At 39.0% G+C, this 72,089-nt stretch overlaps 1 protein-coding gene and 1 pseudogene across 3 annotated transcripts; one reads left to right on the plus strand and one right to left on the minus strand.

The window, feature by feature from the left end:
• Positions 1-4,105: 4,105 nt before the first annotated feature.
• On the minus strand, positions 4,106-56,721 carry VGLL3 (vestigial like family member 3). Of its 3 annotated transcripts, none has more exons than XM_014795047.2 (4): positions 56,073-56,721; positions 44,276-44,393; positions 28,418-28,951; positions 4,106-8,130 (listed from the first exon to the last, which is right to left on the minus strand). In XM_014795047.2, the coding sequence occupies exons 1-4, from the start codon at positions 56,196-56,198 to the stop codon at positions 8,087-8,089; spliced, it is 822 nt and encodes a 273-aa protein (XP_014650533.1). In that variant the 5' UTR covers positions 56,199-56,721; the 3' UTR covers positions 4,106-8,086. The 3 variants fall into 3 exon arrangements, with proteins under 3 accessions (XP_014650533.1, XP_014650532.1, XP_004440133.1); XM_014795046.2 differs by having other exon boundaries at positions 44,276-44,558; XM_004440076.3 differs by having other exon boundaries at positions 44,276-44,561.
• On the plus strand, positions 56,197-57,004 carry LOC147913482 (uncharacterized; annotated as a pseudogene).
• The last annotated feature ends 15,085 nt before the right edge of the window (positions 57,005-72,089 follow it).

Raw genomic sequence — 72,089 nt, forward strand, 5'->3', positions numbered from 1 at the left:
AAATCCTCTGTTGCTATATTTGGCTCCCTGTAAAGTCTCTTGTACAAGTGCAAAGCAAAGCTCCATGCTGGTGTTCTTCATTCAGCCACAGCCAAACTTGGTATGGAAAGTAAAACAGTCGTGCTTGAGTGTTGTTCCTAAGCAAGTCTAGCTCGTTTATTGATCAACAGCATTCCAGAGTATAGGTAAAGTATAAAAGTGGGTACTTTACCCATTAAATGTATCAAAACATGTTTGCTTTCCATAACAGTTTTTCCACTGCTTAACTGAGAGCAGATGTAATGATTCAATCTGGACAGAAATGTAAAAGCTTTACTACGTCAATGTGGCAATGTGGTCATATATAGATATTTAGTTAAATGTGTATAAGTAGGTCAAATGAGATGCTTATAGAGACTTAAGACATCACAGGATGGGCATGTGTTCCCAAAAAGGGAAGCAAAACAACTAAATGGTAGTTGATTGTCCCCAGAGAAAGCACACTGCAGCTAGGAAGAATCTGCTCCAGATGTCCTGCTCTCCACCCTGAGCGCCGGTCTGACATGAATACCACATAACCCTTTGGATTCCAAGGCACTGTAATAACCACGTGCAACATTTGAAATAGCAGTAGGAATTTCCTTCATATGCAATTATTTAAGCGAAGGAAGATGAATCCTACACAAATGACCACTGCAAAAGTGGAAGAAGTCTTGCTAGTTCCAGTGATATAGTAAATCCTCCCAGATAATAAGGCTGATAAAAAAATGATTGAAATCCAACAGTGGGCCGGCTCCGTGGCTTAGCGGTTAAGTGCGCGCGCTCTGATGCTGGCGGCCCGGGTTCGGATCCCGGGAGCGCCCCGAGGCACCACTTCTCTGTCCAACGCGAGGCTGAGTCCCACGTACAGCAACTAGAAGGATGTGAACCTATGACATACAACTATCTACTGGGGCTTTGGGGGGAAAAAACTGAATAAATAAAATCTTTAAAAAAAAAAAAAAAAAAAAAAAAGAAATCCAACAGTAACTGTGGTGGAGAGAATAATAGCCTCCCAAAGATGTCCACGTGTTCATCCCCAGAACCTGTGAATACGTTACCTAACATGGAAAAAAGGACTTTGCAGATGTAATTAAGTTAAGGACCTTGAGATGGGGAGATTAGCCTGGACTATCCAGGTGGAGCCAATGTAATTACAAAGGTCCTTAAACCTGTGAGAGGGAGGCAGAGGGGAGGGTCAGAGTGATGCCATGGGAGAGGGACTTGACCAGTGCTTGCTGGCTTTGAAGATGGAAGAAGGGGGCCTTTAGTCAAGGACTCTAGAAACTGGAAACAGCAAGAAAACAGATTCTCCCTTAAAGCATCTGGAAGGATTGCTGCTGACACTGATTTTAGCCCACCAAGACCAGAGCCGAATGTCTGACCTACAGAGCCATAAGATAAAAAATTTGTGTTGTTTTAAGCCATTAAGTTTGTAATAACTTTTTACGGCAGCCATAGAAAACTCACAATACTAGTCTAATCTAGTCTAAATATTGCAGATAGTTAAGAAGCCTGTGCCAAATCATTTCACCTGTTATGGTGGAGGGTCTGCTGATTTAAATAGTGATTCCAAGCTTTGCACTTTGACATTAAAGATTGAGTTAATAAGAAAATAGAGGTCCATGTAGAGAAACTCTAGCTTCCCTTAAAAATATAATTTCTTTTTCCAGGTGCACTTCTTCAATGTCAACGGATTGTTAGGAAAGTTTTGTTTGTCCATCTCAACAAAGGTAAAAACAAAATGACAAAATACACCTCTCCCAGGGAGTCAATTGATAACTTTAGAAGCATTGTATTAAAACATTCACAAGCCTCTTGTTGTTAGGTAATTAATACAGCCCATTTCACTTGCTCTTCTATTATAAACACTTGTTTTATAACCCATTCCTCACTGTAACATATAAATTCCTTGGCTTTTGAAATTAACCTCAAAGAAAAAAATCTATGACATTTTAATTTCCAAAGATATTTTATAAGTTGCTTACTTGAATAAGAAGAAAACAGAGACCTTTAGTTAATTGTCAAGAAATGCAGACAAAACCAAATGCTACATTAAAATATAAACATTAAGTTCACATTAAATTATTTATTGAATAAATTGAAGATGACATCTGTTTTTATTACAAAGTCCTCATCATCTTATATCATTGACATTGTTAGGAGACCTGCATTTGAGGAACGAAGAGAAATATGAAAATGTCTCCTTCCTGAACCCCAAGAAAACAAGAAAAAAATATGATTTTATAATTAGCTTGTCAAGCCAAAAGTTTTAGAATTATATATTTTTTGTAAATTAAGAATGACAACATAGTTAATATTAGTTAATTTCTCTTTCTGGAAATGTAAAATTAAGATAACATAAAATTGCTCATGGAACTAACAAATTTGGAATTTCATTGTATTTCAATGTTGTAAGATAATATTTCTATTATTAGTTTTCAGTTTACCTAATCAAATGACAAATATAAAGTTCATCATACTTTTTTTTAATAAAAGTATTTCACCTTAGCTAGATTTATATGATGAAAACAAGTTGAACCCATGTTTCCCCTTTCAATATATGCACTTTAAAATGATACAAATAATTCACAAGAAAACCCTTCCCTATATTGTATATCTGGAAAAATGTATGGAATAGGATTTTTAAATCAGATATAATATCCAAGATTGTAAATATCCTAAGAAATTAAATCAAGTGTGTAAATAATCATTAATTTTTGCCCTAGCCACAGCACAGAAAAAAATGTACATCTCTATTAGTATAAAGAGATATCATTAGAAAAGTTCACATCTTATGCATATACCAAAAAAACTAATTAAAGAATCTTCTGTTCTAAAAGAGTTATTCTTAGGTCAAAATTTAGTAGTCCACAAATTGTTTACAAGGAAGCTAATTGATGGTGACCTGCCTTTTCCTAGGAGGGGTCATTGTTTACTTACACAATGGAATTGGTAAATTACACTAATTCATATTTCTTGGAACTTTAAAAGGAGATTCAGATACATTTATTGGATCAAATTAATTTGCAATTTCAAGAGAACACTAGTTTGATCGATTATTTAAAACTACAAAAGTATTTTTCAAACAAACATAAAAGAACAATGGACAATAAAAAAATAAGAAAAGATATTTTAATAATAATGACTATTTCTATACTTTGGAAAAGTGTATAGGGTAAAATTCTCAGAGAGCACTAGAAGAAAACAACCTACTGAAAAAATTCTAAAAGTCTGTTCCATGACCAGTCTCCACAATTAAGTTACCAGGGTGATTAACATTTGAAGCTACTGAGACCAGGTTCCCTACAGGCTGTACCCATGCGCCAATCTCCAGAGTCATCCACTTTTGTGTAGTTTACATATTTGTCTTCTTCATTACTGAACTGAAACTTTAACCTGATTTTTCTAAAACGACTTTAATAATAGTTTTAATGCTTTAATAATAGATTTAAAGGGCTCTTGGGCCATGTTTTTAGAGAATCAATATTAATTTCTCTCTCAAACACGCCTTAAGTTTTCTGAAAGATGTGTCTTCCATCCTACAGGGAAGAAAAAAAACAAGTCCTTAGGGTCCTGTCCATTACAATTGGCAGGCTGACTTCAGTCTGGGTCTCACAGTTTCACTTTTCTGCTGTCCTCCTGTCTGCCATAAAGGTGATCCATCACAGGCGTTCTCACTGCCGTCAATACCCCTTTGTAAGCATGATGGTTCTAGTGAACTCTTTCCATCTTCAATAACTGACACAGTGTCAACATCTGCTTCCAATAAAGTTGTTTCTTTTTTTCTCAAGTAGAGTAAATCTGCTGACTGAGATTGTAAAGGGTTGTTTTTTCCTCCTCTTTCATGTGGAGGATTTTTTTCCACCATATTTGCAATTTTTCCTCCAAGTCAAGTAAAAAAAATCCGATAACTTCAAAAGAGATGTTTTTATTCCAGGTGCTAAGGAAGCCCAAAATATAACTGGAAAAAAAAAACCTTTAGTGATTTAATAAATCTGTTGCCTTAATTTTGGAGACAATAATACATAGGGTCCTGTTGAATAAAATTTTGGAATAAGTAAGAAAACTCAGAGTTAGACCTCCACACCACTAAGAGGTTAATTTATTTTCCTTCATAAATGTCACACTAATATCTCAGAGATAATCAAGAAATTTACATTTTATCTTCAACACCTAGTAGAAGACAAAGATTCTCTTGCAACATTTTCTTATGGAAAAGCACAGTCATATAGCTATTTGATTGCTGCAGAAATGGGTAGAAAAAGTAAAGAGAAGGGACATTCAGGAGCTCAACTTTATGATCTACTTACTCAACTGATAGACATTTGTGGTAGCCGTCATTTATTGAATATAAGCCAGATGATTGATCATATATTTATGTATGATTTCCAACCTTCACAGGCTGCCAGTTAGGTATCATTATCCCACTTGACTCTTGAGATAAATGAATGAAGCCCCAAATCATACACATCCAATCATGGCTAAGCCAGAATTCAGAGAATGACTTCATGTCCAACTCAATGCTCTTTGCCATTCATTCATTCTGCTTCTCTATTCATCCCCCAGTCGGAATTCTAACGTAAATACTTGCCTTTTCCACCACTTAATGCCACTGCCCCATTGACTTAATTCAGCAAATATTATGTAACAAAAGGACACTCAGTAAGAGATAGAATGCAGTTTTTTGAAACACAGTTTTTGATTACCACTTTAAATGACAAGTGAAACATTAAACCAGACCGTAAATGCAAAAGCTAGATAGATTGTGACGCATATCCCGCAGGTGCTGGAACAGGAACGGGAAATTCTATCTGCATCATGAGTAACAAGCTCCTCAAGCTCATCTTTTATTCGAGTGCCTAGAATTTGTTTTTTTTTAATTTGTTATAAAGTTAAAGAAATTAATTCCTCAATTATTTGCAATCCATTAAGTTCTCATTTGCAAAATTTAAAGCTATCCGGGCCAATTTTACTTAAAATAATAATGTAAATAATTTTGAAGGGAAGAGAAAGGAAAAAAATTAGAGGAGAAAGTTAGGAGGGGACGGTTAACCTTCTTAACAAGAAACATTGGTTTTTAAAAAGTTTAGAGACTTTTTTCAAAAAACAATGAGGGACTAAATAATCTGTTAGGATCTAACCTGTCACTATTTTGTTGTTCCTTAGATCATTATAATTTAGTGGTTGAAGCATAGACTAGATGTCCAATAAATGAGATGATTTTCTAGGGCCTAGTTCAGAGATCTTTCAAAAGTTCGAAGAAAGTCTAATTTGTAAAATAGCCAAAGGTGAAATGGTTCCAAATGAAATTGGGGAGGGAGGTAATAACCCTCAATAAAGCAGTCTGGAAGCCTCTAAATTCAACAGCATCATTTTCATGTGAGAAAATCGGGCTCAGAGAATAACAGCATGTTAAGCTTAAAATAAATTCAGAAGATAGTGCTAAATTACAACTCATTCTCTTTTACGACTTCTAGTGGTAACGGTAATATGGTCATAGCAAGGGGGATGCCAGACAATTCTGTAGACGCACTCATTCTCTTTTCACTTAGATTTTGATCCACTGCTTGTATGTGCAAGGATCCAATCCTTGCAATAGGCCAACAATACCCGGGCCTGTTCTCAATGGGGGAACCTCACTTATAAATCTTGCCTGTGTTCGGGAGAATTCAGGTCCCCAAATTTTCTTGGGCCCCCAGAGCCAAGGAATGTTTTAGCAGATAGTTAACACAGAGTGGAGTGTACATTCAGGGAGAAGCTATCTAACTGTCTGCTCTCTCCTTCCAGTGAGAAGCTATCTGTCTGCTCTCTCTAGAATAAGGAAAGGAGCAGAGAGTTACTACCTTTCTTCTCCTCTTAATTGGGAAAATCAAAGTGAATGATCTCAATGAGTTGGAGTACAACAATGTTTCAGAGAAACTGCAAAGGAAGTTAATAGGTTCCAAGTGAAGAGGAGGAAAATAAATAACCCCCCAGTGAGTCATCCCACGGGAACTGCCAACTGCTTGTCTTTGAAAATTCAGGAGGACACGAGATGAAACCAATTTCATAGACTCATTCAACTCTGTGCTCCATAGATTTGGGCAAATTACAATTATATCAAATCAAATTGTAGGTGAAATTGTAGATAATTTAACCAAGCCACTCCCTAGAAATCTAAGTTCATGTCTTTAGTAAGTAGAAGATACCTTAAATGTGGGCCTCACGTTAGGTAAAAATGTACATGTTGTGTTAAGGAGAGTCTGGTTAAGCAGCAGCAACGTACAGAATGATGAGAATGCAAGAGAGTGTATAGATTTATAACTCACAAGATGCACCGGGAAAGGAAACTAATACGTAAAATAGAACTAAGGGAAATATTTGAAAATTATCTGTGAGAACTCTGCCTAGCTAAGTGGAGGTTGCATTGTTCTTGTATCTAAAACGTTCGCACACATGATATACGTAATTTAAGATGGAAAGTAGTATTTCACAAGGGTGAGGACAGGGATGGGGGAAATCTGAGAAACTTTTTTACCAAATTAAAACTTCTATATAACACTAACTTTTTAGCATGACCTGTCTCTGGAAGCAGCTGAAAGAAAGAATTGACTTTGCATTGAAAGTCCTTAAAATATCAATAACTGCTACTTTCATAATCTTAATCTTTTCCTAATTGAGTCTTAATGATAATTCCAACTTCACCTTATTTAGATCTTGAGGGCCATGTCAAGTTGAATCCTGGGTTTTCAATAATAAATTTCAAATAATAAATTGTCAATTTATTAACCTAATTTCAGTAATTGTGACATAAATCCCAGTTTAAATTTCATTTTGCCCTAGTCTTTTTAAAAAGAATTAAATCGTCTAAAACCAGATTTAAACCAAAAAAAAAAAGATTTGCAAAAACCTATGTTTAAAATATTACATATACAATATATTAATTTTCAATTTACAATGATGAGTAACATTACCAGAAATAGCCATTGAATTAAAGGCTTTGTGATTTGTCTAGTACTTTCCCAAATATTATCCTTCAAACTGTCTCCAGGAAAAAATAATCCACTTAAAACACGACTTTAAAAATTGCCATGAATGAATAACTAACAACAAGGAAAATAAGTCACTGATGCTCACAGGTAGCACGGTTAAATGCATTTTTTTTTCCAGTAGTTCCATATAAACTCTGGTTCCATTTATCAAAGTTGGACGGACTAGAAAGAAAACTGTGTACTCCAGGCAAACTTTCCATCTGAGGGAAAGTTTCTGCAAACTTTCTTCTTAGTCAACCTCCGAATCCTCTGTGGGAGATAACCAAGTAATGAAATATCCTTTCTTTAGTGTGGTCATTAAAAAACTTCCTTTTAAGCTATATACGTAATTCTAAGCTAAGTGAGCTGGCATGAAATTAAATCTTCACTGAGATTTAATGTAAAACAATACTATATTGGCTTGGCTATGGTGCTACTTTTGTCAAAAGGAGAAACTATCAAACACTTGAGGTAACCTGGAAAGCACAGAGCATCTCACAGACATCTTAAAGATAAGCATTTTAAACATTTTTGCCAGTGCTTCTCTGAGAGCAAGTTCTTTAAACAGAACTTAACTTTTACAATATTAAAAAAACATACATCCCTCAAAAATAGCCCATCAATGCTAAATCAAACTTTCTGTATTTCTACAAAAATAGATGCACATAGAGCTACAAAATTGTATTCCTGAAAGAATGAGCATTTTCATTTGTGGTTCGTCTTTTCCTGACAAGGTGGTTGGTTCAAAAAGAAAAAAAATCAAAATGAAACAAAAATTAAACTGTGTATTGATAAAAGCAAGACAAAAAAAGAGAGTCGCACAGTTGGCAAAGGCTCAGATGAGGGGAAAAAACAAACAAAAATGCTTTTCTTCAATGCCTAGTACCCACTCTGCTTTCTCAAGAAAAGGCTCAAACCAAAGTCAGCTGGCTGGCACTTCCTCTTCTCCTTTCATGTCTATTGTGTCCCACTGCAGAATGGAAAATCCTCGCAGCCTCTTTTCCCAGTGGACCCGTGGATTCATGCTCCAACCTGACCTGCTAATACTGTGAGTTTCAGTACCATGGTGATTCCTTGCTCTTGTCTTGATGCTGTAGACCTAGAAAAAGTGACAATGAGAAAAACAAAAAGCATTAATACATGTGGCATTCAAAAATGGGCATAATCTATAATGCATTGCATATAGAAACCAAAAAGACAATCTAGGCAACTGTGAGGTATGACCAAATGATGACCTGATCTCTAAGGAAATTCTGTGCTTGAGTTCACAATTTTCAAAAAGCCAACCAGGGGCAAGCCTGGTGGTGTAATGGTTAAGTTTGGATACTCCACTATGGCGGCCTGGGGTTTGCATCCTGGGCATGGACCTACACACCACTCATCAGGCCATGCTGTGGCGGGGTCCCACATACAAAACAGAGGAAGACTGGCACAGATGTTAGCTCAGGGCTAATCTTCCTCAAGCAAAAGAGGAAGATTGGCAACAGATGTGAGCTCAGGGCCAATCTTCCTCACCAAAAAAAAAAAAAAAGAGAGAGCCAACCAACACAGTAGGTGACAAAAACTCTAGACTAGAGCAGTGCTATCTGTACAGTACAAATTCTTACTGTGGTTTTTATTTTCTTGGAGTATGAGTGAATCAATAAAATAAAATAATATAAATGAACCTTTTTATCTTCTAATTTCAAAAGAAGCTGATATTGGGGGAAAAAGATGTAACCAATCTTTGGGTATTTAGGCAATGCTTCAGTTAATACTTTTCAGCAACCATCAAAATGATACTTTTGGACTAAGGTAGTAAATAAATTCTAATGTTGTTTTGAAATGTATTCCATAGTGGGGTTGCTAATAAATTATGGTGAGCAATTAGACATGGTTAAAAACTGAATCCGGTATTGTCAGTAAAATAGATATAGTTGGTTCATAGCTAATAGCACAAACCTATATTCGATTCATAAATTTACTTATTTTTAGTGCATCTTCCTCCAGAAAAGATTTAAGATGGCTTATAAAAATCCACACTTCACAGCAAGAAAATAAAATTTATAGGTAAGTTTAAGAAAATAGCGACAAAAGGAAAATATGTGAACATGTACGAATTCCAATTCAAAGCTAAAATGATGAGGAAGAAGTTTATCAAAGAGGAAACACAGAAAATGTGACTCTGATCTGGTTAAGTCAATTGACTAATTTCTGATATGGGCAATTTGCATAGCACCTTCAGCTTACACCCTCTTGAAGTAGCTTTCTTCAGTTTATTTTGTCCTGAGGCATAACCCTTTGGAAGAGTAAAGACTCAGAATAATAGCTGCTCTTAAACTGTTTAAAACCAAGTATCAAAACATGAGGGCAAGGCAATTAAACAATGAATAGAAATGCAGTGTGGTGGCTGTGTGGGTGCCGGGACTGCAGGCTGTCTTCTGGATCCTTGATCTAGAACTGTTGTTAAGTCTGGGCCGGATGTCCGAAATTGAATAGTTCAATGAGCCAGTGTGGTTTTAAATTGTAATTGTTACTAAAACAGCTGCAGTGATTTCGTTTCTTGTCCCTCAACCTGTCAAAGAATTTTATAAAACAATGAGTGTCATTACAAAACAGCCACAGTCAGTCGTTGATGGGAGACTTTAAAATAATCTACAAACAGATTACGTAAAAGTAGAGAGAACAATAGAAGGAGACAAAGCAGCACCTCATAGAACCACAGGTCGCCATCCACGTTCCCTAGCATTTATGTGTGCTGGGAAGAAGCAACACTTCCCGAATGCTAGAAGATTAGTTCCATCTTCGTTTGTTTTTCCCACGTACTAGTATTATGTTCAGATACAGAGTCAATAGTTTTCCTTTCCCATTTCAAAAGAAGAGGAGGAGGATAAAAAGGAGGAAGAGGGGAAGGAAGGGGAAATAAAAGGATCTGGGGTATACCAATTCACTCTAAGTTTGCTTTACTCATTTTCAAATGATTTTGTGGTTAGAATAATTTGCAACCTGACATAGTCTGTGTTGGGTGACTCATAATCTAAACCACCTTAAGTGACAATATGCTGACTGCATAAATAATTTTTTCATTATTAAAACATCTCATCTTCTACATGACTCAGTATTTCCACACTTGAAGACTTCATCAATCTATAGAATGTCAGCACTGCAAGTCATAAATAGTGTTGGAATGATCAAGTGGTTTGAGTATCTTTTTTTCCTCTTAAATAAAGGCAATCCCTAGTTTGGTTTGCAAAGACATATGACACCTTCAAAATCACGTTAGCCTTTTTCCGTGGACAAGTATTGCATAACTTAACATGGCCCTAAGTTTTCCAACCAGAATAACAGAAGGTGTTCTCTCATTATAACTTCATCTCTTTAATTTTTTTGATTCCAAGTCTTTGCATTACTCCAATGCAAACCTTAAAAAAATCAACTCATCTACGGCCTGAAATGTATTAAATATCTAATTTAGTCCTAGTGGTTTAGCTCCTTCTTGGTGATGGGACATAAATCAAACCTTTAATTAGCAGGTATTCACACCTGTAAATTTCAAAAAGAAAGGCATAAATAAAGCACAAGAAAATGAACAACCACAAAAAAACCCTACTACTACTAAGTTGCAACAGAGAAGCATGGCTATGATTTTTCTTGTTAGACAATTAGAGTTAGAGTAGATCAGGATCTACAGTACATTTAGTTTTCCCAGCAAGGGTTAAAGGGGACAAGGTCATTAACCTATGATCCTTATGTGGTCTACATATATCGTTAACCCATGATCCCTATTGTGATCTACATATATTTGGGATTTCCCCAAATTTTCTTACCAGAACACAAAATCCACTCTGCTATAATTTTCTCCTACTCAGGCATTTTTGCCTTCTTACTTCCCTAACTCAAACCTATGCTATATTAGTTCAAAACATATCCTGAAATCTCCCCACTGGCTGTTTGAAATTACCCATGTTTATCTTCTCCATATTAGTAAGTTAGTTTTAATTCTATTGTTTAGTCTATGAGATTTTCAGAAGAAAGGAAAATAAACATCATAAAAATGATGTCAGTGAACATTTTCTTAGGTCTGAATATGCCAGGCACTGTGCTAGATGCTTTACATGAAATATCTCATTAAATGCTCCCAACCATGCTATAATAATATCCATTTTACAAATAAGAAAATTGAGCTAAGAGAAGCTATGCAACTGTTAAGTGGTAGAGCTAGGACTGAAAACAAGGTGGTCTCATATCAGAGTCAGTGGTCTTCACCACAGCATGTATGACTCCCCCTATACGCACTGTATTGGCTGTAGGCCGTGGCGCTAGCCTATACTCCTGCAACTCCGCCAGTCAAAATCCTTTATTTAAATCAATTCAAGGAAAATTTAACACATTTTTATATTCCTTTTTGCGCTGTTTAAAAACACGCTGATTTAACAGAACCGATATTAACATTAACAAAATAGCTCACTCAGTGATTTTTTTAAACTATACATCTGCAATGTTTTCCCTAAGACACAGTAAATGACTACACAGTAGTTTGTTATACTTTAGATAAAGACTACTCAATTGTGTAACAGGATATGTCATATTAACTGATGTGTTTTTTGCTATGTATCTTTAAAATAACCATCCTCCCCTCCCCGCCCAGACTTCCCCAGTGTAAACACTGAAGACGTAGGATGGCCATTTGGCTCATGAGACGGTTGTCAGAAATGGGACCAGAGAACAAAGACATCACATTGTTGGCTTCCGAGTTTGAGAGTCTGGGATTCAGTTAGGAGAAAAGCTTAAAACGAAATGAAGCCCACAGACCCAGTTTCTTGCTTCAATTCCAACACCACTGCTCACCAAAAGAAAAGGAAAAAAAAATCCAGACCAAGGAAGAGAGCAAAGGAAGTATAAACACAGAAAAGAAATGTAGTATAATCAGGAGCGGGAGAGAAGTCTTGGTCAAAGATCATAATATGATTTCTCTTTAAAGTCTGAAGAATATGACTATATAACAAGACATTGTAGCTCATTTCCTCATTTTTGAGTTGAGATTTTGGGGAGGCAACAGCTTCACAGATTCACTTCTTGCAAAAGTCTCTGGGAATAAGGAAATAGAGATGGCAACAGGGCGTGTCTAAGCATGGAAAGCCTGGAGACTTCCCCTCCTTACTTTCCCTCAGCTCCTAGGTGTCTTGGAAAAACATCCTCAAGTTCCCAAGGGCCCTGCAGGAAGGGTACAGGAGTTAGAGAGAATTCTGGGGGGGGCCTGCTACTATGTTCCCCAGCTGCGAAGTGAGTGCCCCATGGCAGAAGAATTGGCATGGGCCAGCCCAGCTGAGCATCTTGGAGGGATCACCAACACTAGGAAGCTGAACTCGAGTTAAAAGGCGGGGGGGGATGTACAGAGAATGTGCTGAGAAAGAAAGTGGGGAAGGGGATATGTCTGGAAACAAAGGCCAGTGTAGGAATGAAATGACAAGACCAATAAGCAGACAGCAACCTCTTACTTGACAGTTTTCGTGATGTGACTAACTCTAGGAATACAGAGGCAGTCCCTCATAGAGGGAGAGGGAAGAATCTGAGAAGAGGTTTCAACTCTAAATGGGACCTTGTTTTAAGCTGAGAGTAATGGAGAGATCATTAGGTTGGACTAAGAATACTCAGAATTGATGAGGTTAAGTTTTCTGCTTTTGGGTAGAAATAAATAATAAATTAGGTTACTGAAAAAGTTACACTCAGGCACCCTTGAGCTTCAGGGGCTTCTGATGGTCAGAGTCATATCCACCAGAAAAGCTCGTCCTCCTTCCGAGGAAGCATCATCACTTGACAACACCACTGACTATGCTCTTAAGGAAGCTGAATACACTTCCAATTAATGTTATTGCTGGAGATAAAAGAGGTAATGTAGTAACCTCACACTGAGGAACATGCTGTTGATAAAACGAGAAGAAAAAGAAGAACATAAAACGTGGAAGTGTCGCTAGGATATTTTATGACCTAAAAATAAAGTACTTATGTAAATAAATAGAAACTTTTCATTTCATAGATGTTAAGAGTCTAGAAAGCCTTTTGGATGAGAATACTTGCTAGTAGACTGAAAGAAGCTGGCAGCTTATTCCTAAAAATGAATCCCCTGCTTCAGTCCTGCTTTAATAAAGACAAGGCATATTTATCACAAATATAAAGACATATAACGCTGTGTTGGATGCTATTTCCAAACATCCAACCTTCACCAAAAACCTGGCATCTAACGCTGACACTTGACAAATGACCACAAAGTGATGCAAGAGACAGTCATGTTATCTTCTCCTACTTTATACAATTATCACTGGCAATGATCATCCGACTGCATTTGTTTGTCTGAGCCCTGGGGCAATCAGTTTAAATACTAGTTAAGAATTTCTAAATAAGATCTATGTGGGGGTAGCACCTTAACACTAACATAGGGGAAAAAAATGAGAGTGAGAGCTATCTAATTTGGGAACTATGATTTCATTTCAGGGGAATATCGAGACAGATCATGTTTAGCTATCAGAGAGACCGCCCTTCATTCTTTTTTAAAACATCTTTTTTTTTAAATTTCAAAATGTCATAGATTTCTTGTTTAAAAATCAAGTTAAGGAGTATTTAGAAAGTAAACAGTTCTACATAATACCCTGTAATGACACAACTTGCCGCGGACACTTCGAGGGTATACACGTATGCACATCCCTATTTATACTGTGCTGAATGTGCTTATTTCACCAGCAATATTATCTTGGAAAGCCATTCCGTGTCAGTACATGTAGATCAACCCTTTTGGAGGGCTGCACAATATTCATTCTACCCTATATCATAAATTACCTAATTCTCTATAGATGTACAGCAATTGGATACATACACACACGTGTATAAATATACTTGTTCCTTATGTGAATATTTTGGGAGATAAGATAAATTCCTAAAAGTATGTTTGTATAATTGCTGAATGCAAGCATATATCTACATTTACGTTTACATATTTCATTATGGATGCTAAACATTTCAGGAAATTTGTACCAATATTCATAATTTTTTTTACTATTCATTATCATTATTATAGATTAAAAGTATCTAATTGTTCCAATTGCATCTCTTTCAGTATTAGTGAGGCTGAACATTATGTGATTATGGCATTTCTTTCTCTGTGTTTTATCTTTGGCCAATTTTCTATGCTTTTAAGAAAGCAATTTCCTCATTGATTTCTAAGTGCTTTTTCTATATTATGTATATCAGCCTTTTCTCCCCATGTATTACAAATATTTTTGCCAGTTTGATGAGCACTAAGTACCTCCATATTTAGTACTTAAATGTTGGATAATACTTCTTTTTAAAGTCATCACAAATAAGATGTATTCTTGAACCAGACCAAAAATTAAATTTATTATGACACTTGAATTACAATTACCCTCTTTTCATTACAACTCTTGCACACTAAAACAATGATAAAAGATACCTGTGACAGCATAATAATTTATTAGCAGAGGGAGGTTTCACTATGTATAGAGATGTTTTCTTGAGGCACATTTAGAATTGACTTAAAATCTCCATGTAGTAGGACTGTCAGAAACAATGAGATGAAAACTGTCTGAACTTGTCAAAGTATCTTTAAGTTCAGATTCAAAAGAGGAGAAGAAATATAAAACTCAGCAAACCTGATGTTACCAGTAGACCGTAATTTACTACATTATTGTAAGATGCAGAGCACCTGCACACCTCAGGCAAACACTGCAGGTGACGAGCAGTTCACGCCCAGGTGTTTCCCGCTGCTCCTGGCCCAGACAGCAAGCCCCCTTAGTCTGTCTGCCCTCTCAGAACTTTCCTCTCTCCGAAACTACGAACTGTCTTGTGCACAGTCTCCAGCCTTTGTCTTGAGCGACACCCACTTCCCCAGTCTAGTGTGCGTCAAAATGCCCAGCTGAAAGGGAGGTTGGCAAGTACTGTAAGCATCAGGATGTGGAGTTACAAATCTGAACCAGTCATTGTAGAAATGATCTTGTGGACAAATACAAAACATAAATCACAGAGGTAGGTAGTTTTTGATCACAGCAGCAATTTACCATGCTCAAAATTTGAATGTCAATATGATAAACCTCTTGGATGAAAGAAACTGGGACCAAGAGATGCAAAATGGAATTTAGACACTGTCTACCGATTGAGTGGCCTCTATTTCAAAAGCAGATTTAAAAAACTTTGAAGACAGAGGCAAAGAATAAAGGATAAAGGGGTGGGGAAGAGTGAAATGGAATACCCTCTGTAATTTCTTCTACAGACTCTCCCCCAGAACTGGAGAGGAGCAAGACCAAAAAAATGCTTGGATCACTTATTGTAACTGAAACCACAAGTTAGTTATAATAGTCTCAAGAGATTCTAACTATCCAGACATCTGTTGGATAACAAATGCAGCCAAACATGCATCTTTAAAGAGGTTTCTAGGTTATGCAGTGACAGCTTTACGATCCAGAAAATAGATAATCCAACTGGAGAAGAGCTAATCTGGATCCAGAGTTTATGCGTAGAAATATAATTAGGGACCTAACATTGACACGGAGAATGCTGTACCTGGAAGGATGAGTTATTTAAGACTCCAAAATTTTAAAAATTATCTCAGAACTGCAGAAATACAAATGTATTTTTATGCCCATTTGGTTTAAGTAATCAATCTCTCCATTAAATCAAAACATTTTGGAAAATATTCAGTAGGAATGAGACATGTTACACATATATCAATTCTACATTGACATAAGTAATTTTTCATCTCACTTATATGTGACATGAACACAACCTTGCTCTCTGACATTTTCCAGAAAAATGTGTCCAATCCAAGCAAACATAAATAGGCCTTCAATGATTCTGAAGATGCTAAGCATCACCTGATACTGCTCAAACGAAGCAGCCATAAAAATAAACAATGCAACACACGCTTGTGGTTGACAAAAGTTATGAAGTTAAATCTCCAGTACATCAGGCTGGATCCAAACAAAAAGTGGCATACTTTGCCTCTCATTGGTCTCTTGCAAGACTTTTTTTTGGTCATCCTTTGGCCAAGGAATTTAGAACATGTTGGCCACAGACAACTGTTTGTGAAACCTTATATTGTTGATAAATAGAACAATAAGAGAAGAGTTAGGCAGCCTGAAAGAGAATAAAGAGAATCTGTAAATTCCTCAGGCCATATAGAATTTTTGTATAGAATCTTTGTAGCCTATTTAAAAGCTGATGTAAAATTGTCTGGGGACAAGTTCTGCAACAGATTTCTTCGTTTGAGCTGTTTCTTTTAGATGCACCCACATTTGAGACGAGAAATAGCAAAGCGTTCCTGAAAAGATGATTTACTGATACAAAAGACACCAACCCCTGAAACAGGCCTTTTAATGCTTTGAGTAGTTCTCCATTCAGAGTCACGTGAGAATTACCCAGGAGTGTTTTGAACCTCTAGAGCTCACCTCTCAGGCAAGCACGTTAAGTTTCTCCTGGGAAGACATGGTGTAGTTTGGAAAGTCCCCAATCCCAACCACAGCTAGTTGATGACAACTCCTTTAAGAAAACAATCAAAAAATGACAGCAATGCCTAATTTTGCTTGCCTTTTTTATGAAAACATTTCAGAAAGCAAGAGATGCTACCCAATTTATATAGCAATAAACAGAAACTTGTTTACAAAATTAATACTGGAATGGAAAATGAATCAGTTTTTAGTTCACAAAATTTTTAAAGATTAGCATGTATTAATGGTGTTTTGCTGAGTCTAATTATATGCATAGTCTCCAAGTTTCTCGTGCTGCACATAAAAAAATTTCCTTTTGATCTATATGAGTGATAAGAACAAATATCTCAACGATATATAAGCACAAATAGGATCTATTTTTTTTGTACCCTTTCATTCCACATGGCAGAGTGTTCTAGATAGAGAAAACTATGTTTACAAATGTCAGAGATAGGGGCCAGCCCAGTGGTGTAGTGGTTAAGTTAGCGTGCTCCACTTCAGTGCCCTGGGGTTTGCAGGTTCGGGATCCTGGGTGCAGACCTACACACTGCTTGTCAAGCCATGCTGTGGCAGAGTCCCACATACAAAAAGGAAGAAGATGGGCTAACAGATGTTACCTCAGAGCTACTCCTCCTCTGGCAAAAATAGGAGGATTGGCAACAGATGTTAGCTCAGGGCCAATCTTCCTCACATTAAAAAAAAAAAGGCAAAGATATACATCCTGATAACCCTTCAAATTCTTATCTTCTTGATTCTTTATCTTGCCTCTCCTATCGTCTGCCCAACCAATACAAAAGCACTCAGTTTTCATTGTATGGCCAGTATCAGCAAACACCACTACTGGGAAATTTAGCTCCAACAAATATCACAGTTATTCTTCAAAAATAGAAACAAATTAAGTTAGATGAAGTCAGGAAGGGAAGAGGCATTCAGAGCTTGCATCTCAATTACTCACGATGCCTCACATCTCCAGTGTGAATTCCTGTTTCTGTTTGAAATGCACCATATTTATTAAGAATAATGAGAGCATTAGTTTGTTGGAGTCTCTCAGTTGTGTCAGAGTAGGAAGTAGCATCTCCATTTTGCATCTAAGACAGAGAAGGAGTGGAGAGGTTATGAGACTTCCTCGACGTAATACAGCTGAGTGGTAATCTGGGTCCTGGAATCTATTTTTCAGTCCTCTGCTGTTCCCATACACATCTCTGGACACACATTTCTACATCTCTGCAAAGATTAAAGTTCCTTATATTGACCATCATTTTTATGACCCTTAAGTGATTTGTAGGGGGACAGTAAATTATTAATAAAATCAGTCTCTACCCTCTCTTCTTGTCTGTCTCTTTTTCTTATACACACCCGTGTATACACATATATTTTTTTCTTCTAAACTCCTCCTCCCTCTCTCCTCCTTAAATTCATATTAGTGACCACAATACCTTCAGCCCCAAAAGGAAACACAAGGTGACAAACTACTCTTCTCAGCTTTCACTGAATTATATGTGCATGCACACACCACACAGACACATGCGTACAGGAATTCTTCCCATCCTTTTTTCACAAGAAGGGCATATATATGCTCTTCTTCATCTTTTTCTTTCAGTCAGCAATACCACATAGAACATAATTCACTCAGAGATCCCCCTCTTGATGGCAACACTCGGTTCCAGTGTTTTGCTACTATGAACATTGTCACAATAAACGTTTTGCACATATATCCTCATATGCTGCTGCTTGTATTTATGTGGCATAGATTCACAAGATGAAGAATGCTGCACCAGAGGTTATGAGTATTTTCAACTGTAATACATTTTCCAGTTTACTTTTTAAAGAGCCTACAACTCTTTAATTTTCTACCAGCAATGTATGAGAAAAAAAATAAAAGCATTTTCCCTTAACCAAGATGTCTTTTACAAGGATTCACATACACACACACACACACACACAATTATTTGTATTATTTTGCAAATGCATCCTAAAACATTAAGAATGCTCTCAGAAGGCTCCTGCACTTGTTTTATAAGACAGGAAGGAGATCTGTGAGACAAAATCACCATGCTTTGGGTGCTGTGACATTATGGCATCATTCTAAGGATGAAGGCCCAGAAGGGAGCATGGCCAAGACCTCCACGGCAGGGGAATTTCATTAAGGTCCTGCAGAATCCAGCCATGAGTGCTGGACGCTGACGGCAGTGCTCTGGAATGCATTTCTCCCTGGATGCACCATCCAGTTTCTGTTCATGCAGACCTCACTCCCTGGCTGGGATCTCAAAGATGGTTTCCATTACCCTCCTGCTCACAAAATTGTCGTTCTGGACATGTGCCCTATACAAGTAACACCATTCACGAGTATGTAAATATTTTAACATACCTTTGGTGGTTGTTTCTCTCAGTGGAAAACAGGCTTATGACATAGTCCAAAGAAAAAGAAAAAGTTTTGCAGAAAGTGTGAAGCAATCGGTCTTTAATTACTAGAGGCTTTATTGTTATTGAATCATAATAAACTGTAAAGAGAAAGTATTAGTTCATAAACTTTCTGCCTAGTATTTTTTTTCAATCTGCAACTATCACTTTGTAACATTCTAACTATCCAAACTGAGATAATGCCCTCGAGGTAAGTATCCAGAAATCTATAAATCTTTACTGAACAGCACAACTGCCGTTGAAAAATCACATAGTCCTAGGGCTGGCTTCTATATAAAAATGACATTTAATGTGTCTACTTGTTGAAATCAAATGATTAGAAGTGAGCTTCTCTGCCTATTCTGTTACAATACCATTAAAGAAAATTTTCTAATTTCCTCATCGTTTATAAAAATTACTAATAATGTCAGGAAAGACTTCGATGAATCACTTCAGAATTCAGATGACTAATGGATATGCCCCATGAAAAGTGGTGAAGTAGACAGGAGGAAACTGCTTTTAGTTGAGCCCCTATAATATATGTTACTTTTTTTTTTCTTTTTGCTGAGGAAGATTCACCCTGAGCTAACATCTGTTGCCAATCTTCCTCTTTTTTTGCTTGAGGAAGATTATCCCTGAGCTAACATCTGTGCTATCTTCTTCTATTTTGTATGTGGGTTGCCACCACATCATGGCTGATGAGTGATGTAGGTCCGCACCCAGGATCTGAACCTGCACACCTGGGACCTGAACCCACGAACCCAGGCCGCTGAAGCGAAGCGTACAGAACTAAACTACTAAGCCACAGGGCCAGTCTTCAATATATGTTACTTTGATGCTCTCTCTTCCCTAGGGTGAAAAATACCTTAGTGCTTTAATATTTTACATAAGTCATCCTATCCTGTTAATTATTACTGCAGCTCTCCAATGATTTCTCTCAGAATTTACCACATCTCTCTTTCATTGAAAAGCCTGGAACTGGAGCATAATTTTACCAAGTAAATATTCAAATGTCTTGGTTTGGTAACTCTTGGTTTCCTTTAGGCGTTTTGTGTAAATGTATATGTCTAGAGAGAGAAATGGATAGAGGTTATTGGATGAAAAGCTCCATGGTTTTAATACCCTTAATACTCCAAATGAAATTCCAAAATTAAGAACATTTTAACAAGGAATGTTAAAATAGTTTAACAAGGTTATTCTGAGAACTTTCGTGCCCAATTTTTGCCCAGGCTTGTCAGCACCAGACCACCTGCAAGAAAGCATGGCTCTTGAGATATGATCCAGAGAGAGGGCAAACTTACACATTAGACGGAAAAACAAGTGGTAACTTGATGTCCATCTCTCTTTTAGGGAGAGAAACTGCCTCCTCGTTTGCTGCTCTGGTACCTTAGCTAGTTTTCACTCTGCTGTTTCACTTCCTGTATTTGATAAAACACAGGTATCTATGTTTCTATAATGGATTTCAATGTAAAGCATCCCTATAGGATTGAGCAAGACTGAGCAGCACAATCTTAACCAATGAAGTAGTATAATCAGTGCATCTCAAAGAGAGCACTACAGAGCAATTTGGAGCAATAATAACTACAACTTAAACTGCATTAAAATACAATTTTTGTCATTTATGAATGATGTCCCTTTCACAAAATATTCAGATTAAACCAGATTTTTTAAAAAAATATAGTTTACAGGCCTTATACCATAAAACATTCAGAAAATCATTTAAAGTGCTTCTACTTTTATGACAGTATTGGACACAGTGTCTATGAAGAGAAAAGAATAGATAAGACAGATATTTGTGTACTCCTAATTTCTCCGCTAGTGTCCAGTTGCTCCCTATCCATTATCAAAATTTAAGTCCTCAAAATAATGTTTTTCTAGGTTTCTTAACAGAGTTATTCTATTGGCAGGTTAATCAAGCCCACTGGTGTGCAAGTCTCTTCAGAAATAATTCAGTTTATGCCTTGACATCTGAGAGAATACTAGAAACACAGCTTCCTTTACTTATTGAAAACTTCACAATCTGCATTTAGCAAGTAATTTTTACATCTAGTAGCTATTGTAGTTCTGTTTTCAAGCCAGAAACAGTATCCTATTTTGTGATACATAATCTTGATTTCACTCGATATCTGAAGATATGTTTGTTAGTGAGAGATGAACCAGATAATGCTTGATATCTGGCTATACTCATAGTTTGGGGCAGAAACATGCAATGATTTACTCATCGAATCTACTACTTATGCAAATGTATGACTAATGCTTATATGATGAATTTTTTGAGAAGCAGGAAGTACATCAATATATGTTAATTCCTTTTTAGCTCCAGATTTCCTGAACTTGTGATATAGTACAGAATATTGTTTTATTTTTTCATTTTAGACTCCCTAAATGTATCTTAGCAAAAAGAACATGTATATCTCAACTCTAAGCTGTTTATGCAAATTTTATATTGAGTTATTTTGACATGTCTCAAAGTAAAAAAAATAAATTTATAACAAAATTGTAGTGAAAATAACATGAGGGATCCTAAGAAAAATAAATCTGTGAATCTAGAGATGAAAACAATCTCAAGGCATGAGCAGCTTGTGTTTATAGAGAAGAAGTCACACCACAAAGCGTGACTCCTTTCCTTTTGGTAAATTTAAATACAGTGGATGAAGTGGAAGTTATAAATAAAATCAACTTTGTATTTCAGTAAAAAGGCCTCATTAACAAATTTTTACTTTTAATTCAAACTGAATGGGATATGAAACATTGTACATCTTACATTAGGTAAATTATTGGTAATAACAAGGAATGAGAAGGACAGCATTTCAGTGAAATGTATCTTTTGGTTATGGCCACTGAAAGATGAACAGTAGCTCAGAATTTACTTAATGTCATCTCGAAAAGATCTGAGCATGATAAGGAGAGACATATCCTTCATATACACACATCTAATAATATCTTGTATCATAATCACAAATATTTCCACATTTACGTCTCTTCTTCCTGATACAAAGGGGCTCAGTACAGGACTCTGAGCTTACTGATGTTAATCCTCCATATCTGGGGACCCCCCCCTTCTTCAGCTTACCCTTCTGGGTATTATCTTTGGGCCCACCCACCCTTCCTAACCTATACCTCTTCACAGCAGCTTAAAGGTGAAAGTTACGGATACAAGTTGAAAACTATGGCTTTTATTATAGTGGAAAAAACTAAGGGAAATAGCATTTCCCAAAGAGCATTCCATGAGAAGTTAATAAGGATGCTAAAAACAAAATGTGCCCATAAGAAAATCAGAGTGCAAAAATTTTCTACTGAACAAAATTTAACATGTTTCTTTACTGAAGAATGTATAATAGTCTTTTATATGCTAAAGGGGATTGTGATCTCAAAAGAGAAATGTAGCAGGCAATGTTTACAAATTCATTTCACTATTGACCTTTCTTTTTTTCAAGTAAGCCCCTATTATCACATTCTGGAACCACTGTTCCCATGGAACCCACAGAACCCAGTTTTGAGACTGCTAGAGGAAAGGGAGAAGCTGAATGTGGGATAGGTGATAACAGCCTTTTGGTAAAGATGGGTGTTTTCACAAGCAGAGCAGATAGAGATACACTATGATCATACCCACACCCTGATCAGTCCAAGGTATCTGTAGGTAATATCAGTCAACAGAGGGAGCGATAAGTGAGGGCGAACCAGGCATGACAGGAAAGTAGGGTCAGGACAAGGGTGAAGCAAGCAAGGTACCCTGGGTACAAAATTTAAGAAGGTTTGTACTTGCACGACGCTGAGAGTGAGTATCTCTCTAAATTTTGAGCTGAGGCACCTCACTCTCCTCACCCCAGCTTGGGCCTTTGAGAAAAAATGGACCATCTCACTTCATTCTTATGGAAGAATTTTGCCTACCAAACCTCAGAACTCTATTCTATTACTATATTACTATACTCTGTAATAAGTTTTTTAAAATTAATTACAGATACAGTAAATGCTCTTTGAAAAAAAATTCAGGACATAAAGAAGTATATAAAATAGAAAGTGAGGTTCTCTCAACCCCACAATTCTACTCTTAGGTATTTACCTAAGAAGACTGAAAACATGTATTCACACAAAAGCTTGTACATGAGTGTTCTTCCAGCATGATTCTTATTAGCCAAAAAGGAGAAACCAACCAACTAATGAACGAAGAAACAAAATGCGGTGGGTCCATATAATGGAATAGTATCCACCCCTAAAAAGGAATGAAGTTCTGATACATGCTACATGGATGAATCTTGAAAGGACAGGCTAAGTGAAAGAAGGCAGACACAAAAGGCCACATATTGCACAACTCCATTTATATGAAATGTCCAAAGCAGGAAAATCCATAGAGGTAGAAAGTAGATTAGTGGCTGCAAGGGCATATGGGGAGAGGGGAATTGGGAGTGACTCCTCAGAGATATGGGATTTCTTGTTGAGATGATGGAAATGTTCTGGAATTAGATAATGGGGATGGTTGCACAACATTGTGAACATAATTAAAAAACCACTGAATTGTACACTTTAAAATCGTGTAGTGTATGATATATGAAATATAGCTCAACAATAATATTTTAAAAGATAGAAAAGTGAGGGTGTGTCCACCTTCCCTTACATAGCTAGAATTTATAGAGTAACTATCATGTGCAGGACACATTTGTAAATGTTTTACTTCATTAACTCATTTAATCCTCAAAATAACCCAATGAGGCATCTTTTTAAAGATAAAAAAGTTGAGGCACCCAGAGGGTTAAGTAATTGCCCAAAGTTCTGCAGCTCATAAATGACAGAGCTGGGCTTATAAAACCAGGCTGTCTGGCTCGAACGCTCAGGTACCCACTAATTACCAGCAGTAATGATCATTAAGAGTTGGGGGTATATACTTCCAGAGAATTTTCACTGAGGGAGTACAGGTGCACACATGCATGTGTGTGTACGTAGTTAGATAAAAATCACACACATGGGACCATACAAGGGGTCAGAAAATAGCATTGCATAGGCCCAATCAGGCCCACTGTCTGTCTATATATAGCCCATGAGCTAAGAATGGAAGAATGGGTTTTATATTTTTAAATGGTTGAGAAAGAAGAGAATAAAACAAAAAGTAGTATTTCATGACACATGAAAAGCACATAAAATTTAAATTTCAGCATCCATCAAAAAAGTTTTATTAGGAGACAGCCTTTCTCATTTAAGTTTTGTCTGCGGCTGCTTCCACACGACAAGAGCAGAACTGAGTAGCAGCAACAGAGACAGTATGACCCCCAAAGCAGTAAGGATTTCTATCAGGCCCTTTGCAGAAAAATTTTGCTGACTTCTGGTTTATACCAGACACGGTACTCTAAAACTTTCTTTGGTCATTAAGCAGTATATCATGTCCAACCTTCCAGATTTCCTTAATTTCTTTAAACGGCTGCAAAATAAAAATGAACCTAAAATTACTCAAACTTTCCCCTACTGATGAAAATGTCATATCCTTTACCAAATTGCTCTGAAAATGGCTGCATTAATTTATTTATCTCCTAATGGAATGTGAAAATGACCTGCATTTTGGTGGCCTATGTACCTGGACTTTGAGAGGTTTCATGCCTGTCTCGCCTGAATGCAGGCTCTTCCTTTGGCTGCTCCGTGGCCACCCAACATTGATGCTGAGTCCTAAGCCGAGCCACTGTTCTGGGCTGCGCGGTCAGGTCAATGCTGCATTGACTGTCTAGAGGGGTCCATCCCTCATTCTTCTCAACTATCCTATCTTCCTAGCTTGGGCCTATTATACAGAAGCTTCTGTTCTTTTATAAGTAGTTAGAAAGAAGAGTAGCTCCTACAGTTTGTCATCCCCCTGTAGTGGATCCTGTGGTGGGCTCTCAATCCCTCCCGATTCCACACAGAGACATTCATTCCCCTCCTGTTGGCAGCTCATGACTTTCAGTTGTTTCTGTCTTTGGGAATTGCCTTTAGTAGAACAAAGCTTCCTTGCCTAATGTCATGTCCCCTTTCCAGAGGCAAATCCATCCAACAGCCAGTCAGTGCAGGAATAGAAAAGCTCATCCACCTTGACTTAAGGCAGGACAGTTATAAAGGGCCATCCAAGCACCTGAGCTCCCTGAAGAATCGACTAAGGCTCAGTTGAATTTAATCACAGTAAGGCTTCTCCTGCCCAGCTCTTCTCTCATCCCACGAAGAAGCTGCCCTGAGAACACTACCTCATAAATGCTCTACAATCAAACCTGCATCTTAGAGTCTGTTTCTCGGGGAAACTGACCTAAAACACTCCTCTGTAACTCTTCCCAAAGGAAGAGAGATGTGATATTTGATATATGATGCCTGAGTTTCGGGGAGAAAAATGAGCATATGTGGCTCAGCCCCTTCCACTCCTTGTTTTGGGCCAGCCTTATGCAGGGCAGTGCATGCTCCTGCCGCTCCCGCCCTTTGGAGGGCAGGCACACCACGGTCATGCCCCAGAGGATGCTTTTCAGAGGCAAATCTGAGCAACCATCAATCTCTTTTCACAGTAATGGGGCTCTAAATTGTGTGACAAGGAAGATGTCTATGGGAATCTTCTCTGAAGTCTAGATTTTCCCCAGGATTGGATCTCCCAGAATCTAAATTTGGCCAAAGATACTATGAAGTCCAATTGTGGCAGTAAGGTGAACCTAGGATCTCCAATTTGGCCTGATCAATGATTATGCTAATAATTTGATCTTCATCTGCTTGATTTCTTTGTCTTTGTTTCTCAATTGGGTCAACACTATAGGATAGGGATGAATCATGATCCTCATCCTAAACCCACACTCACAAACAGCGGCACCACGTACATCCAGCAGGTTAATCTTCATCCTCATTACTAATCATCAATAGTCTAAATTTATCAGTCTTAATAAATAGTCTAATTTAGCCATATATACAGGGAGACGCTACCCCAGCAACTCCTTAGACTGGGCAGGTCTCAGTTCAGATCCAGCTGGAGCACCTGAGATGTAGGCAAGCAGTTTTCAAATAGAAAAACCGAGCCTGTTTCCTTATTTGTAAATGAACCTAAGAAGACCTACTTTAGATTTAATTTAGGGATGAACAGCAATAATATATATCTAAAGTACCTCTGGCAGTACCTTACAGAGTGGGTCCTCAATAAATGCTAATTCCTAGCTCAGTAAGTATCAAGAACTGGGGGTCCTTGGTTCCTTTCTCGATTTTTCAGAGAGAACAAAAATTTTCTCTCCTACGTTTCCAAAAGATAGGAGGATGACTTTTCATCCCAAAGAGACTATTAAAATCGAAATTCTGAACAATGAGTCAGTAAATCAGGCCCACACCAAAGTTGTTAAGTAGAAAAGTAGATAACAAGTGACAGAAAATTAGAAGCAGTGAGCGACAAGCAATCACGTCCATTTTCCTCTTTATGTTATAGAATGCACAGAGGGGGTGTCCCTCTGTTTGTGTCCCCCAAAAATTCGTATGTTAAACCCTAACCCCAGTGTGAATGGTCTTAGGAGGGGGGCTTTAGTAGGTGATTAGGTCGTGAAAGTAGAACCCTCATGAATGGAATTAGCGTCCTTATAAAAGAGACCCCAGAGAGCTCCCTTGTCCCTTCTGCGATGTGAGGACACAATAAGAAGACAGTGTGTACGAATCAGGAAGCAGGCCCTGGCCACACATTAAATGTGCCAGCACCCTCATCTTGGACCTCTCAGCCTCCCAAACTGTGAGAACTAAATGTTGGTGTTCAAGCCATCCAGTGTATGGTGTTCTGTTACAGCAGCCCCAAGTGACTAAGAAAGGAGTAAACATTCCCTTTGCCTGCTAAGGGCACTGTTAACTCTGGTTACACAGGTACCATAGCAGTGAGACAAGGAAGAGCCTCCAAAAACTGGCTGCCCATGACAGCAGCTACCGAACTGGGACTCTACTCAGATCTGGGCCCAGGCATCAAACAACTCAAGAGCTTCCTTCACTCTGCTAGTATGTGGCAAAGGAGGAAGGAGAGCCTGTGGTGGTTAGCCCCATCACATTCTCTTCTCTGAAAGAGGGAGAACCAAGTCCCCTGAGAGTTTGTTTAGAAAAGCAGCTTGAACCCAGAGACTCCATAGGAAGCTGGGTGAGGCCAGGCAATGACCAACATTGGAAAGCTCAATGGAGAACCAGTGACCAAGATAAGAATGTTCCACTCAGCTCAGGGTGAATGGCACTTGATGCTGGGCATTTATTACTCTGGGAGAACTGGTTCATTTATTACTCTGGGAGTTCTCTGCTGTGAACCAGCATTCAGATTAAAGATCCTGCACGCTATAGAAAAACCAAAGACAGAGTGAGTTTCTTTAAACTTCTGGAAAGAAAGTTCTAATATGTCACAAAGTGGTCCAGCAAAAGAATCTGGGATTGGAGGTGGAGGTGGGTGACTGGAGCATAGACTCTGGGGATGTAATCACTGACTTGATTTGTCTTTTTAGCTTCTGATGCCTGTGATTTCATGAACTCAAAACCAATAATACTATTAATATAACTAGTCTGGTCCAAAAAACAAGCTTCAACATTTAACACCATGACCTCAGAACTAGTGAACTCCAGAGAGGAGCTGAATGCTCTGTGCATAAATATTTCCCTTATCAATTTTTTCTAAATCTGTTGAAAATAAACTTTATGGTAGTCTTTTAAGTCTTGTGTTATTTAAAACAGAGAGAGAGAGAGAGAGAAATAGAGGAAAAGAGGAAGAAGGAAGAGGAAGGAAGGGGAAAAAAAGAGAAGGCAAAGAGAGGAAAGGAAGTGAAAGGAAATACATTCCTTTAAAATACTTTCCTTAATTCTTTTCAAAAGAGTAGACCATGGACTATATCCCAGAAAGCAGTTTGTTTAGTAAATCATAAATAAGACCTAAAAACAGGAGAGAAAGACAAACTACTGACACTATTTCTGAACCCTATTAGGCATTACACACGGTACGGAGCACAGAGACAGGGAGATTTAAAGAATATGCTCAATTCTTTGTAAACATAAGGTACCAAAGATTCCAGTTTAAAGGAACAGATTACCAGCTAAAGAAATGGGAGAAAAGTTCCCAGACCTTTCTCAGGCTGTACTCCATGAGCTAGTCATACCAGTTTCTGCAAGAATGCAGGAATTATTGCAAAATGGCTAGGTTCTATAAACATATTGGCAAAGCTTAACTTTACATGTAAGAGAAAAATATTTCAAAGTATTTACAACATCCCTCACTTTTTTTTTTGAGCAAGATTGGCCCTGAGCTAACATCTGTTGCCAATCTTCCTCCTTTTTTCCTTTTTTCTTCCCAAAGCCCCAGTAGATAGTCATATGTCATAGTTGTACATCCTTCTGGCTGCTCTATGTGGGACGCAGCCTTAGCATGGCTTGATGAGCAGTGCGTAGGTCCGGTACCAGGATCCAAAACCCCGAACCCAGGCGAGAGCACGAACTTAACCACTAGGCCACCAGGCCAGCCCGCAACATCCCCCATTTTTTAATATCTATTTAACCTCTCTTTATGGGAATCCCTCGGCTCACCTGTATCAAACCCCACACTTGGCACGATGTCCACGGCTCCGTGAAAGGCTCCGGCCCACGCTGAGGTAGCAGTGGCGACTGCGGTGGGGTCTGTCTTTGCGCCGTCACACTGGGGCGCGGGGATCCGGGCTGCGCGCGCTGGGGGCATCAGCAGGGGCCCGTAGGCCGGGTCCAGGGCAGGGCCAGCAGAAGGGCGGTGGTGGTGGTGGTGGCGGCGGTGGTGCAGGTGGGCGTGGGGGTGGTGGTGCCGCATGTACACGTCGTGCACGTGGCTGTAGGCCGGGCTCACCTGAGATGCCAAAGGGTAGCGCCAGGACTCAGACACGGGAGGGGGCGGGGGAGGCGCGGGGCCAGTCTGATGCAGGCCGTGTCCTGGCCAGGGGCTGGGCTCGGCTGCGGTGAAGGCGCCAGGGGGTGCCGTGACCTGGAAGTCAGGATGAACTCCCCCCAGACAGGGTGCAGTGGGGGGCTGGTAAGAGCTGGTCCAAAAAGAAGTCGGGAAACTACTCCGCTGGCTTGAGAGAGCTGAGCTGTCTGAGAAGACAGAAAAATAAATTATTTACGTAAGATTCAGCTTTAAGATAGACTTGCCTCTACTTGTCCCGTATTTGACAAGCGGGCTAATCAGTATGCGCTCTGTTTCTCCCCACACAGAGGTGAACTGATACCAGGTAAGCCTCGGAGCTCCCGTGCCAAGTCAACGCGCAGGGTTCAAGGTCTGAATGAGCCCCCTCCCCCCAGGTTTTCTGAGCTTGTGCAGTCAGTCTACGCAGAGGTTTCCAAGTCTCGGATTGAAAAGCTTCATTTCCTCCTGGGCGTCTTGCTGCCGTCAGGTCTGAACAGAGGTCACAGGTGACATACGTCGCAGATAAAGAAAGCTTATGCCATAGATGTGATTCAGGTTGGTTGGAAACGATGTTTACCAACTTCTTTCAAATGCAAATACAATTTCCATTCAAACTACACATTTTAATGCTAAAAGTAACAAATGGAAGTAGGATCGCACTAAATCATGCTCACTAACACTCATTTTTCATCAAGAAGAGTGTATTCCGAGCTTATTTTTTCTGTAGAGGTCGGGGAGTCTCTGGACAGAGAATAATAATAGTTAACATATAATGACAGGGACCAAATGCCCAACACCAGGCAGAGGCTTCCATGGATGATCGTCTGGGATCCTCACTGCAGCCCCTGGAGGTGGTGGTGATTAGTATCCCCACTGCAGACAGGTGGACATTGAGGCAGGGAAGAAGCCCAGGACTCCACAGCCAGCAAGTAGGAGACTTGGCTTTGAAGTTAGGAGGCTGCCTGGGCGGCTGGCACTCTTCATAGCTGTGCCACAAGAGGGCACAATTGTAACTATAACCGGAACATCTAGGATTTGGTGAAGAGTCTGTGGAAATCACCAGTGGAGGATATCAAGTAGGGGAAACGGATTCGAGGAGGTGTTTGGGGGAGGGGGAGTAATATCAAAGAATAGCACAGAGAGAAAGAGGAACAAGAACCCTCCCCACTCTGCTTCACTTCAATTTCTCCACTCAACTGTCAAAATATTTACAGATGACCTACTACGCGCCAAACATAGGAGGTTGCGGATGACCAAACTGAAGTCACTTTCACCACAGTCTGGAGGGGGACAGGCCAATAAATGCACATGTGCAATGTGACATGGTAGGTGCTCTCATGGGAGAAGCACAGAGAGAGGGACGGGAGCAGCCTAAGAAAGTGATAGCTAAACTGAGAGGGTGAGTTGGGTGAGCCTTGTGAAGAGGTAGGGAAGAGTGTTTTAGGCAAAGCAAAAAATATGTGAAAAAAGGCCAACAGTTACACATACACACTCACATTTGAGGGACAAAAAAGAGTTCAGTGTGCGGAAGGTGGCCAAAAATTAGACTACGGTCCAAGAAGGACCCAGATGGGTACAGCCTTGCCAGCCACATACTGAATGTGGTTCCAGGGAGCTTTGAAGGGTTTTGATCTAGGGAGTGTTACAGTCAGATCTGTGTTTAGGAAGATTGATACCTCTAGGGCCTGTTGCCTATGGTGTAGTGTCACTGAGCGAGCACTGGACTGGGAGTCTAGAGAGCTTGGCCAGAGAGCTAGCACCTAGCACTTACCATATCTCATTTTATGACCCCAAATGGATCTGTTGACCTCTCTGTGGCTCAGTTTCTTCCACTACAATACGAGGCATTTGAATTAAAATTCCAAATATCTTCTGGCTCCATACTTCTATCATTCTGTGAAGTGGCCTATGAATTATTTCTATCTATCGATAAAGATAAGGCTGCTTAGCACATCAGTCAGGCATATATAGTAAGACAGTATTTTCATAGTGAATTCCACACAAAAGAATCTGGCTAGATCTTCCCATAGAATGAAGGATATCCTAAGAAGTACTCTGAAACAAAGGTATTCGGAAATCTGACATATCCATGTTCTCACTTCATACATTGCCAGGACAGAGTTTTCTTACCTCAGGGAAAGCTTACGTAAGTTGAATCAACCTCCACATAACATCATTTGACTAACACCATTAGGACATCACTGAGGTGTTCAAACATTTCCTTTCTCTAGCTTCCCTAACAGCTGTGGCACCAGCCCTGCAAACTCTCTGGTTCTTTTGCAGTCAGCCCTCCACCAGAGCCATCACCATTCACCCCATTCGTTCTGTGGACAGACAGCTATTCGGTGTTTCACATTCAAGTCTCCCCCACAGAATCTCCATAGATCTCAACACTCTTGGGGAAATCTAGGAAATGATGTTCTTCAAGAGGCAAAGAACGGAAGTGCACACTGCTCTTCAAGTCTTCAAACAGTCCTGGCAAATTTTTAATTGAATGACTGCTTTGCCACAATTACAATCTATCGGAAAACAGCACTTAAAGTCAAATTTACTGGCATTGAGGCAAATATGTTTTATGAAAGAACTGTCTTCCTTTGACATATGAAAAATGGCTGTTAATGACAAGAAAAAAATTGTGTAAGCTGTGAGAAGAAAATTCAGTTTGCCTTAAATGATGGCCATTTGTAGAATACTTCTGTCACACCCACAGTGAAAGCTGTCAATGTTTAAAGTTTAAAACCCATACAAGGAGTTTCTAGAGGCTCCTTATATTATGTGGTGCAGCATTTCCATCACCAATCTGCCCCTTTGCTCTCACAAATCCAATCTTAGGGACCAAACCCTTCATTCTGCACATAACTTTCATCTCCTGGTGGGGCCAGGATCCCATTCTGAAAACTGCAGAGGGCACCCCACAGGTGTGTGCCAGAGATACAGAGCTCCCCTGATGAAAACCCCCCTTTAAAATGTCAAAGTACAGAGGGGCCGGCCCGGTGGCGCAAGCGGTTCTGTTCGGATCCCGGGCGCGCACCAACGGATTGCGGTGGCGTCCCATATAAAGTGGAGGAAGATGGGCACGGATGTTAGCCCAGGGCGAGTCTTCCTCAGCAAAAAAAAAAAGAGGAGGATTGGCAGATCTTAGCTCAGGGCTGATCTTCCTCACACACACACACACACACAAATGTCAAAGTACAGAGAGTATATGTCATTTCCCTGGATGCTTTCCTTCTATTTCTTTCCATTTATATGTACATGGACCCAATTTTATTTTATAGGTGCTTCAGCCTTTTGGATATGCATGCACAAATGTGAACAAGGAATAAATTCCTTACCAAAAATGTTCTCCTATTTATGAAGTATTGTATTGTGATTAGTGAACATATTATCATTGAAAATGGAAATCTGTTTTTAAAACTGCACTCCATAAAGGCTGAACAAAGCTTTAAAATGCCCTAGGGAAAAATAAAATTAGAAGTAACTTAGTATTTTCCCAGTCGGTATGTCTCCTGAGCTGAATATAAAGTTTGCAGAGATCTATGCGGCCCTTTTCCAAAACAGTGTTGCATTTTACAAGCAAATGAAACAATATTGAATAGAAAATATGTTTATGAACAAGTCTACACTTCAAAACCACTATTTGGTATCTTGATTGTTAAAAGAAATCCTGACACAAAGAAACAGATGATATGCTCTGTTTCATGCCTGGGAATCAGTGTGCTTATTTCATATGTATGTAAATTTTTTCATTACATGAATCTCTGCTTACGAGTACATAATCACAGCCACATTTGTTGGATGAAAAAGCATATGAAAAACGGTGGACGAGCTATTTCCATGCAATATTACTTTTCAGGTTAGTGGAGGCAATTCAGAACTGTATGATATTAGCATTCCATGGTGACTTTGGGCTCAGTGGGACTCAATATTTGGATGATGTTGACACTGACAGCCTAACACGTACGAAAAGTCAAAATATACTTTGGTTCTGTTTGCATTTGGGATTAAAAAATATTACACACATACACACACATCCTTATTTCCAAACAACAATAAAAAATGACAAATTTGATACATTGCCCAATAAAAAACACTCAAAGCACACCCAGTGATTTCACTGTGTGATTTGTACCACAGATATATCTTAGAGACACAGAAGACAGGGGACATCAAGTGGTTCTTTTGATCTCATAGTAGTATCATAGGATACATTTTACATTAACTTTAAATATCTCCGAAAAAAAATCTAAGGGCAAACAATTTAAGCAAGAGAAAATTCAACGTTTAAATTAAGAAAGTAAACATTTTATTACTTTAAAAAAAATAAAAACTATATTAAAAGGAAAATGGGACAATAAAATGTTATAGAAGCTCTATCTTAAGTCATCTTAACAATCTCCAGAAAACATATTAGAATAAATGTTAATTTAAAACATCAATGTTAAAATATAACATTTATCTTTTTATTAACCTCAGTGAAAAAACCATTCTTAACCTAAAGGGTCCTTGCTGTAATTTAATCTTCTTGTTCTGCTTCCCATGAAAATAAACTGTTAGGCCAAAGGTGAAAGGGTATGTGTTACAAAGGTTTCCCTCATTCAAGAATGAGGCATTACCATTATGCCCAAAGACTGCCCTCTGGTTACTGTGTTCTAGAGTTGCTCAAAATGGGCCTCGTGACTCTAAAACGAGAGTTTCAAGGGGCGATATCAGATGCCTATACTACTCGGAGGCAGAACGATGACATAGGTCAGGCCTCACTTTCCTCCCCTGTGTTTGTTCTAGACTCCCAGCAGTGATGCTCTCCAGTGCGTCCCGGAGATGCAGCTCACCTCTCCTGCCCAGTCTCAGCCAGCTCAAGAGACTGGCCCTCATTTCCTTTCTCCTCTTTGCTGTTTTAGGTTAATACTCATTTTGAGACGTCTTTCCTATGAGAGTGAGTTGCTCCAAGCAGACACTATGTAGATCAATCAAGCAACAAATATTTACTTTGCAACTACAACAAGAAAAAGCATCAATAAGTTTACCATTCAGCATGGTTTTTAAGTGTGATATTTTTCTGTGGCGTAACTTAACTACTTCCCTTTCCTACATGTACACACACAGACACACACACACAGACACTTTCTGTAATAATACTTGAGCACTGAGATCAATTCATAGTCATATTTGAAGCCAGTGGGGCTTCAGATTGGACGGGGATGAGGAGGCAATCAGATTCATTAGGTTTCACTGACTGAGAAGCCCTATTTAATCCCTGTTAGGATGTATAGTGGGATAAGTGGTAATTGATGTGGGGTTGTGCCAAATAAAGTATAAATATTTCCTGCAATTGTTTGTCTAACAGCTGCAAAACACCTAGAGGACTTTCCTAACTCCATCAAGATACATACTCAAAGTATGACCTTTATTCCATTAGCTGACACTCTATCCTTGTCTAAAGATTTACTGTGAAATATACTATGCAAACATAATTCACTTTTAAGTTCCTTTGTAGCACTGTAGTACTTGTGTAGCACTGTAAAAACTTCATGCCATAAATTAGACCCTTTAATTTAATACAGCTGGTCAGCAGCTCCTGCATAAAGTATTACTGCTACGGCGATGACAATGTCAATAGCCTTGAATACCTACTATGTCCAAGACACTGTGTTTTTGCCAGGGATACAAACTTCTAGAAAACAACGTTTCTGGATAAAGACCCGAGGTTGGTTTTCTATATGCCAAATGAGTGGAAACCTAAGGCAGAGAGAAAAGGCGTCTGATCAGTTAGCACCTTGCGTCAAGCCCTATGCCAAATTATTCATACATATTATCAAAATATCTTTACAATAACCCTAGGAAATGGGTATCAATAAACACATTTTCTAGTTGAAGTTGAACTCAGAGATATTTTAAGTAATTAATTCAAGATCACGTTGCAACCAGACAGTAATAAGGCCCAAACTTGAACCCAAAACGAACAGAATCCAAAGACTGCATTATCCAAACCTGGGTCGCTCTGGCAATTAATTAATACAAAACTCCCAATAACTCTCTTTACTAGACGTGGGAATCTCAATTTATTATACCTTTCTTTAAGCTATTTTCTAAATCCTAAATTACATTTTGTGGATCTCCTATGAAGCATATCCAAGTTATGTATGTTTCTCTAAAACTGACTCACAATTAGAAACAACTATAGCCAAGTTCTATTCACAAGGTGGGAGGGTCCAAGACGGCAGCGTAGGAAGACCAGAACTCACCTCCTCCCACGGACACATGGAATCTATACCTACATATAGAGCAATTCGTCCTAAAGAAGAACTGAGGGCTGAATGAACAGCTTCTGCGTACAAACGACAGAGGGACCACACAGAGACCAGCAGGAGAGACAGGGACACGGTATCGAGAGGAACCCCCATCCTCAACATGACGACCTATAGCAGGGAGGGGCCTGCACGCAGACTTGCATGCCTTGGAGCAAAGCAAACAAACAGCGGTTTAAAGGAAACTTAGACTATTATGTGGAGGAAATCCATTTACTAACCCTAGAGCATTTGCCAAATGAGTAGGAAACTACTGGAAGTGTCTTCAGGGTCGGAGACATCGGGGAGCACTATTTTTTGTGTTCCCCCTCCACCTTGATACAGCAGGGGAGAGCATGGTCCAGGGGTTCTGGATGGCCTGCCAAAGCCACCCCAGTTCACCCAGAGACCCCCTAACTGGAGCCCACACCAGTTCCAGCCATCCCCCTCAAGGTAGCCCCAGCACAGTGCACCCCAGGACCACTCCGGCCCACACTTGTTCCAGCTCCAGCCATCCCACTGGGGCAGCCCTGGCGCAGCATGCCCTGGGATCACCCCCGCCCCTCCCCTTCGCCCCCCACACCCCCCGCCCCGTGCCCTCTCTAGCTCCAGCCAGCCTGCCAAACTTGAACATAAAACAAACAGAATCCAAAGACTGCATTATCCAAACCCGTGTTGCTTTGGCATTAATACAAAATTCTCAATAACTCTCTTTACTAGAGTGGGAATCTCAATTTATTAAAGCTTTCTTTAAGATATTATTTTCTAGATCTTTAATTACATTTTGTGGACTTCCTATGAATCATATCCAAGTGGTACATGCAATCTACACAGGGGATGCTCCTACATGAGGCCACTCCTTCAAGCCTGGGAGAGGTGGCTGTTTCACCTAATTAATAGAAACAAGCACAGAAAGTCAAACAAAACAAAGAGATGGAGGAATATGTTCCAAATGAAAGGACAAAATAAAACCCCAGGAAAAAACCCTAATGAAACAAAGGTAAATAATTTACCTGATAAAGAATTCAAAGCAGTGGTCATAAGGATGTTCACTGAACTGGGGAGAAGAATGGATGAACACAATGAGAACTTCAATAGAGTTAGAAAATTTAAGAAAGAACCAATCAGAGCTGAAGAATATAACTGAAATGAAAAATATATTAGAGGGAATTAGAGCAGATTGGATGATACAGAAGAACAGATCAGTGATCTGAAAGACAAAATAGCAGAAATCACCCAATCAGAAGAGCAAAAAGAAAAAGAATTTAAAAAAATGAGGGGTTGCCGGCCCTGTGGCATAGTGGTTAAGTTTAGCACACTCCACTTCGGGGGCCTGGGTTTGCAGGTTAGGATCTCCGGCACAGACTTATAACATCAAGTGTACTAATATTTGCATTATAGGTGTCCCAGAAGGAGAAAAGAAAGAGAAAGGGGTAGAAAATTTATTTGAAGAAATAATGAAAACTTCTCTAACATGGGGAAGGAAACAGACATCCAGGTCCAGAAAGCACAGAGAATCTCAAACAAGATGAACCCAAAGAGATCTACACCAAGACAATTATAATTAAAAAGTTTCAAAAGTTGAAGACTCTTAAAGGCAGCAAAAGAAAAATAACGTCACATACAAGGAAACCCCCATAAGACTATCAGCTGATTATTCAGCAGACACTTTGCAGGCCAGAAGGGGGTGGCACGATATATTTAAAGTGCTAAAAGGAAAAAACTTACAACCAAGAATACTCTACCCAGCAAGGTTATCATTCAGAATTGAAGGACAGAGAAACAGTTTCCCAGACAAGCAAAAATTAAGAGCTCATCACCACTAAACTGGCCTTACAAGAAATTTTAAAGAGTCTTCTTGAAGTGGAAAAGAAAAGGCCACAACTAGAAATAAGAAAATATATGAAAGAAAAGATATCACTGATAAAGGCAAATATATAGTAAAGGCAGTGGAGCAGCCACTTAAAAAGCTAGTCTGAAGGTTAAAAGACAAAGCAGTAAAATCGACTGTGACTACAATAAGCAGTTAAGGGATACACAAAGTAAAAAGAAGCAAAATATGATGTCAAAACATAAAATGTGGGAGGAGGAGTAAAAACGTAGTGATTTTAGAATGCTTTCAAACTTAAGCAACTATCAGCTTAAAAGAGATTGCTCTATAAATAGGTAGATATATATGAACCTCATGATAATTACAAACCAAAAACCTACAATAGAACCCAAACATAACATTAAAGAAAACCATCAAACCACAAGGCAAGAGACCAAAAGAAGAAAGGACCAGAGAAGAACTACAAAAGCAACCAGAAAACAAGTAACAAAATGGCAAAAAGTACATACCTATCAATAATTACTTTAAATATAACTAGATTAAATGCTCCAATCAAAAGACATAGAGTGGCTTAATGAACAACAACAACAAAAAAAACAAGACCTATCTATAGGCTGCCTACAAGAGACTCACTTCAGATCTAAAGACACACAGATTGAAAGTGAAGGGACGGAAAAAGATATTCCATGCAAATGGAAATGAAAAGAAAGCTGGGTTAGCAATACTTACATCAGACAAAATAGACTTTAAAACAAAGACTGTAATAAGAGACAAAGAAGGACACTACATAATGATAAAGGAGTCAATCCAAGAAGAAGATATAATATCCGCAAATATTTATGCACCCAACATAGGAGCATCTAAATACATAAAGCAAATATTAACAGACACATTGACAGGAATACAATAATAGTAGGGGATTTTAATACCCCACTACATCAATGGATAGATCATCCAGACAGAAAATCAATAAGGAAACCTTGGCCTTTGAAGACACATTAGGCCACATGAACTTAATAGATATATTCAGAACATTCCATCCAAAAACTGCAGAATATAATTCTTTCCAAATGCACATGGAATATTCTCCAGGATAGATCACGTGTTAGGCCACAAAGCAAATCTCAATAAATTTAAGAAGACTGAAATCATATCAAACATCTTTCCAACAACAACAAAAGGAAACTAGAAATCAATTACAAGAAGACTGGAAAAAACACAAACAAGTGGAGACTAAACAACAAGCTACTAAACCACCAATGAGTCAATGAAAAAATCAAAGAGGAAATCAAAAAATACCTTGAAACAAAAGAAAATGGAAACACAACTTTCCAAAATCTATGGTACATAGCAAAAGCAGTTCTAAAAGGGAAGATCATAGCAATTCAGGACTATCTCAAAAAATAAGAAAAATCTCAAATAAACAATCTAACTTTACACCTAAAGGAACAAGATAAAAAGGACAAACCAAACCCAAAGTTAGTAGAAGGAAGGAAATAAGAAAGATCAGAAGAGAAATAAATGAAACAGAGACTAAAGAATAGTAGGAAACATCAAGAAATAGCTGGTTCTTTGAAAAGTTAAACAAAATTGATAAACCTTTAGCCAGACTCATCAAGAAAAAAAGAGAGAGGGCTCAAATAAATAAAATCAGAAATGAAAGAGGCAAAACTACAACTGACACCACAGAAATACAAAAGATTATAAGAGATCATTTCAAGCAATGGTATGCCAACAAATTGGAAAACCTAGAAGAAATGAATAAATTCCTAGAAACACACAAATTTCTAAGACTGAATCATGAAGAAATAGAAAATCTGAATAGACTTCAAGATTACAAGTAATGAAATTGAATCAATAATTTTAAAACTCCCAAAAAAACAAAATTCTGGGACCACATGGCTTCACAGGTGAATTCTACCAAACATTTAAAAAGAGTTAATACCTATCCTTCTCAAATTATTCCAAAAAATTGAAAAGAAAGGAATGCTTCCAAACTCATTTTATAAGGCCAGTATTACCCTGATACCAAAACCAGACAATGACACCACAAAAAAAGAAAATTACAGGCCAGTATCCCTGATGAGCATAGATGCAAAAATGCTCAACAAAATATTAGCAAACTAAATTCAACATCACATCAAAAGGATCATACACACCATGATCAAGTGGGATCATTCCAGGGATGCAAGGATGGTTCAACATCTACAAATCAATCAACGTCATATACCACATTAACAAAACCAAGGATAGAAATCATACGATCCTCTCAATAGATGCAAAGAAAGCATTTGACAAAATTCAGCATCTATTTACAATAAAAACTCTCAACCAAATGGATATAGAGAAGGTACCTCAACATCATAAAGGCCATATATGACAAGCCTACAGCTAACATCATACTAAATGGTGAAAAGCTGAAAGCCTTTCCTCTAAGATCAGGAAGAAGATAAGGATGCCCACTATCCCAACTTTTATTCAACATAGTATTGGCAGTCCTAGCCAGAGCGATTAGGCAAGAAAAAGAAATAAAAAGCATTCAAATTGGAAAAGAAGAAGTAAACCTGTCACTATTTGCAGATGACATGATACCCTATACAGAAAGCCCTAAAGACTCCACCAAAAAACTATTAGAAGTAATAAATGAATTCAATAAAGTTGCAAGATAAAAAATTAATATGCAAAAATCAGTTGTGTTTCTATATACTAATAATGAGCTATCAGAAAGAGAAATTAAGAAAACAATCCCATGTACAGTTGCATCAAAAAGAATAAAATACCTGGGAATAAATTTAAGGAAGTAAAAGATCTGCACTCTGAAAACTATAAGACATTGATGAAAGAAATTGAAGACAACCCAAATAAATGGAAAAATATACCATACTCATGAATTGGAAGAATTAATATTATTAAAATGTCCATACTACCCAAAGCAATCTACAGATTCAATGCAATCCCCATCAAAATACCAATGACATTTTTCATAGAACTAGAACAAGGAATTCTAAAATTATGGAACCACAAAAGACCCTGAATAGTCAAGGCAATCTTGAGAAAGAAGAACAAAGCTGGAGGTATCATGCTCCCTGATTTCAAACTATACTACAAAGCTGTGGTAATCAAAACGGTGTGGTACTGGCAAGAAAACAGACACATAGATCAATGGAAGCGAATAGAGAGCCCAGAAATAAACTCATGCATATATGGTCAATTGATCTATGAAAAAGGAGGCAAGAATATACAATGGAGAAAAGACAGTCTCTTCGATAAATGGTGTTGGGAAAACTGGATAGCTGCATGCAAAGGAATGAAACTGGACCACGGTCTTACACCATGTACAAAAATAAACTCAAAATGGATTAAAGACTTGAATGTAAGACCTGAAACCATAAAACTCCTAGAAGAAAACATAGACAGTCAGCTCTTTGATGTGGGTCTTGATGATATATTTTTGGACCAGTCTCCTCAGGCAATGGCAACAAAAACAAAAATAAACAAATGGGATTACCTCAAACTAAAAAGCGAGAAAAACCATCAACAAAACAAAAAGGCAACCTACTGAATGGGAGAAGACATTTTCAAATCATTCATCCAATAAGGGGTTAATATCCAAAATATATAAAGAACTTATACAACTTAATATCAAAAAACCAAGAAACTCAATTAAAAAATGGGCAGAGGACTTGAATACACATTTTTCCAAAGAAGATGTACAAATGGCCAACAGGCACATGAAAAGATGCTCAACGTCACTAATCATCAGGGAAATCAAATCAAACCACAATGAGATATCACCTCACATCTGTCAGAATGGCTATTATCAAAAAGACAAAAAATAACAAGTGTTGGAGAGGATGTGGAGAAAAGGGAACCCTCACACACTGTTGGTGAAAATGTACATTGGTGCAGCCACTATGGAAAACACTATGGAGGTTCCTCCATATAAATAAAATAGAAATACCATATGATCCAGCAACTCCACTTCTGGGCATTTACCCAAAGGAAACTAAAACACTAATTTGAAGAGATATATGCACCCTATGTTCATTGCAGCATTATTGGTAATAGCCAAGACATGGAAGCAACCTAAGTGTCCATTGATAGATGAACAGATAAAGAAAGTGACGTATATATACACAATGGAATATTATGCAGCCATAAAGAAGAATGAAATCTTGCTATTTGTGACAACATGGATGGCTCTAGAGGGTATTATGCTGAGTGAAATAAGTCAGATAGAGAAAGACAAATACGATATGATTTTACTTATATGTGGAATCTAAAAAACAAAGCAAATGAACAAACAAAATGAAAGAAAAACAGCCATAGATACAAGAAACAAACTGGTGGTCACCAAAGCAGGGAGGGGTGGGCGGGGGGAGCAAAATAGGTGAAGGGGATTAAGATGTACAAACTTCCAGTTATAAAATAAATAAGTGATGGGGATGTAATGTACAGCATAGGGAATATAGTCAATAATATTGTAATAACTTTGTACAGTGACAGATGCTAATTAGACTTATCATGGTGATCATTTCATAATGTATATAAATCTCAAATCACTTTGATATACACCTGAAACTAGTAGGATATTATATGTTCATTATACTTCAGTAAAAAAAAGAAAAAAAATACAAAGTTCTATTCAGAAATGGAAAGTAAATAATACATTTGAAACCACAAAACTTTACAGAGAAAAGATTTCAACAATCACTTAATTCAACTCTTATTTATAAATAAGAAAACTGTAACCAAAGATTTCATACAACTTACTGCTAATAAATTCTCCATCAAGGACTTTTTTTTTCCTAATCCAGGGTACATGGTATGAACTTGGTTCATCTAATTCAGTCACTTAATCATCCAATTCATATTTATTCCAGATTTTCCATATAGAAATGCGTTATCCTGAGCATTAGGGAAAATGATGTGAGATAACCAGATACGATATACGTACTCTCAGTGGGAGAGGGAGAGTTGGCAATTGAAGAGCGTGCTGTGTGTGCCTGGGCTACTCTGATAAACTAAACCGACATGAAAAGCTCTAAAAATTCTTGTCCACAAATCACTCTTCATTTCACTCCACACGTGCCAGCATTTTTGCTTCTCATTGAATGCTTTAAGCTCGATCCTTCCTCAGGGCCTTTGCATTGGCTGTTCCCTCTGCCTCGAATAATTTCCCCCTAGATATTCATGTGATGAGGAGACTCTCACTTCCTTCAGTGTGTGCTCAAACATAATGGTCTCGGAAACAGCGTCTGTTATTACACGAAGTAAAGCAACACTTTGCATTTCATTATATATTTATTACATGTCTCTTCCACTAAAAAGCCCCATGAGTGTAGAAGCTGAGTCTCTCCTATTCACTGATATAGTTGCACTGCCTAGAACATGGTAGGACCTTAATAAATACTTGCTGCATAAGTCAATAAATGAAACCGGAGATTGATTTGAGGGCCAAAGTTAAGATAATGCCAAGAAAACTGTTTACTAGTTACTAAAACATTACCGTTATCCACCCTTTCTATCCAGGGTGGATTTGACATCTGTCCAAAGGCCTTCTCTCTTCAGTCATGCAGATTAGGGGAAAAACACTAACGTGAGGGTTTTTGCATATTCACAACACTTTACTTAAAACAATTCTGGTTGTGACACTATGACAATCACTCTCCCATCAAGCTATAATTTGGGGCTGTCGTTCCCCCATTCCAGGTGGAATGATCACCAGTCTGCAGGTGCCAGTGTGCTAAAGGAGTAGGCACCGCCTTAAGTACCCTCCTAGGATGGCCTGTCCTCACAGGATTTATGACCAATACCTCAAACTGTTCATTGCAGCCAGCTAATTCACTGAAGTTTTCCTATTTCACCCTCCACAAGTTGTTACAAGTATTCACCATGCGTTATCAAATAGGATATTGGTTGATTCCATAGCATCTTAGGCTTCCAAGGACTCAGTTCTCAGTTCTTGTGGGAAGTCTGTAATATTTACTAATCAAAGAAGCAGTCATGCTTAGAATTCACCTCTATCAATGTCTCCATCACTTGAGTTTGTATTTCACCTCTCCCTTTACAGTCACTGCTTATGTTGGTGGAGTTGATATTTACTAAAAGGAAGAAAGAAAGAAGGTAGGAAGGCAGGCAGACAGGCAGGCAAGAAAGAAAAGCATCGTATCTACAGAACAGGCCCAGCAATTTCATACGGCCGGGACCTCTCCTACAAGGAGCAGAACCATTTCTCTGACGTTGAGAGGGGACTGGCCACTCATCCCTTCTCGCCTGCCCCCAGCAGAGGTGGCCTCCCACAGGTGACCAGCCTTCCCTCGTCATAGGATCACCTGGGGCACTTGCTGAGGTCTGATCCCCAGAAGCTCCCTCTGAAGACTCTGACTCAATAGGTCTGAGTTTGGGGCCTGCAATCTGGTTTTTAACAGCACTAGACCAATGGTTACAAACTCGAGCCTACATCTGAATCCTTGAGAGGGCTGGTTAAAACACAGACTACGCTACCCTAGAGTCTCTGATTCAGTAGGTCTGGGGTGTGGACCAAGAAATTGCATTTCTAACAAGCTCCCATGTGATGCAGATGTTCCTGGTCCTGGAAACCACGCTTCGAAAATCCTTTTACTAGATGCTTCTTATAACCAGGTGAATTCAGCAGAAAGGTCCATAACACATTTCTCTAAAACTATCATTGGGATGATGTATTATTCTTTCTCTAACCTTGTAATTATCCCAATTAAGATGGCACCCAACGATTTTCCTTGAGTCAGATTCAAACACACCTCTATGATGTCTATACAGAGGGAAATAAGGAAGAAGATGCCCATTCTACTGCTTTACTTTCCTGAGGTAAAAACAATAGCTAAACCAAGTCGACTCAGTCAGTAATATCTGGAGTGTACACTACAAAGAGTAAACACCACAACAGAGCAGGACAGAGAAAGCTCTCAAGGGAACACAGAAGGCTTTCAACGTCTGTATTCCTGGGTCAGGCTCCCATCGCTGCTATGTCAGCACGTAGCACCTAGTGGAATGAACAAGAGCTAATTTCTACAAGCTGAGCCAGGCACGCCTATTATTTAGACATCCAAATTGGGCCATCGGGGCTTAAGGAATGGTGCTTCTCAGCTCGATCCTGCCGCTATAAACTTGAGCCGGCTGCATCAAGACTTTCCATGAGGAATTTAAGGGGTGTGACTGCATCCTTTCCAACCCTGCATTCCACATGTGACAAAACAGATCCAGCTGTTTGTCTGAAAGAAATTCCTTGCTGTCCTTAAAAATTAAAAAGCAAGTGGATATCCGTCCTCCAGGGGCAGGTCTCCAGCTGGAACCTGGTACAGGCGGTTGCGAAACAGAGACAGTGCCCTGGAGAGCATCTGCTTTTGAATTCTTACCTCGCCAGAGGGGGGTTAGCCCCATCTTGCTTTTTGAAATGGCAGATTCTGGATGGAGGGTGCTGGCTTGGCCCAAAGCTCTTGAGAAGTGTTCATCCACTACTGACCCAATGTCTCCCTGGAAATAAGTGAAAAGGACACAGCGAGAGTTAAGGTACTCCATCTCGGCAGGCTGGTCTTTCTCCTCCTCCTCCTCCTCCTCCTCCTCATCCTCCTCCTCCTCTTGTTTGCTGGGAAGGGTGACTTCCAGAGAGTCCTGCATCTTGCTGTATACCGCTAACTTCTTCTGGGATGGAATAAACAAAACACAGTATCAAAGATAGTACGTAAAAAAGCATTAACTAGTTAACTTTTCACTTAAAAAAAAAGAATCTAAATATTAGCATATGTTCGCAAACTGATTCTTCTTCATCTGCTTTACTCCATCTTTCCCCTCCCCAAACCAGCCTTCTCCTTCCCACCCTGAAAAAAAAGTCTGTTATTTCAAATTTGATAAAAATTTTAAAAGTCCATTATCAAATGGTATATTTTCAGAGTGTGAAAAACAAGTTTGTTTTTTTCTTAATCTAGATATACCAAAAGGAGAATGACTTAAAAAAAAAAAGTGACAGATTCCTTCCAGTTTTTCTTCCCACTTTCTATTTTAAAGATTTAATGTACAGCAACATTATAGTTTGGGACAGGGAGGAATGGAGGATGGAGGCCTAACGTCTGCGGGATGGCTGGAGAAGAAAAGAGCTTTTCACAAATGGAATAAACTAAAATAAAAACAGGAATGTAGCATCTTATAAAAGGATTTGGCAGATGTGCTGAACTCATTTCTCAAAAATCAAACTAAAATGACAAAATAAGGCTGTGTGAAGATCCATTCTGCGTGGAACATATTTTGCAGATGTTCCACTTCCCACCATTATCATAGAGGGAAAAAGGCATTGTTGCGGCTCACAGAAAACAATACAAGATACCAGCAATGGCTAGTACGGCTTTCAAATAAAAATGAGAAGGGCTGGATAATTTAAAAGCTTTTTAAAACAAACAATCATACCTATAATAATAGTTAATAGATATTATGCCAGACACTCTTATAAAACTTTATATTTATTAATTACCCCCATTTAATCTTTAGAATTCTACAACATGGTTATTGTTACTATCCATATTTTAAAGATGAAGAAACTAAGGCACAGAGAAGTGAAGTAACTTGTCAAAGGTCACAGAGCATGTAAGTGGTGGAGCCAGAAGGCAAAATAAAAACATGCAGGTGTACATATGCGTGTGCGCAGACGTGTCAGAGGAGAGCAGGGGTGGGGCTCTAGGGGGACAAAATCACCAAAATTTTATGTTTTGTATTGTTTTTCTGGGTGGTAAGTTTGTAGCTAATTGTTACTTTCTTATTCCTGCTTTTCGACATTTCCAAACACTTTTCATTGAGCACATATTTCTGTTATAATCAACAACCTCAATGTGAATTATACATAAGACAATGCTAGAGATAATAAAATCCATTATTCTAATGCCGAAATGACCTTTCTATCATCTGTATACCTGTAAAACCTGATCCTTTGTCATACCATTTTTCTTCAGAAAAAAATGCATGCTGGAAAACGAATGTGAGTTGAAAAAAATAAATCATTCTAGAATACTCAGTAAGCGCATAGTTTTGCAAATGTTATCAAAACACATAACCCAGACTCTTAGGTTTCTAACGTAATTACTAGCTTCAAAATCTATAGCCTCGAATTATAAATGCATCATTCAATAAATTGAACCCTCTCCCCCTCGCAATGAATACGTTGTTCTCATGTGACGTGGGTCCTCAAATGTTCAGGCATATTATGAGCTGCTGGTTATTATTTAGGGGCTGTGATTTATAAATATATGTATTGCTTTTTATTTAAAATTTGTTTCAATATGGTTATCGCTTGGTGATGAATAGATAATTCATTCCTTGTGAGTGAATATGCCGTGCTGATAAATAGGTGATTGTAATGACTGAGTGGTTATATTTCTTACAATCTGTTTTACACAGATTGGAACATGTTTATATTTTAACTTCAATAGTAAAAACACCACAGTAACATAGGTTATGTATAAAATGAGACGATTGATCTAAATGACCTCTAAAGTTATTCCTAGCTTTAAATTCCATTATAAAATTAAACAAATATTGCGATTTATTAGTCAAATCACAGTACTGTTTGTGCACATGTGTAGTTACCTGAAGTTATACTGTTTTAAGCATATATACACAATCTGTCCTGAATATTCTGGCATATTAGAAAGAAGCACTGTTTTTTATGGGAAGGAAATTAAAACTGATCTATAGAGTGGCCTTACTGTCCACAAGTGTTCATTATTATTTATGAAACTGATTTTTTTTTCCTGTTAATGTCCAGCTCAGCATCAGTGTGAGAGTAGGGTTTTGCATCTAATTGGTTCATTTGTTTAATTTTAACATTTATTCTTTAAATGAAAAAGCCCTGGCTGTGTTAATTACACAAAGAAAGGCAATGTTGTATTTTACCACAATTAGCAATTAATTCGTAGATGAAATAAAATTAATTAAAGGTTTATATATAAGTAAAAGATCTGTAAACTACAAATCCTGATATAAATGTAGCATAGTATTATGACCAATAATAGCAATAACAAAATATCTTAATTTTTAAATTGATGGCAGTTGAATTTGATAGATTTTCTAAATGCTACATAATTTCGTGTTATTCTTTTTCAACCAATTGCGGAATGGTTGGATACAAATAAATTAATCTAAAAATTACACACTTTTCAATATGAAATGGGGAGAAAATGAGGAAAATCTGACATTACATCAAAATACCTTTTATTAGTCAATTTTATAAAAACCATTCTTCTGTTGGTGGAGGCATTGATTCTCTATATTCTTTATAGTATTTCATATATATGTAATATATGTCTGTACGTATGCATTTATATAAATATATACTGATATATTATTCCTCTTGATATGCAAATCTGTGGTTCTATAAAAATATCTATATTGACTCTTCTAGTTAAGTAAAATTTTTTGGAATGATTATAAAATATACTTCCTTTTTTTAAATCTCCTCCAACTCTTTAAGGAAGGTCTTCTGCTAATTAAATAAATTTGTTTGGAGACTATCAAACAAATAAAATGAAAAGGGAGCCTATGATACACCTACCAACAGAAAGGGCATAAGGCATATCTACCCTTCCCTCTTGTACTTTTTTCAGATAAAGTTGGGTCAATTTTCACAAATTGTAGTGAACCAATTTAAATATTTACATTTACACACACATACACACTCACACATGCATTTATAGCCTCACCATCAACACCACTGGTTAAAAGAAGAATTCTAAAGTATCCAAATGGCCTGATAGCTCCCTAAAATGCTAACACTGAACTTGCATACATTTTTAAAACGCTCAGTGTGAGCATGAAGAAAACAGGAACACAGAATTTAAAAGGCAATTGATTCATATACAGACATTCACACCATCCTACTATTCTTCTCCACAGACTCTGAAGCCTCAACTACTTTCTGTTCTCTGTGCTTTGGTGAGTGTGAATCAATTCTTTGCCTTTTATTTAACTAAGTAGATTACTCACTCATACGTGCTTCTGCCATATTCAGTATTCACTTGGTGTTTGCTCCTTGGAATGAAACTTCCCTGGTATTATCTCCTTCCTTAAGAATAATATAGAAAATTCAAAACATTGAGAATAAATCTCAAATCATCAGAACCTAGATTTCCTGAATCAAGGCAATGTAGTTCATATTTTCCTCAAAATGCAAAATCACTTCCTAAAAATATCCAAATCTCTGAGAAATTTTCATGCGTTTCTTAAGAGACCCTGAAGAATTGTTGACAAAAACAAAGAAGTCATCAAAAGGAACTTCAAAGACTATAAGTTGGTTTATTTAATGCACATTAACTAGTGACAATTTTTCCCCAGGTGAAATGACCCTGGAGTTAGGTGAACCAATGATGGAGTCAGTAGCCACAGTTACAACCAGCTCACAAAAGGGTCAGATCTGCAGTGTGAATGAGTTGGCCTAGGCCTGCAAACCAGGCCCGACCCCCTCCCAGCTTGCCATCAGGCACGACAGAAACAAACTCGCCCAGGAATGTGCAGGGGAAAGGATTTGTCTGACAAGAGAAAGGCTTCCATGTCAGGAGGCAGATACCACTACTCCCCAGGGCGTTAGCCTACCAAATGCCAAACGATTACTGTGCGCATGTGGAAACTTTTTTCTAAGGAAACAAAAGTATTTTCATGAATCGTTGGATATTTGGAAAGAGCTTTTTTTAAAAATTTCTACTGGCCATCTTCTCTAAGTGCAACGATTCCTTTATGTTCAAAAACGTGGTGTAGGCTGTAAGAAAAGGACTACTAGCTGGGAGTAAATGTTTCAAAATTGTAATGTCCATAAAAGCAGCACATTACTCTTTGATCACATTTTTCTGAACTTACTTGTATGGAAGATTTTTAGAAATATCTCAGAGAGACCTGAACTTTTGATCCTTGGCCTATTTGGAAGAGGAGGAATCAGGTTAAGAGAGGGTAGGTCAGGGTAACGAAGATATGCTACAGACCTTTTATACGTGTTATTTCACTTAACTCACACACACACACAAATATTTTGTCTGAATAATTATTCCTAATTTACATATGCAAAAACTAGTAAAATGGCAGAGATGGGATTAGAACCTATTTCTGTCTACAAAGCACGTGCCAAGAAAACAGACTAAAGAACATGAGTCTCTATATGACATTTATTTTAATTGAATAAACAAATAGAAGCCCACAGTCAGCATGGCATCACATGCTAACTAAGGAGAGTCTCAAGTTATTGACAACATTAAAAAAATTAGAGATGTAAACATGTATCAGAAGTATAGCTATTAAGTAATGGAGCATTCTTCAAAGCAGACGTATATCTAGATGAAACTGAATTTCTATATCTAAAAATGTATTGTCCCCTTGGCAAGTCAGATATGTAATATAATGGCCTACCATTTTTCTGGAAATTCTATCTTGGAAATGTCAGCAGAGCCAATTTGTGAGACACAGTCACACCTCGCGATTTTATGTTTTTTGCTTTTTTTTGTTTTTATTTTTCTTAACAATAGGGAAGAGCAAACCAAAAATACTATTCCTTAACATGATCAGCTATTTCTGAGCACACTTGCCTCTCAATGATTCTGGTCATTATCAAATATCAAACTCTTTCCCTCCAAGGATGAAAATTTTCCAGTTCTGAGGATGTTCAAAAAAATGTGCCACAGGCTTCAAGAGAATTTCAAAATTTGCATTCCCAAAATGTTTTAAGCAATGATCACATCATAAGGGTATGTGTTCTCTCTCAAACCAATGACTTTGAATACAACAGTTTCCAAAGTATAAATTTCTGGTATGTTTGTATAATCCTATTACTAGACTTAAGGTATGATTTCACTTTTTTAAATTTATCTGTTATTCATCAAATTGTCAATTAATCCCTACTCTCTGTCAGTAGTTGTGCAAAGACTTGGAGCCACAAAGATGAAAGTGGTAGCTCGTCCCTACATTCAACCTGCTCGTAGTTATTTGGGAGAACCTTGTAAGGGCCTCATGGTCTACCCATGTGGCTAATGGTGTTATTTCTCCAAGTAGCTAATATTTAAAAATTAGGAAAGGAAGAAGGTAACATTAGGTAAATTACTAATTGTTCTCCTGTTTCTAAGGAATCCCAGATGGGAAGGGAACACAGTAGAAAGAGAAATGGAATGAGAGAGCGGATTTGACCAAAACCAGTCCATGAGTTTGGGTAAGTCACCGAACCCTTTGGCACTCAGCTTCCTGTTCTGAAAATGAGGAATTCTGACTGGATTATCTCAGAGGTCTCATCCAACTCTTCATCCTAATAAGCAACATGCTGGCGCTCTATACAAACTCACACTTAATTTGTTTCTTCCGTTGGCTGCCCCTTCTGATTTTGCAGGACAATAGCCAAGCAAACCCTCCCGACCATTGAAGACTACCTCATTTCCAGACACAAGTCATCTAGCCCAATTCCTACCGATTAGTTTTGGTACTTCCCTTATTCATCTTCATAGTAACAAGAAAGGATGCATCCTTCGAGTCCCCCCACTAAAACACAAGGACAAAAGTCTTGGCATACTAAAACAATATAGCTTTAAGAGGAAAAGGACACCTGTTTACTTTAGGTCATTCTTTCTTTTCTTTCTTTTTTTTCCCTCTCTGAAGTACGAGACAAGTGAAAAATAGTTCTGTTACCCCAGTTCAGACCACACTTGTAAATTACTGGCGTAAATCTAGTATCCACTGAAATATTTGTAAATACGGCCCTTATGACTTGTTTCTAGCAGCATGCGTTTGGGTCTGATGGTACAAGGCACTCTTGGGGTCTTCCTAAATGAATAGTTAAAGCAGAAAACCAGCTGCTTAAAGAGGTGCTTTTTGAAAGATTCAGGGCAGACTTTTGCCCAAAATTTTCTTCTTCACTGTCTTTGCCAGAACCTGAATTCAAGTATTAGAGAGCCTTCGTATCTTGAATGAAAAGTTTTTCTGGAGATAATATCTTAAATTATTATGTATTACTGGATGTATTAGTTTTGGGATTTTTTTAAAGCTAGTTGGGAACAGGGCCCATGGGAACGGGATTCAATTTAAGTGCCCAGGTTTTAGAATGACAGTCACTTAACTCACAAGTTTGTTTTAGGATCTGCCCTAGGCATCACAAGCATAATATTTTTTAGTTTCATTGAAAATTCCCTTTGCACAGAAAGATACAAGACAGAAACATACGGACTGCCCAGCACGGTCAGCACAGCATCTCTTGCGGAGTAGCCCAAAGAGTCACTGTGCAGGATGGGTCTACCCTCTGAACATCCTCATTTCCCTTGAGTCACGCCCCTGCCATCCCCAACTTTGGGAGATTCGAGACTTTGCTAAGTGTTAGGTAAAGTTGGACTTCTCTGCATTTAACCAAAACACCCTTCACTTGAATTTCCAAACAGTGTCACCTTGTCCTGGCATTGGGACTCCTGGTGAACATATCCTCACTACGCGTGATTTTATGGATTTCGAGCCCGCCTTTACTATTGTTATTGTAATCTCCATTCTGGTTGATTGCCAGAGACAACAGTTCAGTTTAGTTATTTTAAAGTTTAATTTCTCCTCTAGCTTTGAATTTTCTGGCTGGAAAGTTATTGGAAGCATAAAACTATGGGGCACTTTAAGCTTCTAAGTCTCTGCAGTCAAGTTAATTTGTGTCGTGTGGAATTATAGGGGTTGTTCTTTCTCAAAGAAGTCCTGTACGAATTTTTATAAATCCACTTAAGTCCTTGCTTACAGTTGCAAGAAAATTAGATCCTCCACCTTAAATAAGTTGACTGTATATTGAAACTATTTAAGATATAATTGTATTCTTTCTTCTTAATGAATCTAAACTTAGGTTGGAATGACAATGATATATGAGGTACTTAAAACTAACTGTTAATACCACTTCCTGCATATTATTATAAAATAAATAAATGTTCATTTGTTAAGTGGATATTCTGCCTCATCAACAAAGGATGCAACATGGACAGCAAAGTCATTAGCATAATACGAATGCTTGCAAAAGGACTTTGGAATGCCTAAACTAAAAACGTACACTACCAAGGACTTGGAAAGAATTTCAAGCTCCAAGGCCAAAGAATCTACTGCATATTAATCTTCTTTATCAAAAAGTTGATTTGGAGCACTGAAGACAAAAATAAGCCTATTGTGCAATAGCAAAAAAAACAAAAAGGCTTAGAGGCTGCATGGCATGGTGGAAAGATGCTACATTGGGGAGCAGGGGATCTGAAACTTTTAGCCAGGCATTTCAGCCCTATGAACATCCATTTTCCCATCCGTAAAAGAGGAGTTAAAGTGTGTTTTTCCCTGACAAACAGAATCTCAGAGAGGTTTTCTGACCTAACCAAGGTGGCAGAATCCAGAGAAAGAGTTTGAAAAACTCATCAACTTAAAACTACAGTTCTGCCTCCCGAGAGCACTTGAGTCTTCTAAGTGGCAGCGTGCATGCGGACTCAGCCAGCTGTCACCCTCGGAGAGGACGGACATGCCTCACTTATATGAAGCCCAAAGCGGGATTGGTAAAAACCCCTATGCACAATTGGAAAACTGGCGCTTATTCATTTCTGCTCTCATCGCCTCCTCTATAAACTACACAATTCTGAAAGCTTTGCTTTAAGTATCTTCCTAGTGTTAACATTATGAATATATTGGGGGGCGGGATTTAAACAACAACAGACTGTCTGCATTTAAGACGAGAAATCCACTGGGTATGAAGGGAATCTATGATTTCACATTATTTCCCTCAATTTTTCCTGACACATATTTTGAAAATTTTTCTCTTGATTCCAACTGTCCCTGTTAGAATACAAGTACATTCCTTTCTGCACACGTTCTGCAGTGTCATCATCCCTTTGGAGCATGTGCTGAGAGACTGAGTCAAGAGTTCTCCCGAGGAGATGTTAGAGACTCATGTATTAAGGCCACAGAGAGACAGTGGGCCCGGGGAACAGGTAGCTCCGCATCCCTCAGCAAACCCGGGCTCTATAACGCACGCTGTAAGATTGATGCAGTCACGCAATTTCTAGGAATTAAGTTAGGGACTATAAAATTTATTCCTCAGACATGTTTACATAGTACTTTCAATCATTTATCCTACTGTATGCCTAAGTAACACACTGCAGTGCAGCCTGATGTATACACAGTTCACTGTGTTTTTAAAACACTAACCTATTACCTGCCTGTGATGTGTAATACATTCAATAAAAAACTAAACTTAAAATTTGAAGTGTACATTTGTGTTTTCAGAAGAAAAACTGAGAGTACACATGCCTGGAGTATGAAGTTCTATTATCTCAAAAAGAAGTTTCAGCTATATGATCATACATTAAGAGAAAAAATATACCTATGTTTAAAATCCATCATAATAAAGCACTTTGATATATTAATTTACAAGGACTTCAGAGATATACAGATTTGAGAAAAAAAATCAGTTCCAAGACACACTACTACACTTGAATACAGAAGTGCTACAAAACTTGAATGCTCTCATTTCTAACATTTTATAAATGATCTTTAAACTTTCTTTATAACTCTCACTTTTTTTGCTCCTTGTCCTTTTTTCTCCTCAACAAGTCAATTTTACAAATGCAGTACGAGTTGTAGCCCTTATTTTTGTCTCCCAGGCAAGATGCTATGAGGGGTCACTTCCCATGTACGGAGAAAACAATCTTCATGGATAATAATGATAAAACCTTATGGAATGCAAAAACAACCAAAATATGTATTCTCGGATGACTGCATTAGGGCCAAGTCAATATTAGTCCCACTTCACCCACGCACTGCATAGTCTAAAAATGCTGTCAGCCTGATAAGAATTTCCTGATTTACTCTTTTTTCCAATAGAAAATATAGGTCATCAAAATAAACTTCTGACAGTAAAAGAACAGTAGTCACACTATCAAGTCTCTTTTTATTTCACTGGCCAGTTAGAGTCAAATAGTTTCTTTACTTGACAACAAAAGTAATCTCAAACAAGCCATTTTAGTAAAAGCAACATGAAAATGTCCAAGCTCACCTCTCAACAAAGTTCTTAAGGTCAGCTCAGCCTAACATCTCCTTGAATGATACCTACAGAAACCCAAAGTATAGTAGAAGTTGATCATCACTTACTAATACGTGCAACTCATCAATGTGGACAATTCAGGGGAAAAAAAGCTCGTTCTTCAGTTTGCTGATGGTCTTTAGTGAAAGAATGGGATTTGGGGACTGAGTTTCAGGCTTATGGCAAAAGTTAGATAAAGTACTGGAGTTATTTCTTATTGAAAACTAAATTTTATGATTAGTAACTTATAATTTTTCTGATACTGAATTTTATTTTCCAGCTCAAAAGAGTATTACAATTCTAACCCCCACCACAGATTCATATATTGATGCAATTATTTTCACAACTCTAGAAACTAAAACCTTATTCACAACTTCTACTAGTTCAAGTTATTTTTTTAGAGGAAAAATACCTATCTGTATCTTTAGTAAAGTCTGAGTCTGTTGCTTGTCCACATTCCAATTGATAATTGAAGGCTTCTACAGTCTCTGAGATGGAGGAAAGGAGATGAGGAAAAAGGGTGGTTCATCTGGGATGGAATGGTTATAAAACACATAAAACTGATATCCAGCGTCTCTTTTCCTCACTTGCCTGACTTGTACCTAAATGGTTTTCTCCATTACCTATATCTTTTATATTTAAAGCCAAAGAAAAACAAACAGCATAACCCAAATATTTTAATCTGTCACCCTTGACCACAAATTACAAAATGCTTTCCCATTCTCCTCCCTAAAAGTCAGCTTGCTTTGAAATGCTGAAGATGCTGAATATTTAGAAAAAAAAATGATAGCAAGAAAGTGGGGCCCTTCTTCTTTTGCCCTAGTTGGTCCTGGTTAAGCTCATACCATTTAGCAGATAAATCTAGAGCATGTACCCTTCCAGAATCAGCTGAATTTCACAGTCTCTAAATTCTAAACAGAAATTATCATTTCTTTCCAAAGAGTAGCACTATAAATCTAGCAAAGAAACAGAGGTAAAGGAAATATAGAAATTAAAAGCCCAGGTTAATTAAAGAGCCAAATCCTTAAAACCACAATAAAACATATGGTTTCTAAGAAACTAAAAATATCAATCAATAAATTCTGTGGATGGTAATTTCCAAACCATATCTAGTGCCCTGACAAGCGTGTCCAACTCAGAGTGCATAAACTGTATTTTTTAAGTCTCTTCACATCAACCCAACCTAATTCCCAGAATCTGAGGACCCTATTTTGGTACAACCCAGTGCCACATACTCACATACGTGTTTTATGAGCGCTAACTATGCCTTGACACACACTCTGTTGGTGACCAGAGAGGAATGTCCAGCGGTACCTAGTGCCAAATTCCCCAGAACCCCACTCTCCCTTCTAAAGGAAGTGTCATCTCCCTGGTTCCTGAACCCTTTTTATCAGCAGCATTCTCGGTCCCTCTTGGCATGGTGGACCCAGCATCCAGTGATCCAAGGTTACCTCTTGGCGGGGGGCAAACTTCCAACAGATGGAACTATTACATCTATGCGCTTTGATGGAATTAAAAATGAACGAGGAACTTTGGGATCAATCCCTGTCCTCTAAGTCAGTGTGGTGAGAGGACAGACTGTACGGAGAAGTTCTAGTAACATTTGGTAGACGTTATGCTAGACCCATGTTCCACGATAAAGGTCTCAGAAAGGTCATTCCAGAGCTCACTGTCCAGGTAGCCTCCTCTATGTCAGCGACACATTTCATCCTCTTAAGCAAGAAACCCTGAAACACTCTACCTTTCCAAAGAAAACAAAATATTTTGTTTAACGCAAGTTGACTCAAATACTCCTAAGACAGATGCCCTTGGTGAGTTTCAGAGACCTGAGCCCTAAGCGCTAGGGTGGCTATGAGGAGCAGCCTCTGAGCTCAGGTGACAACAGCTCCATGAAGCCCCCGGCCAGGTAACGCCTCACATCGAATCCCCACCGTCCACCCGGCTGCTCATCCCTTGCCGAAGCCTCTGCTCTTCTCTTCCGATGCCTTTCGGCTCCAGGGCGCTCCCGCAGTCCCAGAGCACCCTCGGCGCCACCCGTCCCGGCGGGACGTCGCCGGAGCCCCACATTGATACCCCCGGTACCCCTCGCCCCGCCCCCGCAGGCTGCCCGGCCGGTGACTCACCTGCTGGCCAGGTTGGGGCGCCGGGTGGTAGCAGGCTGTGGGGCAGGTTGCAGCTGCCACAGGGTTGGGCAGATACTGGGGCGCTCCATACGGCTGGGGGTGATACATCACCTCCGCACAACTCATGGCAGCCGGGGCAGCGGCGGCCCCCGAGCTGCCGCCGCCGCTCTGCGCGCTCGCGCCGCGGGCGCCGCCGCCGCCGCAGCTGCCGCCTCTGTCGCTGCTCCCGCGGCTACTGCGGCGAAGGCGGGTCCTCGGCGGCCGCGGGCTCCGCGCGGGGCGCGGGCTCGGGAGGGGGTGGCAATCAGCGGGGGCCCGTGCGCGGGCACCTTCATCTTCAGCCCCTCCGCTGTCCCCGGGCCCGCGCTTACACAGCGGCTCGGGGACGCAGCGGCCCGCCGCGCGGCGGGGGCATGACAGCGCCGGGCTCCCGAGAGGGCAGCGGCGCCCGGGCCAGCGCCAGCCGCAGCCGCAGCCCCGGCCCGGGTCGGGCAGCGCTGGGAGCCGGGGCCCTGGTTCGCATAGACACACTGCACGCCCGGGGCTCGTCCTGTCCCCGGCGCTCCCGGCTGCGCGAGGAGCGGGAGGCGGGGGCCGAGGGAGGGGTGGACGGGGAGGAGCGGCGCGCTTCGCCTCCCCGGGCTCTGAGCGCGGCTCGGCAAAGTTCCTCCAACTCGGTCCGCGCGGGCGGGTCGCCCAGCAGGGGGACCCCGGGGAGGGCCGGCTGCGGATTGGAGCAAAGTTGGAAGCCCTCTCCGCCTCCCAGCACGGGATGGTGGTGGGAGGGGAATGGTATGCGAGAGGCTCCGCTCCCTCCAAGCTCGCGCGTTCCCACCCTGTCTCTGTCACCTGGCCGCCCGGGCCAGGGCTCCCCAACCCCAAGGAGCTTTACAGGGAACACCAACGCAGAGGCCAAGGGTACGGAGAGGTAAAACAGAGCGGGCGCAAAATAAACTGGGATTAGCCCCTGCGTTAAATATAGCGTACATTAAATATAAGTGAAAGTTAATTTTATTGCAAGTGCTCACATGCCAAGAATGCAGCACAGTTTTCCACAAGCAATCTCCGCTTTAAGTTTACGCCTTCATGGTATGACATTCTTGTGGGACGTCAACATTTTCTGGCTTTTCCAGCCCGGTTTCCATAGAGCAATAGACAATAACAATCGATTAAACCCGTTCAGCTACCATTTAAAGGTTTATCTATTTGCAAGTGGCTTATAACCCTCTCCAAAGTGAAACAGAAAATCTGCTCGTAGGAATATAATTGTATTTCGATATAATGAGGTAAAGTAGAAAAGAATTATACTTATTTTAACGAGTAAACGAGTAAACTCTCTGACCTTTAACAAATATATCTCTCCTGTTACATATAGGTCTCCTCTTCTATAACACAAAACAATCTCTTTTATTTTCACAGACTATCCTTTGTCTGAGGAAAAGTCAATCTGGGTGTTGTTATGGACTGAATTGTGTCCCCACCAAATTTATATATTGAAGCCCTAACCCCCAATGTGACAAAGTGTTTGGAGACAAGGCCCATAAGGAGGTAATTAAGGTTAAATGAGGTCATAGGGTGGGGCCCTGATCTAGGACTGCTGTCCTTATAGGAAGAGAAAGAGACACCGGAGATCTCTCCTGTGCTGGTGCAGAGAAAGGGCCTTGTGGGGACCCAGTGAGAAGACGCAGTCTCCATGCCAGGAAGAGAGGTCTCACCAGAAACTAACCCTGATGGCACCTTCATCTTGGACTTTTAGCCTCTAAAACTGTGAGAAAATAAATTTCTGTTGTTTAAGCCACCCAGTCTGTGGTATTTTGTTATGGTAGCCCTAGCAGACTAATACAGATGTACAGTACTAATATATTATTAATCTTTATAGTATGTGTGTATGCATAACTCCACAGACACATACATACATAAATACACATATACACACTCATACTCTCAAACATACCAACTATTATAATTGGATAGGAACTTTTAGCTACTCATAACAGCTCTAATTCACTCATTCATTCTTTCATCCATTGAATATTAAAAATATACTTATTAAGGGCTTACACAGTTTGGGCTTTAAATGTGCTCTTTGTAGTAGAGGAGTATTCCTATCAATAAGATAAATAAAAATTTATTTAAAACGTTTGTTACCACCTTTTCCCAAATTGACTTCCGCAGGTCACACCTCTTTCCTGCGTCCAGATTCATCTATTCAGGTCCTATCTAGATGGCTCCATGTGGATGTTCCATAGGAATCTCAGTCATAATAATGCTAACATTTCCCCACAGCCCCAACCTGATCGTCCTCTTTTAACCTCCATCTCACATAGTGAAACTCCCACCCACCATTCACCAAGCTACACATCTGGGAATCATCCTACACCGCTTCTCCTCATAGCGCCCACACCTGGTCTTGGAGTTCACTTGATCCCAACTTGTACTTTTCTGCTGACTCTCTCCCCTCATCTCTTTGTGTCTGCTGCTATAATCCTTAGTTCACTCAGCATCTCTCGTCTAGGCTCCGGCAAGGGGTTCCTACCTGATTTCCAGGCCCCAAGTTGAACCCCCTTCTGATCCTTTCTTCACAACTTATTCTCCTACCTGTTTTGTCCCAGCCAGTGCAAATCCAACAGAATAATGATGTTTGTCTCTCTTTTAAAAAATTTCACAGTAGCTTCCCACAGTCTGCAGTCTCAACTCTTTAACCTTCAAATTCTGGCCTCTGCCTATGTCACTATCTGTCCATACAGCCACTTAAATCAAGACCTCCCTTTCTAGGAAGGAGCTATAGCATCTCCCGTCACCACACTTTTTTACCAGTGACCAGGACATCTGCACCAACATCCTCCACCTTCTTCACTTGCTAACTTCTTTTTGGTCTTCAGGGAATCATCTTCCACAACATCCGCTGAAGACCAGCTCTGATGGCCCTCATCTGGGCAACTCCAGCACCCCATGAACACTGCTCTCACCACAGGGACTACTTGATTTGAAATTGCTTGTTTGCTTGTTTCCCCAACACGACCACGGCTGCTTGAGAGCAAGGACTGTGACTTTTATCTCTGAATTTCAATCCTATATTGCTTGGCTTAATAAACATTCATTGAATAAATAAAGTATAAAAAGGGGAGGAAAAAACTCTTAAAGGAGCTTACAAACTCACAGAGGATCCAAGCACATATGGAATCAATGAAGGTCAGAATGTAGAACGTGGTTTCAGACTCTGGCTCGGGCTTTCTACTGTATATTAGAATGAAGTCCTTGTGATATGAGAAAATTTAGGGCCTAGAGCGTAAAGTGACTGAACTAGTCACAAAGCTAATTTGTAAAAGCAGAGCCCTTCCTCATCACCAGGCTTCCTGTTATAAGTGCTTAACACCTCCCACTTTATCTTTGAATAACTTAATATGTCTGTAGTTGATTATTTTTTGGTACAATTATGTGTTCAGTATCTGTCTCCTCCCCTAGACTGTTGCAGAGACCATTTATATCTTGTATTGCTAACATTTAGAAGATATTCAGTATATATTTATTGACTTAGAAAATAAAGCCAGAACTAGACCCAACATGTCCATCCCCAATTTCTGCAACTTCCTTTGTGCCTCACAAGGCCTCTAGGATGTTTTAAATATTTATTGTATGACAAAGATGTAGTTCTTGGATGCTAATAAGTCATGGACTCAAAAGTCTGGCGGTATTGGCAAAATCTTGCTATAATGCAGTCTCTTTGTTTTGACACCTCCCTTCATTTCTATATTGTACTGGTGGAAGAAAACTAGAGAATAAAGATAAATTCTGCCCAGAATTAGAATGAAGAAGAAGGATAGACAGAGGAGAGGGAGAAAATAACCTGTCAAAGGCTGGCATCTTAGTTTGCTCATTAATAAAAAGTAGGATAATTCCCGTTAAGGAGAGCTAATAAGAGATCTAGTAGGAGAGCAGATGTACCTGACTTCCTCCAGGTAAATATTTAGTGTTTTAGAATGGAAAATAATCAAAAAGATCACCCAGTCTAAAACATCTTCTTTCACAGAAAAGCAAACGTGGTCAAATTAAAGTCTCCTAGGGAACTGGAGGCAGAACTAAATCCAAAGCCCCACGTCTCTTGACTCTTAATTCAGTTCTCTCTCTGTCACTCATGATAAGGATATACAAACACATATGTATATTTACACGCATGCATACATTATATGTGTGTATGTATGCACATATGTACCTATTCATACCTATTCATTTACGCATATACAAACATATGTGCATGCACGTAAGAAGAGGTTTTAGATGCGATCATCCTTTGGTCAACTTGGAGTTGCAGAAAAGGAATAGAGGGGAATGTAGGTCAATTGCATTTAACAACAGCTAGTCACTCAGATCAGAGAATGTGATCTGACCACTGGTGTACTCATTGACGTGTCTACTGTGAAGAGGTGTCACAACTACTTGGAATAAAATAGTAATGAGATGGAACTTGATTATTTGCACGTCTGAGCTAAAGCTACTCAAAGTTTACCCATTTATCTTTTCTCCTCCTTCTCTCACACTGCTCCACCTCTCTTCTGGTCCAGTCCTGATGTGGAACTTGATCCTACCCATCCGATGTTTATCCTTCCACTCTTTTCTATTCCAGCCACTACAAATGACCTTAAATGTTCCCATTCTGAGTCAGGGGCTTACAGTCAGTACATTTTTGGCCCCATCCACCAAATTTCCCAGAATGTTCCTAAATTTTCCAGCTGGAATTTAGTGAGGTGAACTCCCAAAACCAGTTTTATTTGAAGGGGTAACTTGAAGTGGATTTTTCCAATATCTCTTGAGATAAGATAGGGCGAAAAGGGGGGTAGCTTTTGTTTTTGAGTGATGATAGCCAGGCTCATCTTTAACTTGGGGTCCCAGTGTAAGAGAACATATGGGACCTGCAGTACATGCATTGGGTGTCTCAACCTGTGTATCGAAACCCTCTTCCCAAGCCACCCAACAGCTGACTCTTGGCCAGCCCTCTGGCCTAGGCTGAGCCCACTGATAATGCAACTTGCTCTAGGAATCATGGCTCTCAGGAAGTGTACCTAGGTCATCTGCGCAGGAAATTCCCAGGTCTTGAGAAGAGAAACATGGTTGTTCTAGGCAGACTAATACCTAGGAATGTGTTTATCTTACATAGCAAAAGGAGATTAGGATTGCAAGTGGAATTAAGGCTACTAATAAGTGGATTTTAAGACTGGAAAATTATCCTGGATTATCTGGGTGTGCCCAGTGTAATCATAAGGGTCCTTTTAAGAGAGAGGCAAGAGGCAGAAGAGTCAGTGTCATATTGATGTGAAGTGAGCAAGACTCTACAGGCCATCGCTGACTTTGAAGATGGAAAGGAACCATTAGCCAAGAAGTACAGGCAGCCTCTAGAAGCTAGAAAAGGCAAGAAGTAGACTCTCCTAGAGCCTCCAGAGGGAACACAGCCCTGCTAACACCACTGTGGCCTTCAGACCTCTAAAACTATGAGGTAGTAAATATGCAATGTTTTAAGTCACTGAGTTGGTGATAATTTGTTACAGCAGCAATAGGATACTAATACAGTAGTTTAATGGAAGAGGGGGTGCTAGAAGGGAGGGCTTCAGGTGAGCGTGTCCCTGACAGATTCCTACGAGGAGAGGCACAATAGGAAGAGATCCAGTGAGGAGTTCTCTAAAGCTCAGAGGCCAGGTACGGACTCTGGTTGTCTGGATCTAAGGGTGGTGCCAATAATATCAGTGGAATAGATATGAAAACAGAAGCTCAAAACTCACATGTAAAGCAATAAAACGACTATTCAGTTGACCTTTAGGATCACTTGCCTTAGATGGGCCCTCCTCGATGCCCAGCGACTTTACTGTTTCTCTAGCATGCCTATGATGTCCTCTTGCAACTGTTGCCTCCTGTCTTCTCCACCATTCTCAAATCCCTCAAATTCACTTTCTCCACTTTCTCCCTTTCCACATACTTTTTGGCCCACTTACAATCAGATTTCTGCCCCATCAAAATTTATTAAGGTCACCAGTAATGGACATGTTAACAAGTTCAAAGTTCGTTTTTTAAATTTCATCCTAATTGATGCTTCATAAATTTTGACCATGTGGATTAATCCCTCCTTAAATTCTCTCTTCTCATGACATCCTCCTATCTGAATCTGTCTCCTTTCATTTTGGCTATTCTTTCTGTTTCCTTTGCCAAATTCTCCTCTACTTAAACTCTGAATAACGAGTTTCTTAATTGCTTAGCCCTGGGCCTTATTTTCATCTTACTCTATCCTCTCATCCTAAGAGATCTCATCCATCTTCAAATCACCTCTATATGCAAATAACTTACAAAAATTAGCCTCCTTAGAGCCCAAGACTTGTAGAGCGGCGATATATTTTATATAGTGTTCTAAAGTCGATAAACAAAGCAAATGAAACCGTGTGCAGCCCAAATTATTATTGAAAAATTTTTTAATCCCCCACAATGAACTAGATATGCATATGCTGTGTCTCAGCAAGTTCAACACAGCCAGTTTGACTTCCCATATTGAAAAGACTGCCTTTTCTTGGGTTGACCACCAGAAGAAATATTTGTTGTGTTTAGGAGCCATGTATTTGAAAATATGTTAATCTTTAAGTGCTAAAATCATACTCAAATTGGCAAGACCCCACATAATGTGACAGAGGCATGTGGGAATTTAGACCAACTCAAAAAATAATAGAGTCACATTTTCCCATCTTACTCTTACTTTGGGCTAGCTCAATGTCCACTGAGTTGAATAGTGAGTACAGTGCTTCTTTATTGTAAATTCTCTCTCTCTCTGTTTTTCCTGTCTCTCTGCCTCTGCCAGCTTACCTCCACAACCTCCTACACATTTCCTCCTGTCCACTCTGCAACTTTGTTCTAGGGTCGTTTGCTTCAATACAATGAGCACTCTCCCTCAGTCTTTGCATGCACCATTTACTTGGAAAATTCTTTCCCCCTCTTGGCCTACCTACCATCTAGGTCTTAGCTTAAACAAGCTTCCTGAAAGACATTTCTCAATTTGAAGAACACTCTATCTCACCCCACTATTCTCTACAAGGACAGCCTGCTGACTCTCCCTTCCTGGTGTTTACCATATTTTGAAATATAGGCTTTTTCTCACCTTTTTTTTCCTGTCCCCCATTATGATCCATGAAGGCATAAAACATGTATGTTTTATTCACTACTATATCACAGCACCTAATAGGCATTCATTAAATATTTATTCAATGAGGTAATGATTTTATGTTTCATTAAGGGGTAATTTCCTTTGAGGTTCAAAATAGTCACAATTGTAGGGATAGGCTTTGTTTAAAAGTAGATTTTTACCACCAAAAATGTAGGTTCTAGACTTATTAGATGACTTAAAGTATGGACTTTTATGAGAGGATGAAGAATAATGAAGGGGGTTTCTATAGATCAGGTGTTTATGATTTTTGTGCTTTCATGGGGAAGACGATGATAAAGGGAACTCACATTTTATGAGAATCTGCAATAGACCAGGCATTTATGCTAAGAATGCTTTTCTTTCACTCATTTAACTCTCACAATAATCCTATGAAAGAATTATCACCATTTAGATATGAAAAAGCTGAAGGTTAGAGAAATTAAATATTTTAAACATCACCTGGCTGGTGAGCGGCTGAGCCAGGATTTGACCCCAGGTCTGATTCTAAAACACTTTTGTTTTTTAAAAATTATTATTATCCCATATTATCTAATAATAAGTGGGCACTAAGTCTGATGAAATGGTTTCTGTATATACATAACTTTACATCTTTGAGTGAAGGAAGTGAGAAGATAGATTCACTGAAGGCTTGACAAGCCTGAGAGAAAACTTCCTAGATCAATTATCTATCTGTTGGGTCAGTTTAACTCAAATCCCTGCTGAGCCTGGGTTTCTAGCATTGAGAACTGGTTTGGAGAGAAGTGGATAGGGGGCTCCTAAAAATTCCCAAGTTCAATGGAAAAGCTACTTGTAAGGGATTATAGGAGGATGTTCAAAATTTCTCTTCGGGTAGAATTGACAACTTTTATCTCAAAAGTACTTTTATGTTTAATTTTTTCTCTTCTTTCTGGTTCCTTTCATAATCTATTAAAAATTGAATAGCATTTGGTATTACCAGAAACATAATCTTAATTTCAGGAAACAGGGACTTTGAATGGAGTAAAGAAGAGTGGCCAGGTGGACAGGACAGCAAGCCGCGTAGGAGAGGGTGATTCACGAAGTCACCAGGTGGCAGACCTGTTTACCAGGAGGGCAGAGGCTGGCATGCTGTGGGGTGACAGTAAAATCAGTCACCATCGGGCCCTCAGATACTCACATAAAGAATGAACAGAGCACAAACCTTGGCTGCAGACAAAATTCTCAACTTCAGTTTTCTCATATCTAAGTGGAGATAGTCACCTTCTTGGGCTTCTGTGAGAATTAATAAATAATGTATATAAAGCTCATAGAGGGACAGCCCTGGTGGCCTAGTGGTTGAGTTCTGCACACTTGGCTTTGGCAGCCCAGGTTCAGTTCCCGGGCAGGGACCTACACCATTCATCTGTTAGTGGCCATGCTGTGGCAGTGGCCCACCTAAAAAGAAAGAAAGAGGAGGACTGGCAACAGATGTTAGCTCAGGGCAAATCTTCCTCACCGTAAAAAAAAAAAAAAAAAAAGCTCGTAGGGAAATCTGACCCATGTTGACTCCAAAATGTTAATGTATTTCCCTGTCATAAAGCTACCTCGGCAAATTGTGGAATAGACAAAAATCTGGAATAAGACCTATCATAGAGCAACTAAAAACTTTTTTAAAAACATAATTTGGGGGTCTTTTAAGAGTTCTGATCTAAAAACACACAAGCCAACCATCCAGTCCTGTGAATTCAAGGACAATCTAGGAAGTAGGACATGGGGGAGTTATGCATGACACATGCATGTTATGTTTTGCATTATTCTGTTCTCTTCAGCCTGGTAGGATTTAATGGGAAAGCCTGTCACAGCAGTGTGTTCTCTGTGGACTGTTTTAAAAACATTGGTGCTAGAATTTCTTAGGTAGTGCTTCTTACAGAGATGTTCTTTGTACTCTGATTCAAGATGGTATTTTTTTTTTCCTGCTGATTTTCAACATTTAGTAAGTGGCCCCTTCCTGACTTATTTACTCCTCTTATAATAATTTTAGGTTAGAGCACACGGTGCTAGTTACTAGTGGAAGACCTCGTTTAAAGACGCTGAGGATGAAGTCTCATCTATTTACAATTAATAATGAGGCTATTTTTAATCCTCATGGTTTGATTTTTTTAATAAACAGTACGATTTTAAATGCGTGTGATTGACCCAGCGGAGACACACAGCAGTGGCAGCACCGCCTCACAGTTTTCTCACTCGTGGGAGGTTTGCCACGACCCTCTCTGCATACCTCTATTCACTACTGGAATGTATTCCTGAAACAGTCAATATGCTCTCTCTGCAGAGATTTTTTGTCTTTTTTTTTTTTTTCCTTTAGTAATTTTGGCTGGAATTGTAGGATTTCATAGTACCCCTCATCTAATATATTTGACAGAGATTTAATAATAGAGAAATCCAAGTTGGGAAAGATGACATGAAGAGATGTGAAGATACCTCTTAGCCTGTATTAAAAGATTAGCAGAGTATGTACTTAAACATGAAATAGGGTCATTTGTCCTCATGGAAGATAATGGCAGACCATTAGTTCAATGTGTACCTGGAGTTTGTTGTCTGTTTTTCTGCTAGTTTTTCTGGTAGTAATGGCAGATCTGGGCTAATCTAACTGCATTGTCTCTGTCAGCCTCTGACAAGTGGAATACATTCACGTGAAGGCTGGCCTGGGTATGGGTACAATTCTGTCTATGGAATGGAACAAAGCTAAGTAGGCCAGGGGGGATTAAAGCCTTGATCTTGGCATCATTAGCACTGTGTTCTAACCCACCGGGCTAACTAGCCACAGACAAAGACCAATTGGACTAATAAATCACAGCGTCCAGAACAATCTGGTTTGAATTTATTTCTCATTTTTAATACATTCGTTTCATAATTTGATTTAAATATTTTAGGATATTTGAAGCCAAAGGCCCATGTTGCTGTCATTCTGAAGAGAGAAAGCAGAGAGGAAGAGCTGTCCCACACGACTTCCCACCATCACGAGGCACAAAGCGGCACCACGGCTATGCGTTCATCTTGTACAAGAGGTGTCAATCTAGAGCACTGAGAGTAAATCACAATTTTTATAAGTAATTTATGTTTAATAAGCACAAAAGAGGCTTTGCATTTAAGGAAAACTTTTTGGACCACTTTAAAGGCCAAAAACTTTTATGAAACAAAAAATTACTCCTCTGTTTTGTCGTTTGTTTTTGCCAGATTTTCATGTGTTGTATTTGATCCAAAAACAAGGTATGCATGTATCTTCAAATCCTAAAAGTAATTTAGTTGATCCCAGCTTTCCACTTCATTCTCGTTGTATAAATAGGTCACTAGAGAGGATTTCTTATTTTCATTCCTGTGGCTTTAGATGCTTGAATATATTCAGAATCCCACCTACTTCCAAGGCCCATTATAAGTAGCACCTCTTCTAGGAAGCATATCTAAACATTTGAAAATTGACTTCCTTTATACCATTAGGATTTGTATTACCTGCTCCTTGTATTTAGTGACTTGATTGCATGTGATTATTATCATTATTGCTCTTTATTTTGCTTGATCATTTCAATTATCATAATTGCCTCCCTTATGAAAAGATAAAAAGATAAATTCCATGAGAGAAAAGTCAGAGTTGGAAATTTCTGTGGCGACTCACACAGCACCAAAGGTAGCCACCATGTAAACCTGCTGAAGTTAATTTGAATTGAACGACTCTCTCTGTGATCAGTGAATGCTGTGGGATTGTTAATCTATAAACGTTCCTGCTTTGGTCTCTTTCAACACCAAATAGGAAGAACAAAAAGGAAGGACTTTTTATGTGAACTTTATACAGAAAATACACCTTTCATTATTTTTTAGCCTTATTTTCAGTTTCTGATGAGTAAATTATATGTCTTCAAATACATGTCTCATGTCATATTATCTATAGAATAATGTCAAAATATTGGATGTGCTGAGTAATACTTTTTTTTATTTTCTCAGGATTTTACTGTGAGCAGTCTCTTTAGGATAGTACAACTGTAGTACAACTGAAAAATACAAATCCGTTGAGATTTCAGGAGATACAGATCATCTCCAATAACTACAAACTATAGCAGCACATCCTGCAAGTGTTAGTCTCTAGAGAGGCTGCAAAATGAAGTCCATCCTGCTGGTATAGTTAGGGATAGACTTCCTGAAAGTATCTAGCCATAACAGACACTTGATGAGGATAAGGAAATAAAGTAACAGTAATAAAAGTAATAATGATAAGAAGAAGAAGAACAATCATAGTTAACCTTTATATAGAGCCTGCCATGTGTTTGGCAGGTCTTAAGCACTTTCCATATACTAACTCATTTAATCCTCACAACAGCCTGGTGAGGTTCCTGTAATAATTATTTCCATTATACAGAATGAGAAATCAAGGCATCAAGTGTTAAGTGATTGGTTCAACATTATTTACCCAGGCCATCTGTTTCCACAGTCCAGCTCTTAACCGGTGTGCATACTATGTCTCAAAGGGGGTGTTGAAGAAAGTTGCTGTGTAGCTTTGGCAGTTCTGGATAATTTTACCCATTCTATCATAGGAAGCCCCAGTCTTTTGTCTACAAGTTTTCTTAGCGACTGAGCAGACAGCATCTTCTCCAATGTCTGCAATGATGTTCTGTACTCCGGGTGACAGTGGTCTTCACCAGAGGCACAGAAGCTTGAGTGATGATAACTGTCCCTTATGTGCACCACCTTCCTGGAGTCTCACAGTGCCTCCACTGCCTTAAGACTTGCCCACTTTCCTCACTTACAGTATGCAAATATAAATTTTGTTCTTTTCTTAAAAGTGGATAACTGAAATAATGATATATCTGCTGCCAACTTTGTGGGATTAAATCCCACAAATTCTCAAGGACTGAACTGTTTGTTTATGTTTTCCCTGGAAGCACACCATGTTCTTTATAGATAATAACAAATATTAAAAAAAAACCTAAAAGTAATTTCAGACCATTTGATAATCAGATCATGACATCATCAACCTCAGATACGCTGAGAATATGAAGAACTTGATATGAACAGATGGGAGAGATAAAGAAACGTGGGAGCTATTCTTGGGCAATGTGAGATGCAATAGTGAATATTAGTTGTTACTTCAATTTCAGGAAATGTGCAAAAAATTAGTCATTAACTAGAGCACTGCTCCTCAAAGTGTGGCCTACAGTCCAGCAGGATCATCATTATCTGCGAGTTTGTTAGAAGTCGAAAATCTCAGGCCCCAGCCCAAACCTGCTGAATCTGAAACCACATTTTGATAACATCTTCCAGGTGATTCCTATGCACATTAAAATTTGAGAAGCGCTGAACTAGAGTGTCTCTCTACATCCCATATCAAAAATGTAACATCAAATCACCTACATTTAATCTAGTCTAATTTTAAGACCACAGCCACCTGGTAGAAATAGACCAATGGTGATAATATATTTATGGAAATTTAACTATTACAAAACTGTTTTCTAGGCATTTACTCGTTTAATATCCTCATTCTGCCTATGAGAAAGTCATAAACTGTTTTATCATAAAACTGCTGCTAAGAGAAACAATCATGGGGCCAAAGGCATAGAGGTGGTAATTTAAACCTAGATCTTCTAAATCCAAATCCAGTACCTTTTTCATTCACAAGGAAACCATCTGTAGTTGTCAGAATATTTTTAAGTTGTGTCCTTGGAAACGCTAAAAAGTTGACAGTATTTTTCTAAGAGACAACTTATTCCTTATTATAGCATTTAGTCCTCCTGAAGGCAGGAAGGTGATCTTAGTCAGGTACAGGTAAACTCAGTCTCTTGAGGATTTTCTCAACTTTTTTTGCATGCACTCAATGATTTCAGGTTAAACCAGGCATTTCAGGGGTTTCCCGTCTCCTCCTGCCTGAAATGCTATCAGGCTAGGTGGTGATGGGGGCGCGGGGTGGGGGTGTGCCTATGTGGCACTCTGGCGCGGAGAGGAGGCCATGATTGCCTCAAGTTCTTAGTCCCCACACCACACATGGCCGTCCCTACCCAGTTTCCCACACTGTGGTGACACTCCTGGGAAGCTGCTGCCTCTCAGCATGCCAGACAGAAGGCAGAGGCATGGGTACTGTATCCTCTGAGATTCCACGTGTGACTGACCTCTCCTGCTCCTCCCTTTTCGGGAACCGACTCCAAAGGTGAGGGCAGAGGGAGCGGACAGGACGCAGAAACCCGCGCTCATAGGCCTTCACCTGTGTCTCACGCTAGCTTCTTCTACAGCACTTCCCTTTGTCTTCTAGCCCAGAGAGTTCTTATCTCTTCAAAGACAGGAAAAACTTGATCTTCAAGTATTCTCGTATGGCTTTTTTTAAAGCTTAAAAGTCAAGAATTTGTTCTCCAGTTTCCATAGTTGCCACCCCTCCCTTGAGGCATGCCTGCCTGAAGTCTAGTGGCCTAAATGGAGGAGAGGTGACGGTAAAATGGAATGAGCTATGGCAAGAATCAGTTCATACTTAAAAATATTGTCCCTCCTGGTGTTCTATAATTCTGACGAGATATTATGAAGGACTAGAACTTCTCTATTGGAATCTCCAGAGTTTAAGTCACGGGAAGTGAGGTTCACTCTAATCTACGTCTGTCTGATAACACCTGAAGTGCCATACTCGTTCTCAGTGACACTCTTTAAAACGATTGATGAAAAGAATATCCATAGGCAAACAATCAAAACGCTAACGTATCTGAGAATGGTTTCATGTGAGGCCTGATTATGGGAATTATGATTATTTAGCCCAGAAAAAGTAAAAACTAGGGGGGAATAAATTGAACATCTATCATGTTCATGTGGAAAGGAGTAAACTTTTGTTGTTGTTGTCGTTGAATTTTGCTCCAAGGGAAGAATTAGAAGCAATGAATTAAGTTTAAGACATCAAATTTTACTTCAGATTGAGTGTGGCAGAACCAACAGTGCCATTTTCGTTTTGCTCCTGGATAGAGCAACGTTATAGACGAGCTCCAATTCCTGAGACAGCACTTGAAAGAGAAAGCCACGAGGAAGGTGAGCTTCCTAACACTTATTGAATGATGATGTGAGAGAGAAATGAACTTTTTATTATATAATGCCATTTACTAATATTTTGTGATTTTTGTGTTATTACAGCACATCCTTTCCAGCTTGATTAATACAATAAGGAAGAACTTCCAAAGAAAGAAGTTGAGCAATGGACTGGATTTTCCATGCAGAAGTACCTACCCTATTATGGAAATCATCAAGCAGTAAAGAGAATCATGTGTTAATAAATGTGTTCATAAATTATTTATACATCTATTAAACTATGTATTCAATGAGTATATATACTATGCACCAGTATATTATTTTGTTATGCACTGGAGAAAAAGTGGTAGGCAAGATCAGCATGACCTCTCAGCATTGCCTAAGAGTTTTGATTAGGTGATTCTCAGGTTTGCTTCCAATTCTAAGGTTTTTAGTGTCACTTCAATAAATTAATAGAAGATTGCTACCACCACATCCTGCTGTACAATGTTCCTATAACATTTAGCCATCCTCATTTTTTCCATGTGCATGAAGATATGTGTGTATATGTATATATGCATTTTTGCTTTTATGCAGACATGTTTTATACTTCTGATAATTCACCTAATGACTGTCAGGAATTGTGAAGAATCTGAGATTTTATCCAACTTGCTAGTTAACAAGTTAGCTTGGATGCTAGCAGAAGGCAAAAGACTCCTGGATCAGAAACAAAGGACAGTTTACTATTCACAGCCATAGCTGTAGCCAGAATACCAGCATTTGTGCTGATTGCCTGAGTCCTATTTCCTGCAAGGAGGAACAACAAGGTCCAGGAGACAGATGCACATGCAATGGGTTGCATTACAGGAAGTTTAGGAAATGTCAGTCTTTCAGAATCAGCTGCAAGCACGCCTGCCCACACTTTGTCCCAGAGAGAGACATTAATGGAAACAAACAAACCTGCTCTCTGCTCTGGAAGGAGACCCTATCTCCAGCTTCCAAGGTTATTCTCTACATAAACATCCCTGAAAAGATAATCAGAACAAGAGGCTGTCAGTGCTTCTGCTCACAAAACACGCAGAAACGCTAGTGGTCCACGGAGAATAGTCTTGCAATATGATACCCACTAGATTATAAACTGTTGTGAACCAGAACTAAACCTCTCTTTTTCATCACCATATCTTCAATTCCTTGCACAGTGCTTGGGGCACGTAAAAGGAGCTAACACTTACTGAGGTCTTATCATATGCCGGGACTTTTCAAACACTGCATATGTTAACTCAATCTCAGCAACTACTGTAAGATAGTTACAAATATTACCTATGCTTTACTTTTGAGGAAACTGAAGCCAAAAGAGTTTAGCAACTCATCTAAGATCATACGACTAATAAATGGTAGAACTTAAATATGCATTTCTTGAAGCAGTGAGTTGAGTGAATGGATGGATGAATAACATTAGAACAGAAAAGAAGCATTTGCAATTATATGCATCAAGCTATACACCAGGTTTCCATTTTGAGTTTGACCCCAGGGCAGTTCTGTCCCAGACCTCACATACTACTAAAACCAGACTAAAATCAAAGGCGAATGCATATTGTTTTATTATCTTTTGATTTCTGTAGCAATTATCTGCTCAGAGACTCTCCATGTAAGTCTGTGCTATAATATGTCTAATTGAAGCTTTACTGCCTAGGTTTAATTTGCCTGACTTGGCCAAACTTCAGGGTAAAAGACTAATTCTGTCTGAAAAAATATGAGAATTTATTTCATACTTATTGTTCTTAGCAGTGTGTTCATTGGCAGAACATTAAAAACAAGTAGAATTGCTCTGTTTTATTAGCTGTGGAATGAATGTA

Source organism: Ceratotherium simum, chromosome 27, assembly GCF_057802395.1.
Source record: "Ceratotherium simum simum isolate JZ-2026a chromosome 27, ASM5780239v1, whole genome shotgun sequence".
NCBI lineage: Eukaryota > Metazoa > Chordata > Mammalia > Perissodactyla > Rhinocerotidae > Ceratotherium > Ceratotherium simum.

Bases quoted from the DNA above. Each gene is read 5' to 3' on its own strand.
- VGLL3 (XM_004440076.3), bottom strand. From the start codon at position 56,198: ATGAGTTGTGCGGAGGTGATGTATCACCCCCAGCCGTATGGAGCGCCC. The intron at 28,952-44,275 runs GTAAGAATTCAA...CTGTCTTCTCAG, and splicing joins GCTAACCCCCCTCTGGCGAG to ACAGCTCAGCTCTCTCAAGC. The intron at 8,131-28,417 runs GTGAGCCGAGGG...CACTTTTTCTAG, and splicing joins AAGTGTGGGGTTTGATACAG to GTCTACAGCATCAAGACAAG.